Below are 63,585 nucleotides of genomic sequence, written 5' to 3'. Positions count from 1 at the left end.
ATTGAGAATGGAAATAGATTACTTTGAGAGTAAACGCTTAGGCGCCTCAGCACGTTTTTCTTAGAACTGGATTTCATTTTTGTACACTATACCCTTCCAAAAAGACCTTTCCTATATTTGATCTTTCAATGTTCTATATGTTTTATATGAGATTAATTTTAAACTTTTAAAACTAGTTGGTTGTAAAATATACCAATTCTTTAGTTTGGTATTTTTCCATAAACACTTTTTCAATAGCTAACATTTGTGTCGTTTATTGTTGCATGGTAAATCGATCTCTTGACTTTGGTTTATAATACCCCTTACACATAAGCCATTCTAGTCTTAATCAATTTAAGATTAAACATTATGTAACGTATTTTTTGTTTGTTTTTGAGGATTTAATTTTACGATATAATTCATTCAATGAAAAATTTACGGAGTCCATTTGGGGTACTATATAGAAAAAAAAAATGTGTATGCACAATAAAATTATATTAAGCGTGCATACACAATATATTTTGTTTTCCTGTATATGTCCTAAACGGAGCTCTGTTAAAACAAATCTCCTTAGATGTAGTCGTCGAAATAATTTCCTTTCTTTAAAGCTCGTTAATAAGTGTAGACCCGGCTAGCCATAGTAGGGGCTTTATGTTTTGCGGTCTAGATCTGTGCGTACGTCCATATCAGGTTAAAGTTTTGTTTTTTTTGTTAAGGTAGTTTATTATGAAGTTGTGGACATTATGTCATTAATTATCTTTATTGTTTCTGAGAATTTATTTTTATAATCCAATTAGTGGAAAACGAATCTCCAGTGGCGGATCCAGAAATTTTCATAAGAGGGGCCCACTGACTTCCATAAGAGGGGTCGTGCTCCACATGCTTCAGTGATTCCCTAAATAATCAACCAAATTTTTCCTACAAAATCCGTCTCTGATTTCTTTTGTTGTAGTCAGTTGAAAAAAATCACAGATAATTTTACGGATGGTTTACCTATGGAGATTCCTTTATATACAGCTATACCGAATCCGGTAAAAGCTTTGGTTTTGGTTCCATGAAATTGTGGTCAAATCAATTTAAACTTAGTACATTTGTTTATTATGATGTTGATTTTTAATAGTATATGCCAAATGAGGGGTTTAACAGAGATTTCAGGATTCGCTGGTCTTGGAAATGTGAAAGTGCGAGCGGGGCAAGATGTCCAACATTCTTGTTTTTTATCGCTCAATCTACACTATTGCTTGGAATTTGGGGTGGGTAAGGATTGGTGATTAGTGTACCTCCATTGAAACTTCATATTTAACCCTTTCTTAGCAAATAGCGAAAGATGAGAAATTCTTACTTGGGTTATATCACTTAAATCCTAAAATCATTTGTTTAATACTCACTTTCTTTGTAGTGTTAAAATGTGTTATAACTGGGTTTGACAGACTCGGTTGTGTCAGTGGATTTACGTCTTACAGATGATAAGAGGGTCTTTATGGGGTTAGCAGAATAGTATCTGTGTGTTTCTATTCATTAAAAAAACATATTTCTAATAATTTATGAGAAACTGGCGTTAGCTTCATATTTTCGAAGCAAAATACATCACACGGTAAGTTATGCAAACCAGTTTTCATAATATTAGTTTAGTTATTGACTTTCAACACGCTGTAGAAATCTTTAAAAAAATCTCTAGATATATATCATAAAAACGGACAATTAAATCTATAATGACTTAATCTGCTGCTAATTCTTGAATTATAGAATCACTATGATTACATATGTCAGAACGAAAATATAGCCATGAGTACTTAAAGTTGCTTTAAACACCAACAACCAACCATAACCAAAATCATAAGCATAAAATAGAGAATAAAGGCGTTTGGATGTACGAGATGTATTAATACACGTATACGTGTGGTCGGAAAAGGGAATTTTGTTATAACTCGAGATCTAATTGCAAGATAAAAAACTCTTCGAGCTGCTTTTGAAAGGAAGCTTGCTGCTAGAAAAAAAATATGAACCTGATCAACACTCACCTCATTTTAACATGACAAAATTCCCGGCCGTTCTTCCTAGTCGACCAACCTTACATAGGCTACTTTTTAATTTATTAATAATATGCTATAATCCTTAATATGCAAGCAATATTTGCCACTGGGCCTTAAGCAATCATAAAATTAATTAACCAATCGATACTTTGGTAATGGTCTTGCTTTATCTCTCATGTTTTAAGTTCATAATACGTGCTTTAACAGTGTTAAATAAATTTCAAGTGTAAGGGAGGCAATCCAGTATTTTCGTTGTCTTATCATCCTTGTTACTGTATATATACGTTACTATTTTAAAGTTGACATGCGAACCTTTTTATAATTTATGTGCCTAATCCTGATTTCCATTCATTGCGCATGCATATTGCAACACTCGATTTAATAACAGAAACAGCGGAACAAATAGGGAAAATGGTCCCTACTCAAGACGGTTGCTCCCTCACAAATGATTCAGGACATAGTATGTTGACAATTTTAGGAAAACCCCGATATTTTAAGTCTTGTAAGAAGCGTAAAACATTGAATGAAATAGCGGAAGAAACTCCAACTTATTTGTCTTTTTTTCTGAGTGTCTGAATATATTTGAGGGAAAAGAGGGCATTATAAAAAAGATCTTCTCTAAAAGTTCTGTCGTCACTACTTTTCTTGTTCCTTTTTTCCTAAACTATCTTCTGCTGACTATATTCTGCAGTGACCTAATCAGTCAGGTCAAAAGCTGGAAAACCAAAATATATAAAACATTTAAGAGTAGTACTATACACTTTAATTATGGCAGAACAAAATACTTAGTACATTTTCTTGTACATTTATAAGTTCGTAAGATAAGACTGCTCACATTTTAATTAAGTTTTATTTCATGGATACAAAAACACATTAAAATTAGCTCTTAAATCTGTATTCCATAATACGAAAAGACCCATGTTCGATGTTTTAAAAGCCACTAAAAACCACCGATTCCTTAAAATGGGTCACACATTCACGATTTTTACTGCCGTCTTTGTTGATATGACCATTTTCAATCAAAATTTGTCAAAAGTCTGATCAAGATCCGGTGAATCGCGGCTGAAAATTCAAACTTTAATTAAAATTTGTAAAAACATTTTTCTAATCACGACAAAAATCAGATATTGTTCAGGAAGCGTCCAAATTCATCCGTTCCAGCCGAATTTGTCCCGATTATCCCGTTCTCAATCCGATTCTTATTCGATTTGTATCTTTCATTTGGTAAAAAATGACCGAATATGTCCCGATTGTAATCCGATTGTAATCCATTGTCACGAATGTAATCCGACTACACAAAATCGGCTGATTACCCCGAATGTTACGAGACGCACCTAGCTGTTGGGGAGCTTGGCCGACCTCTCCGGACCATTCCCGATCCGTAGAAATCTGCTTTGAACGTACACGACTGCGTTCAGACAATGATAATCCGACTTTTTCACTTTTCGTGTCTTAGCACTGTCTGCTTTCAAACGGGAGCCATAATCGGCACTGTGTGAACGCCGCATTATGCAGTAAGTAATTGTAAAAATAATTGGATATTGTTATATCTTCCAGTCTTACACTTTTCTAAGATAGCATAACCGTATGGAAGATTTGAATAATTCTTCACGTAGAATGTTTTTTCGTGAAATATCGACGCTTATCTGAGCATTCTTTAAAGCTTCTGTAATGTTACCTTGTCTATAAAAGAAATCAGTTTTAACCATGTAATAGACAACCTTTTGGACAATTGGTAAATTGTCGAAATTACGTTCCAAGAGATTGTCCTCCACCTCTCTCAAATCTTTCGAAAAGTTCCAATGATTTGTACGCCATTCGCAATGCTTTTCGAGGTTTTCCCGTTGCAATAAAATATCGCGAAAGGTCAAAATATAAATATCCAATGGAATCATGAATACGAACGTCATGTTCTTTGAATCTGAGCATAAAGTGAAATCCATGATATAAGATATTTTTCATTTCATTTAATTGCTTTTGCTTGAGCAGAAGCCATGTGCTATATGTAATAATTTTACATAAAAGTCGATAGGGAGAGGAAGTAGCTGCTATCATTGTTGTCGCTTCTTTCAGTTGGTGTTCTGCTAAATCGTACTTTTCGGAGAATAAGAAATCACATCCTAATATTGCATGTAAGTAACATTTGTGATCTGCAGTATCACATCCACTAGGTTCTAAATCATTCCTTGAGTTGACAAACTGACTTAATCTTAGTATATAAGTGTTCTCTGTCCAAAACATTCCGGGTCTTTGAGAAACCGTTTCTTTAATACAAAATATAAGATTTATCAAGTGTTCAGCCAAATTAAAGTCTCTCCTTGATATGTAGTTTACTGTTCTAGTCTTTATCCATAATTTCATTCCATTTTCTATAAATACACCATTATTTCGAAAAGCTGGAAATACTACTTTGAACTCTAAATGGGTAATATCTTTTAAAGTTTCGAATGCATGCTTTAAATTCAAGCATAACACATATTGTTTTGACTTTTCATCTGCAGTTTTAAGTGCTGAACCTGTAATTTTATTTTCGAATTTTCCTATTATTAATCCAACATGCATGTAACAAACATCTGTATTCTGAATGGAAATAACATTACCACTGTCTCCTGGCTGAATGAATGGACAATCGTTGACTGGTTTAACTAGAAAATGAATGTTTGTATTTATATCGTTTTCTCTGTGCTCTTGTCCTGTTGCAACTTGTGCAACTGCAAAATGAACAATGCCTGTCTCATTGAGACCTTTTGTTCGGACAAATTTACCATATAACTCATCAAAATTACACATCTTTAATTGACTATTTGTGTTCCATTCCTCACGCACAGTGGTTGAGTATAAATTATGGCAAATGTCAGGGTTAATTTCAACAATGCTAACATCGTGGTATATATTCATTGAACCAGTTTCTTTTACTTTCCCAAAATTTAATAGGTCACCATTTGTCTTTTTCAAATAAACTACCATATCTGTTGATTGTGTTGTGACGTGTTTACTTGTGACACCATATAAACTACGGTTTCCTACAGCCAGAAATATGCCAACTCTTCCATAACTTGCCATACTTGACTAGTGTTGTTTTCTATCTGAAAGTGATATAGTCAAGAATACCAATTTTTCATTCTTTTGTGCTTTAGATTTACTTTTTCCTCTTTTTTTTTGTTTTTGTGGGTTTTTTTTAGGGGGGGGGGGGTTATTTTGTCCATATTTATCGACAATCTATAACATAATTTTACTAATGAATTTACCAAAAAATAGTGTCTTAGTTTTTCTGTTTACTAGACATTTTTGAACTGTGTCAAACATCCCACATGTCTATAATATATCATTACTGGTTCGGTGTTTTTCTGTGCTTTGACACACACTGGTAGCATTAATGTTGAAATAATACCATGGATGATGCTCACATACATGTAGGAGAGGTCAACTATGCTTTGGAATTTACAGTGGCAACCCGCCTGGTTTTCATTTCATTAGGAATAAGCAATTTACTTCAGTGCTTGTTTGTTTGTACGTAAATGCGTTCGTCAAGTAAAGATTGCGACAGCAATTATTTAGTAAATAGGACTGTCTTTGTTAGTTGATAACTTAAGCTTATATAAGTCCTATTTTTTTTCTCTTCGATTTATTGACGTTTTGATATTTTACCTTTATATTTTTAGTTTATTATGCCCCACCTAGGGGCATTATGTTTTTCGGTCTGTGCGTCCGTCAGTCTGTTCGTTTGTCCGTCCGTCTATCCCGCTTCTGATTAAAGTGTTTGGTCAAGGTAGTTTTTGATGAAGTTGAAGTCCAATCAACTTGAAACTTAGTACACATGTGCCCTATGATATGATATTTCCAATCTTAATGCAAAATTAGAGTTTTGACCCCAATTTCACGGTCCATTGAAAATAGAAAATGATAGTGCGAGTGGGGCATCCGTGTACTTTAGACACATTCTTGTTTGTAGTGTTTATTGTGTATCAGTTTACACTCTAGTTTGTATTCAAAGTACCAAAACAGCATCGGAGGTCTCGTGGTAGCGATTTCGCCTCGAGTGAGGAAGGTCGTGGGATCGAACCTTTGCCGGGTCAAACCAAAGACTTTAAAATTGGTATTTGCTGCTTCTCCGCTTAGCACGCGGTATTAAGAATTAAGGTAAAAGACTGGTCGGCTCAGAGACAGATGACATGTCTTCCTGCAGACTGTCACCTTGTGAACTAGCACGTTAAAGATCCGGCTCAGCGTGTCGGTCTAGTACAAAGCAGGGTTAATATTCATATTACACTAACATGTTCTCGTCTTGAATAAGCATAGCAATCGTTAGTCAGTGTAAGCCTCCTACTTATTTTCATATATAAATACGATATCTGTTTCCTTTCATTTGCAACGATCACGTAAAAAGACTATGATTAAATGGAAATTTTTCACATATTTTAATTGCATAACATTAAGAACGTTTTAAATAAAATAGTGCATCACTATTGAATAATTTTTATCAATTTATTAAAACGTATTTTGTGACCATAAGTTATTAAAATATTATGTTTTTCCATGTGGACCATATCGCATATATGACACAACTTAATGAATTATCGATCTAATTGGATATTGTGTTAGCTATAGTGTATATATTGTTATTTTTAAACTATGTGCAATCAGTTCAACACAACATAAAAAAACTACGTCATTGAGATGGAAAAATGAGTTTAAAGTACTAGTAATCGTAACAAATCAAATTTTTTGAAAATTAGCGATAGATATGTGTCTAAAAATCTGTCGAACTTTAATATCGACCCAGATATCGGCTTAAAAATAGAACATTATATAAATAACACATAGCTGAGAGGGTGATAGAGCAGATTGTTACCCCAAGAAAACATTGTCAACTGAGGCGAAGCAAAACACAAAAGAAAGCTAAACATTGAACATCATGAAAGAGGGGCGAAAGATACCAGAGGGACAGTCAAACTCATAGATCGAAAATAAACTGACAACGCCATGGCTAAAAAATAAAAAGACAAACAGACAAATAATAGTACACAAGACACAACATAGAAAACTAAAGACTAAGCAACACGAACCCCACCAAGAACTGGGGGTGATCTCAGAACCCCATAACATTAAACATCATGAACCCCATATTATTGAACATCATGAACCCCATAACATTGAACATCATGAACCCCATAACATTAAACATCATGAACTCCATACCATTAAACATCATGAACCCCGTAACATTGAACATCATGAACCCCATAACATTGAACATCATGAACCCCATAACATTGAACATCATGAACCCCATAACATTGAACATCATGAACCCCATAACATTCAACATCATGAACCCCATAACATTGAACATCATGAACCCAATAACTTTAAACATCATGAACCCCATAACATTTAACATCATGAACCCCATAACATTGAACATCATGAACCTCATAACATTGAACATCATGAAACCCATAACATTCAACATCATAAACCCCATAACATTAAACATCATGAACCACATAACATTGAACATCATGGACCCCATAACATTGAACATCATGAACCCCATAAAAAAACCTTAACTGGACTCAGATTCTCCAGCGGGTCTTTATTAGTGGTACCTTTTGTCCGTACAACTATTGTTTTATGTTCCGTTTTACGTCAAGTATCGTTTTGTACCTTTTCAAACAATTAAGTGCATTATGTCCGTTACAAAAAAATAATCAAGATACCAGGGTATTAATTTGGTATACCAGACGCACGTTTCGTCTACTTTAGACTCATCAGCGGATCTCGTTTCAAAGCAGTTGGAAGGTCAAATCAAATAAGTTGAAGAACACTTAAAACACACATTCCGAAACTTTGTGCCGAAAACGGCTAAGGCAATATATGCCCGGGTAGACAACACCTATGTATTTCTAATACTACTGAAAACTATAAGACTATTGAACAGCGGCATACTACTGTTGCCTTTATTTCATATTTCAAAACATTATGAAAACTAAACAAATAGAATTAATTGCATATGAAATCAATGATTTTGATATAACTGTAAAGATTCTGTTTGTATAAACACAATATAAAGTCAAAACTGAAACTAATCTTAATTAACCCTATGTTATGATAGTAATTTGCAACAGTATGCTAATAAGTTAGCTACTTTAAATTGTATAAGAACTTTGTACCTTTATGTCGTTCCTATTGTGGTGTATATAAAAGCATAATACTTGCTTTGAAATGACTTATTCCTATTTATAATTATTTATAAAAGTTATTGTTATGTTGTAATATTTAAGAAGAAAAACTTCCACATGCAAATCTAGTTACAATGACTCAAGACTAGAATAGTAACTTATTGATTTCTCTGGGTTTTTTTATGAGACAGTATTTAAAAATATTCAACTATATAACAACTATCATTATAAACCCATAAAATTATAACTTGGCACTGTAATGGATATCTTATTGGATCCAAGCTTTAGAAATTTTATGAACACAGGTTTATTTGTTGTTTTACTGCTAATTGTATTTAATAGTGTATTGTTTTTCTCTCTCTTTATTTTTAATATATGTTTTGTGACATTTTTTTGTGGACCGTAAATCGTATATTATACACATAATGTATTTCCGATCTTCTTCTGAATGAATAAACTGTAGTATGTATTATGTAGGGTTGAATAGTATGCAATACGTTTCCAATCAACACATAAATAAAAGATCTCCATTGTGGTGGCCCAAAGGATATGGTCGATCATTTAAAATAATCTAAATAAATCAAACATTATAAAATGAGTTGCGTTGAAACTTTAAATATTTGATATATTACTTTCATTTTATTTAATTTTCTAATCAAGTGGACCGTAGTTCACAAACTATACTGTTAAATGTTATGGTTAAAGGGGCCTTTTATAGCTTGATATGCGTTGTTGGTTTTGCTCATTGTTGAAGTCCGTACAATGACATATAGTTACTTACGTCTACGTCATTTGGTCTTTTGTGTAGAGTTGTCTCATTGGTAATCATACCACATCTTCTTTTTTTTTATTACGCGTTTAATTCGACATTTTCATTTGAACCTGTAGGATTTACTGTATGATTTGAAATGCGTAGACAAGTTATTCTTGTATGTTTTTTAATTTTAGTTCATTTATATGTTTGGAGTTTAGAATGACGTCCACTTTCACTGAACTAGTACACATTTTTTATTTAGGGACCAGCTGAAGCCCGCCTCTTGGTGCGGGATTTTCTCGATGTGTTGAAGACCCGTTTGTGGCATTCAGCAGTTTTCTGCTCTTTGGTCGGGTTGTTGTTTTTTTGACATATTCCCCATTTCCATTCTCAATTTTGAGTATTGCGAACTGCAAATAAACAATCTCTAGTCAGAATTATAAGGTTTGTAAGGTTCTAATGAGTAAATGAAGATGTGGAGTACATGTTTAGTTGACACCAACCTAACAGCACCTCACCACCCAAGAATAAGTAAAATTAAAAAAGGAAACAAAAGAGAAAATAACACAAAAAACAATTTAAAAAAAAAGACATCCAATTGCAGCGAAGACATTTTTTTTTATATATGATATATATCGGAATATATATGTATAGATTACTTTGAGTGTAAACGCTTAGGCGCCTCAGCATGTTTTTCTTAATGGATTTAATTTTCTGTACAGTATACACCAGTCAATAGCTAATATCTGTTTTGTTTATTGTTGCATGTTAAATCGATCTCTTGACTTTGGTTTATGATGCACCTTTCACATAAGCCATTCTAGTCTTAATCAATTTAAGATTAAACATTATGTTACCTATTTTTATTTGTTTTTGAGGATTTAATTTTACGATATAATTCATTCAAGTCCATTTTGGGATACTATACAGAAAAAAAATTGTATGCACAATATAATTATATTTAGTGCACACCATATATACGGAGAACATGCTAAATATTGTATTCCTGTATATGTCCTAAAATGGAGCTCTGTTAAAATAAATCTCCTCAGATGTAGTCGTCGAAATAATTTCCTTTCTTAAAGCTCGGTAATAAGTGTAGGCCCGGGTAACCATAGTAGAAGCTTAATGTCTTTACGTACGTTCGTATCAGGTTAAAATTTTGGTTTTAGTTTGAGGTAGTTTATTATGAAGTTGTGGAAATTCCGCCATTAACTTTTTTATTGTTTCTGAGAATTTATATTTATAATCCATTCAATGCAAAACAAATCTCTTTTGTTGTAGTAAATTGAAAAAAATCACAGATGATTTCACGGAAGGTTTACCTATGAAGATTCCTTTATATAAAGCTATGTAATAATTGGTATGGCCGGCAGTCTATTGTAAGAGCATTGCGTATTGTGGTCTTTGCGTCCATCCATCCCGAATCTGGTAAAAGTTTTAGTTCAAGGGGGTTTGCGGGTTCAAATTTTCGCGCCAACTGCGCAGGAAGTTGTGCATCGATATCGCAAGTCATACCTATTGTCGTAATTGTCAATGATAATTACTTTTGATTATCATAAATAATCTATTTTATTTAAATATATAACAAAAGAATGTTGTAATTTAATACTGTAATTCGACGATTTTATAAAATTTATTATTGCTATTTTCATTGTTGCAAATGCACTTCCGTTTTGTGGTAATGGCATGTTCTTGTCGGCGAGAGAAGATAAACACAAGATAAATCACAATAATCGAACACGTGGGCTGCTTTTCATGAATCCTGAAACGCAGATCGAAAATATTAGAACACGATTTTCATTTTAGTAGCTTATGAAGCAGTTTCACACTTGTTTTACACTAGAAAAGGACCCGAAAATATGCGTAAAATGTATGTATTATTTTGTAAACAAAAAATGAATAATGTAGGTAATTCTTCTTTAAGTTTCTAGCGATTCTTCGCAATATAATTTAAATCGTCTGCGAATGATCCCAGCATAAGAGTGATAATTTCACGACCATAAAATCATTTGAAAGTTAGATTTTTTTAACGGAAATGGAAAAAAAAAACACCAAAAAACAGGAACAAAAATTAATGTGTATTATAAATTATATAAAACTGAGAATGGAAACGGGGAAATATGTCAGGACAACAATCCGAAAACCAAATAGAAGAAAATGACGCAAAGCCACAATGGGTATGAATCTATGATGGGTATTCAACGGGTTGGGAACAAACCCTCTACATGGTGTTTTTATCTGTATAGAGGGATAATCCTTCTATAGAGGGATAAAATTATCCCTCTATAGAGGGGGTATTTTTGTTTAGACTGGATTTAAAGCAAAATATGGCAGATTGGCATTTTCTAGTTATATTGGCTATAATCTATAGCATTGTATGCATCAATAAATGCACTTTATTAAAAATTGGGATGCCCAGTTTTTTTTGCTAAAGTGACAGAACTTGAAATCTATTGTATAGCTATCTGAACACCTGATCAACAACAAAAGGGACAGTTGACCTTACATTTTATGTCAAATCTAACAATAGAAATTCTGTTCAGTGAGGCATAACTGAGTAGAATTTACCTGATCATCACAGCTTTTAATTATGATGAACAATAGATTGTATATTCAGTCAGTTTAGCAGTAAACTGGGCATGTACAAATTAAATTAAGTACATCAATTGATGCATACAAGGCTATAGATCATAGCCAGTATAACTAGAAAATGCCATTTTTTTTCTCCACCTATTGTGATATATCACCACAACAGTATTCTTTTATGGTACCACTCAGGTCATCAACAATTTGATTACTGTGACCTACATTTAATGGTAGGACATCCTGTGTCTAATAGACATATTTTCTATTTAATACAAATCTAATAACACACTATTTAACCTGAATTTCTTATGTTATGTAATTTCAAAAGCATAAAACGGATAAATTGACAGATATAAATTAAATAGCGGGATTATCAGGTTCAACTATCTCATTTATTTATTTTTATACATAAACAAGTACTAGGAATTGAAAGAAGAATTTGTCTATGTCAAACTTAGATATAAAAAGATCCTCTAATAATTCCATTATACAACAAACACAGAAGTTGTCCTATGTGTTATATTTGTCAGCATTGTGTATAAAATTTCAAATATATATAAAAAGATGGGATATACGGCTTGCCACTGAGAAAACTTGGCACCAGAGACCAATAGAGATGGAAATATATGTCCCCATATGGCCTTCAACAATGAGCCAACTCCATACCGTTTAGCAAGCTATAAAACCAAATGACAAATGTTAGGCAATTCAAACATGTCAAAACATCCTGATTTATGTACAAAACACCCCCCCCCCCCAAAAAAAAAAAAAAAAAAAAAATACCGTCTTGCAAAGTTTCATCAAAATTGGAATACTAATGGTGGAGATCCCTGGGGTGGGACATTTATTGAAGATAAGGGATTGTCTTGTAAACTAAAAAAATCAGTGTAAGTCAGGTGTCTAAGTGAGTCTAGGTTTCATAAAAAAAGTCAGAGTCTCCAAGTTTTATTACAATCAAGCAAGAGATACTTAAATTATCAACTGAAACTAGTGATATTAAGCACGAGAACGAACATATAAAGTAAAAACTTTTTGCCCCAGGGATTCCACAGTTCATATAAATATGCTTGTTTTAAAAACAAACACACCCCTATTATAATAGATTCTGCCTGCTCATTTTTTTTAAATTGTATTGTCTTGAATTTAAACTGAAAATTAAAAAAAATCCCAAAAATAAGTGATTTTCCATTTTGACTGCTGGTTGCCATGGCAACCAATATGCAAATCAACTGCACTTGTTTGGAAATGTTATATATATTATATATGGTCTTACATGTATAGAAAGTGTAACAAGTTTTATAACCAGGTCTGTGAAAATATGGTCCCAAAAGTAGAAAAATGTGTCAAAGACAGAGTTATCTCCCTTTTTGAAAAAGTCACATTAATTTTAATGATGTTAATTTTTTGTCTTAACTAGACGGTGACTTGTTGATTTTATTTTTGATAAATTAAAAAGACTATTGAAGCAACAAAAAAAAAACACAAATATAAAAAAAATCTTATATTAGGTTTCATGAGAGATTCTTCAATAAAACTAGCTTTGCATTCATTTCCCTATCATTTCTATAGTAACCTTGAACGAAAACCAATCGACCCTTTAAAAATTCTGAACTAGACGGTGAACCCATTTTTTTATTTTAATTTTCCACTAAGCACATGATAAGGTTCCTTTATAAAAAAAAAATAGCAAAATCCTATATTACATATTTATACCACCCAGCCACCTTAAAATAGTTTTCCATGAAATTGTGGTCAAATCAATTGAAACTGAGAACATTTGTTTATTATGATGTTGATTTTAATAGTATATGCCAAATTAGGGGTTTAACAGAGAGTTCAGGATTCGCTGGCCTTGGAAATTTGAAAGTGCGAGCGGGGCAAGATGTCAAACATTCTTGTTTTCTATTGTTCAATCTACAATATTGCTTGGAATTCGGGGGTAGGGATTGGTGATTAATGTACCTCTATTCAAACTTCATATTTAACCTTTTCTTAGCAAATAGCGAAAGATGAGAAATTCTTACTTGGATTATATCATTTAAATCCTAAAATCTTTTGTTTAATACTTACTGTCTTTGTAGTGTTGAAATGTGTTATAACTGGGTATGACAGACTCGGTTGTGTCAGTGGATTTACGTCTTACAGATGATAGTTAAGAGGGTCTTTATGGGGTTAGCTGAATAGTATCTGTGTGTTTCTATTCATTCAATAAAAAATATTTCTAATAATTTATAAGTAACTGGCGTTAGCTTCATATTTTCGAAGCAAAATACATCACACGGTAAGTTATGCAAACCAGTTTTCATAATATTACTTAAGTTATTGACTTTCAACACGCTGTAGAAATCTTTAAAAAAATCTCTAGATATATATCATAAAAACGGACAATTAAATCTATAGTGACTTAATCTGCTGCTAATTCTTGAATTATATAAAGACGATGATTACATATGTCAGAACACAAATATAGCCATGAGTACTTAAATTTGCCTTAAACACCAACAACCAACCAAAACCAAAATCATAAGCAAATAATAGAGAATAAAGGCGTTTGGATGTACGAGATGTATATATACACGTGTGGTCAGAAAAGGGAATTTTACTATAACTCGAGATATAATTGCAAGCTAAAGAACTCTTCGAGCTGTAAAATATGACCCTGATCAACACTCACCTCATTTTGACATGACAAATTCCCGGCCGTTCTTCCTAGACGACCAACCTTGCATAGGCTACTTTTTAATTGATTATTCGTATGCTATTATCCTTAATATATGCAAGCAATATTTGCCACTGAGCCTTAAGCAAGCATAAAATCAATCAACCAATTGATACTTTGGTAATGGTCTTGCTTTATCTCTCAGGTTTTAAGTTCATAATACGTGTTTTAACAGTGTTAAATATATTTCAAGTGTAAGGGAGGCGATCCAGTATTTTCGATGTCTTATCATCCAAGTTACTGTTTAGCTTGTATCTATATATACGTTACTATTTTAACGTTGACATGCGAACCTTTTTATAATTTATGTGCCTAATCCTGATTTCCATTTATTGCGCATGCATATTGCAACACTCGATTTAATAACAGAAACAGCGAAACAAATAGGGAAAATGGTCCCTACTCAGAACGGTTGCTCCCTCACAAATGATTCAGGACATAATATGTTGACAATTTTAGGAAAAACCCGATATTTTAAATCTTGTAAAAAGCATAAAACATTGAATGAAATAGCGGAAGAAACTCCCTATTATTTGTCTGTTTTTCTGAGTGTCTGAATATTTTTGAGGGAAAAGGGGGCATTATAAAAAAGATCTTCCTTAAGAGTTCTGTCGTCACTACTTTTCTTGTTCCTTTTTTCCTAAACTATCTTCTGCTGACTATATTCTGCAGTGAACTTAATCAATCAGGTCAAAAGCTGGAAAACCAAACTATATAAAACATTTAAGAGTAGTACTATACACTTTAATTATGGCAGAACAAAATAATGAGTACATTTTCTTGTACATCCGTAAGTTCGCAAGATAAGACTGCTCACATTTTAACTTAGTTTTATTTCATGGATACAAAAACATATTAAAATTAGCTCTTAAATCTGAATTCCATAATACGAAAAGACCCATGTTCGATGTTTTAAAAGCCAGTAAAAACCACCGATTCCTTAAGCCTGGTCACACATTCACGATTTTTACTGTCGTCCTTGATAAGACCATTTCCAATCAAAATTTGTAAAAAGTCTGATCACATTCAAGATCATTGAGGATAGATTTTCGTGTCTTAGCACTGTCTGATCTTAAACGGGAGCCATAATCGGCACTGTGTGAACGCCGCATTATGCAGTAAGTAATTGTAAAAATAGTGGGATATTGTTATATCTTCCCGTCTTACAATTTTCTAAGATAGCATAACCGTATGGAAGATTTCAATAATTCTTCACGTAGAATGTTTTTTTGTGAAATATCTACGCTTATCAGAGCATTCTTTAAAGCTCCTGTAATGTTACCTTGTCTATAAAAGAAATCAGTTTTAACCATGTAATAGACAACCTTTTGGACAATTGGTAAATTGTCCAAACTACTTTCCAACATCTCGATGTACAGCCTTGCTTTTGGTGAGTCAATCGGTTTCTTATGTATCCTTTCAAAAAATTCACCACAGTTAAGACTAAGACGTGCAATTAGTGACCACGCCAAAGCTTGCTTTTCAAGAGATTGTTCTCCACCTCTCTCAAAACTTTCGAAATGTTCCAATGATTTGTACGCCATTCGCAACGCTTTTCGAGGTTTTCCCGTTGCAATAAAATATCGCGAAAGGTCAAAATATAAATATCCAATGGAATCATGAATACGAACGTCATGTTCTTTGAATCTGAGCATAAAGTGAAATCCATGATATAAGATATTTTTCATTTCATTTAATTGTTTTTGCTTGAGCAGAAGCCATGTGCTATATGTAATAATTTTACATAGAAGTCGATAGGGAGAGGAAGTAGCTGCTATCATTGTTGTCGCTTCTTTCAGTTGGTGTTCTGCTAAATCGTACTTTTCGGAGAATAAGAAATCACATCCTAATATTGCATGTAAGTAACATTTGTGATCTGCAGTATCACATCCACTAGGTTCTAAATCATTCCTTGAGTTGACAAACTGACTTAATCTTAGCATATAAGTGTTCTCTGTCCAAAACATTCCGGGCCTTTGAGAAACCGTTTCTTTAATGCAAAATATAAGATTTATTAAGTGTTCAGCCAAATTAAAGTCTCTCCTTGATATGCAGTTTACTGTTCTAGTCTTTATCCATAATTTAATTCCATTTTCTATAAATACACTATTATTTCGAAAAGCTGGAAATACTACTTTGAACTCTAAATGGGTAATATCTTTTAAAGTTTCGAATGCATGCTTTAAATTCAAGCATAACACATATTGTTTTGACTTTTCGTCTGCAGTTTTTAGTGCTGAACCTGTAATTTTATTTTCGAATTTTCCTATTATTAATCCAACATGCATGTAACAAACATCAGTATTCAGAATGGAAATTACATTACCACTGTCTCCTGGCTGAATGAATGGACAATCGTTGACTGGTTTCACTAGAAAATGAATGTTTGTATTTATATCGTTTTCTCTGTGCTCTTGTCCTGTTGCAACTTGTGCATCTGCAAAATTAACTTTTCCTGTCTCATTGAGACCTTTTGTTCGGACAAATTTACCATATAACTTTTCAGAATTACACATCTTTAATAGTTTATTTGTGTTCCATTCCTCACGCACAGTGGTTGAGTATAAATTATGGCAAATGTCAGGGTTAATTTCAACAATGCTAACATCGTGGTATATATTCATTGAACCAGTTTCATTTACTTTCCCAAAATTAACAAGGTCACCATTTGTCTTTTTCAAATAAACTACCATATCTCTTGATTGTGTTGTGACGTGTTTACTTGTGACACCATATAAACTACGGTTTCCTACAGCCAGAAATATGCCAACTCTTCCATAACTCGCCATACTTGACTAGTGTTGTTTTCTATCTGAAAGTGATATAGTTAAGTATACCAATTTTTTCATTCTTTTGTGCTTTAGATTTACTTTTTCTTCTTTGTTTTTTGTTTTTGTGGGTTCGATTTATTGACGCTTTGATATTTTACCTTTATATTTTTAGTTGTGTATGCCCGATCTAGGGGCATTATGTTTTTCGGTCTGTGCGTCCGTTCGTCCGTCAGTCCGTTCGTTCGTCCGTCCGTCCGTCCGTCTGTCCTGCTTCAGGTTAAAGTTTTTGGTCAAGGTAGTTTTTGATGAAGTTGAAGTCCAATCAACTTAAAACTAAGTACACATGTTTCCTATGATATGATCTTTCTAATCTTACCATATTTATCGACAATTTGTAACATAATTTTACTAATGAATTTACCAAAAAATAGTGTCTTAGTTTTTCTGTTTACTAGACATTTTTGAACTGTGTCATACATCCCGCATGGCTTTAATATAGTATCATTAGTTTCCTGTTTTTCTGTGCTTTGACACGCACTGGTAGCTTTAATTTTGAAATAATATGATGGGCGATGCTCACTTACATGTAGCAGAAGTCAACTATGCTTTGGAATTTACAGTGGCAACCCGCCTGGTTTTTATTCCATTAGAAATAAGCAATCATGGTTTACTTCAGTGCTTGTTTGTTTTTACGTAGATGTTTTCAACAAAAATGCATTTGTCTAGTAAAGAATATTTAAGAAATAGGACTGTCTTTGTTAATTTATAACGTTAGCTAATATTAGTCCTATTTTTCCCCTCGATATATTGACGTTTTGATATTTTACCTTTATATTTTTTAGTTTTGTATGCCCCACCTAGGGGCATTATGTTTTTCGGTCTGTGCGTCCGTTCGTCCGTCAATCCGTTCCTCCGTCCGTCCGTCCGTCCGTCTGTCTTGCTTCAGGTTAAAGTTTTTGGTCAAGGTAGTTTTTGATGAAGTTGAAGTCCAATCAACTTGAAACTAAGTACACATGTTCCCTATGATATGATCTTTCTAATTTTAATGCCAAAATAAGAGATTTAAGCCCAATTTCACGGTCCACTGAACATAGAAAATGATAGTGCGAGTGGGGCATCCGTGTACTATGGACTCACAGGTCTCGTGGTAGCGTGTTCGCTTTGAGTGCGGAAGGTCGTGGGATCGAACCTTTGCCGGTTCAAACCAAAGACTTTAAAATTGGTATTTGCTGCTTCTCCGCTAAGCACGCGGTATTAAGGAGTAAGATCAAAGACTGGTCGGCTCGGAGTCAGATGACATGTCTTCCAGCAGACTGTTACTTTGTGAACTAGCACGTTAAAGATCCGGCTCAGCGTGTCGGTCTAGTACAAAGCAGGGTAAATATTCGTATTTGCATTAACATGTTCTCGTCCTGAATATGCACAGCAATCGTTAGTCAGTGTAAGCCTCCAACTTATTTTCATAAATGAATACGATATCTATTTTCATTCAGTTGCAACGATCCCGTAAAAAGACCATGATTAAAGGGAAATTTTACACATATCTTATTGCATAACATTAAGAACGTTTTAAATGAAATAGAGCATCACAGTTGAATAATTTTTATCAATTTTTTAAACGTATTTTGTGACCATAAGTCATTAAAACATTATGTTTTTCCATGTGGACCATATCGCATATATAACACAACTAAATGAATTATCGATCTAAGTGGATATTTTGTTAGCTATAGTGAATATATTGTTATTTCAAAACAATGTGCAATAAGTTAAACACAAAATAAAAAAAAAACTACTTCATTGGGATGGACAAATGAGTTTAAAGTAATCGCAACAATCAATTTTTTTGAAAATTACCGATAGAATTGTGTCTTAAAATCTGTCGAACTTTAATATCGACCCAGCAATCGGGTTGAAAAATAGGAACATAAACATTTGGCAATCAGAAAACAAAATCGTAAAAAAAAGACAAAACTAAAAACCTGTTCAAAACACTCAAGAAAACTAAACATTGAGCATTATGAACCCCATAACATTAAACATCATGAACCCCATAACATTGAACATCATGAACCCAATACATTGACATCATGAACGCTATAACATTGATCATGAACATCATGAGATCCATGACATTAAACATGATGAACCCCATAACATTGAACATCATGAACACCATAACATTAAACATCATGAACCCCATAACATTAAACACAATGAACCCAATAACACTGAACATCATGAAACCCATACCATTAAACAACATGAACCTCAAAACATTAAAGATCATGAACCCTATAACATTGAACATCATGAACCTCATAACATTAAACATCATGAACCCCATAACATTGAACATCATGAACCCATACCATTGAACATCATGAACCCAATAACATTAAACATCATGAACCCCATGACATTGAACATCATGAACCCCATAACATTGAACATCATGAACCCAATAACTTTAAACACTATGAACCCCATAACATTTAACATCACGAACCCTATAACATTGAACATCATGAACCTCATAACACTGAACATCATGAACCCCATAACATTAAACATCATGAACCCCATAACATTAAACATCATGAATCCAATAACATTGAACATCATGAACCCCATAATTTTAAACATCATGAACCCCATAGCATTAAGCATTATGAACCCCATAACACTGAACATCATGAACCCCATAACATTAACATTATGAACCCCATAACATTGAACATCATGACCCTCATAACATTGAACATCATGAACCCTATACCATTGAACATCATGAACCCAATAACATTAAACATCATGAACCCAATAAAATTGAACATCATGAACCCAATAACATTAAACATCATGAACCCCATGACATTAAACATCATGAACCCTATAACATTGAACATCATGAACCGAATAACTTTAAACATCATGAACCCCATAAAATTAAACAGTATGAACCCCATAACATTGAACATCATGAACCTCATAACATTGAACATTATGAACCCCATACCATTGAACATCATGAACCCATAATATTGAACATCATAAACCCCATACCATTGAACATCATGAACCCAATTACATTAAACATCATGAACCCCATGACATTAAACATCATGAACCCCATAACATTGAACATAATGAACCCAATAACTTTAAACATCATGAACCCCATAACACTGAACATTATGAAATCCATAACATTAAACATCATGAACCTCATATCATTAAACATCATGAACCCAATAACATTGAACATCTTGAACCCCATAACATTGAACATCATGAACCCCATAATTTTTAACATCGTGAACCCCATAACATTGAACGTCATGAACCCCAAAACATTGAACATTATGAACCCAAACATCATGAACCCCATAACATTGAACATCATGAACTCTATACAATTGAACATGATGAACCCAATAACATTAAACATCATGAACCCCATGACATTAAACATCATAAACCCCATAACATTAAACACAATGAACCAAATAACACTGAACATCATGAAACCCATACCATTAAACAACATGAACCTCAAAACATTAAAGATCATGAACCCTATAACATTGAACATCATGAACCTCATAACATTAAACATCATGAACCCCATAACATTGAACATCATGAACCCATACCATTGAACATCATGAACCCAATAACATTAGACATCATGAACCCCATGACATTGAACATCATGAACCCCATAACATTGAACATCATGAACCCATTAACTTTAAACACTATGAACCCCATAACATTTAACATCACGAACCCCATAATATTGAACATCATGAACCTCATATCACTGAACATCATGAACCCCATAACATTAAACATCATGAACCCCATAACATTAAACATCATGAATCCAATAACATTGAACATCATGAACCCCATAATTTTAAACATCATGAACCCCATAGCATTAAGCATTATGAACCCCATAACACTGAACATCATGAACCCCATAACATTAAACATTATGAACCCCATAACATTGAACATTATGACCCTCATAACATTGAACATCATGAACCCTATACCATTGAACATCATGAACCCAATAACATTAAACATCATGAACCCAATAATATTGAACATCATGAACCCAATAACATTAAACATCATGAACCCCATGACATTAAACATCATGAACCCTATAACATTGAACATCATGAACCCCATAACATTGAACATCATGAACCTCATAACATTGAACATTATGAACCCCATACCATTGAACATCATGAACCCATAATATTGAACATCATAAACCCCATACCATTGAACATCATGAACCCAATTACATTAAACATCATGAACCCCATGACATTAAACATCATGAACCCCATAACATTGAACTTAATGAACCCAATAACTTTAAACATCATGAACCCCATAACACTGAACATTATGAAATCCATAACATTAAACATCATGAACCTCATATCATTAAACATCATGAACCCAATAACATTGAACATCTTGAACCCCATAACATTGAACATCATGAACCCCATAATTTTTAACATCGTGAACCCCATAACATTGAACGTCATGAACCCCAAAACATTGAACATTATGAACCCAAACATCATGAACCCCATAACATTGAACATCATGAACTCTATACAATTGAACATGATGAACCCAATAACATTAAACATCATGAACCCCATGACATTAAACATCATGAACCCCATAACATTGAACACCATGAACCCAATAACTTTAAATATCATGAACCCCATAACATTAAACATCATGAACCCCATAACATTGAACATCATGAACCTCATAACATTGAACATCATGTACCCCATACCATTGAACATCATGAACCCAATAACATTAAACATCATGAACGCAATAACATTGATCATCATGAATCTCATACCATTGAACATCATGAACCCAATAACATTAAACATCATGAACCCCATGACATTAAACATCATGAACCCCATAACATTGAACATCATGAACCCAATAACTTTAAACATCATGAACCCCATAATATTAAACATCATGAACCCCATAACATTGAATATCATGAACCTCATAACATTGAACATCATGAACCCCATACCATTGAACATCATGAACCCCATAACATTAAACATCATGGACTCCATACCACTGAACAGCATGAACCCGAAAACATTGAATATCATGAACCCCATAAAAAAACCTTTACTGGACTCTTTAATAGTGGGACCTTTTGTACGTACAAATACTGTTTTATGTTCCACTCTACCTCAAGTATCTATTTGTACTTTTTCAAACAATTAAGTTAATTATGTCCGTTACAAACAAATCATCAAGATACCAGGGTTATAATTTGGTATGCCAGACGCGCGTTTCGTCTACTTTAGACTCATCAGCGGAGCTCGTATCAAAACACTTTGAAGGTCAAATCAAATAGGTTGAAGAACACTTAACACAAACATTCCGAAACTTTGTGCCGAAAACGGCCAAGGCAATAGATGCCCGGGTAGACAACACCTATGTATTTCTAATAATTCAAAACATTATGAAAACTAAACAAATTAAATTCATCGCATATGAAATCAATGATTTTGATACAACTATAAAGAATCTGTGTTTGTATAAACACAATAATAAGTCAAAACTGAAACTAATCTTAGTTAACCCCATATTATTATAATAATTGTAATTTGCAACAGTATGCTATTAAGTTAGCTACTTTAAATTGTATAATAACTTACTGATATTTCTGTAACGTAATGTCGTTCCTATTATACTGTATATGAACACAAAACGATTGACATGACTTGTTCCTATTTATAATTATTTATAAAAGTTATTGCTATGATGTAATATTTCAGAAGAAAAACTTCCACATGCAGATCTGGTTTCAATGACTCAAGACTAGACTAATAACATATTGATTTCTCTGGCTTTTTTATGAGACAGTATTAAAATATTGAATTAAATGACAACTATCGTTATAAACCCATAGAAATATCACTTGTCACTTTAATGAAATCTTATGTTTGAAATTTTATGAACACAGGTTTAATTTTAGAATTACTGGTAATTGTATAAAATAGTGTAGTATTTTTGTGTCTATCAAGTTTTTAATATATGTTTTGTAATATTTTTAGTGGACCGTAAATCGTATATTATACCTCTAATGTATTACTGATCTACTGATAAATGTATAAACTGTAGTATGTAGTATGTAGTATGTAGTATGTAGTATGTAGTATGTAGTGTTGAATAGTATGCAATACGTTTCCAATCAACACATACATAAAAAATCTCCATTGCGGTAGGCCGAAGGAATTGGTCGATCATCAAATAATCGAAATAAATCAAACATTATGAAACTAATTGCTTTATAACTTTAAATATACTTTATATATAACCTTCAGTTTTTTTAATCAAGTGGACCGTAGTTCACAAACTATGCTGTTAAATGTTTCAGCTAAAGTGTGTATATTTGTATTTTATATAAATACAGTTAAACCTTCTTCAAAGGCCACCTCTTTTAAGTGAAAACCTGCCTTGTCAGGTTATGTTGTTCTTTTCCCCATGTTGTCACTTCTATGCATTCGGTCTTCAATTCAAAGCTCGCATCTTTTATAAGATCACTATTTTTGTCCTAAGTGTGACCTTTATATGCAGGTTTGACTGTAGTGTGCAATAAGTTTCGGGTCATCACAGAAAAAAAGAGCACTTCATAGAGATACATGTAGGACACAGGGGTGTATTGATCATTCAAAGTAATCGAAACAAATAAAAAATATGAGGTACAGCAAATTACCAAATTTATATCTTCTGAATAATGTTCGAATATTACTTTTATCATATTTTCCCTTCTTTTGTATCGTAAAAAAGTAAGAAGATACCAAAGGTCGATTGAAAACACTGTCGAAGATAGATTAACACTACTGTCGAAGATAGATTGACAACATGGAAAAGAGACGAAAAGATAATAAAAGTGCAGTAAAAACTACACAAATAAACTAATTTTGAGCAATATGAACATGATAAAATAGCGATTAACACATAGGTGTTTCGGAATGATAAGAAGTTGCTGTTAGTTACTATTAGGACCCGTTTTTGTGTTGACTATGACAATAAAAGCTTTATTCGGCGAAGTGTCATGATCAAGAAAGCAAGGAGTGCATACGTCAAAAACATTTTATGGTTATGATACATATATTCTATAACGAACAGCCACGTCATGATGCCACCAATCAACCTTTTCTTGTCAACTTACGTATAGTTCCTTCATCAACTATACAGAAAACATGTTATCATATTAAAATATTGTTGTATATGTAGTTGAAATATATTATACAATGATATTAACCAACCATTTCTTCCTCACTGAGTTGCTTCTATTGTAGTATATAAATGAAGTATTGTGATTGAATATTAGTTTGCATTATTTATAACTTCTTAAATCAATGATTATATTATATTTCCGAGAAAAACATATTTTTATATATATATTTTAATATAATCTTTGAAACACCAGATATGAGTGAGGCAGCAGAAAATTATTTTGATAAGGCTAATAAAACTAGTAAATACATTTGTGGATATTCTGCATTTATTATACTTTGTTCTTTAAATTTCATAAACAATACATTATTGAAAGCTGTCATGTACATTAACAATAATATCATTGTTTAAGGAAAATATACCCTACACAACTGACATCCTCAGAGATATATGTATTTCTAATAAATATAGTGCATATAGTATGTATACGACAAGCAATAAGATCGACAATCACCGTAACGTTAAACACTTCAAACAATCATACCATTTGTTGTTAATCGCAGAAATACAATTTTTTATTAAAGGAAGAAATTATACAAACATATCATGCAAACTGAAGATATAGGAATATCAATATTATGAGTCCAATTTTCTTTTTTATAAAGCCATTTGACATACGATACAATGATGTCTGCTGTTTGTTGGACTTTCATTTGGTTGTATTATACTTTTTTCTTCTTTTTCTTATCATCACTCTGTTCATTCTTCCGTGCATACTCAAACAGTGTTTCGTTTCGTTTTTACTTTTATGTCATTTTAAATGAAAAATTCCATATCTACCGTGATATTCATTTCAGGAAAAAAATAAGCATGCTACCATATTATTTTTTTATTTTAGATTTTCTATTATTCCCTAATCCTTATGACATTTGTGCTGGTCTTAAGAGGTTGCATTAAATAGTACTGTACTTTGCTTCGGAACCCCATTCAAAGCGTTTTCACTGACTTTATTTAAAAAAAAAAAACCTGGTAGGATACATGCAAAAAATATCTCGAAAACATTCTGCTATCTACATTCGGGCATATTTTAGCGGGTCTAAATAATTCCATACCCTGTGTTTAACAATAACAATGAAATGTTTTAATTTCGATTTACCCTCTTGCTGCTAAAATACAATCTGTTGGCTACATAAACACTTTGTTAATTGTGCAAAAAGAAATTGGTCTATTGTTTATATTTCAGAACTCTGAGGCGCCTTTGGTGTCAAAACGGCATCAAATTGGATACGTTGAAGCTATAAGATATGACAAAAGAGATAACAGATGGCAAAGGTCAATAAGAAAGTGAATTATTTCTACTACAAGTTAAACGAACATTTCTAATAGATGATCAAAAGAAACGCCAAAGCATAATACCTGCATTATCTAATCTTATCTAGAGACGATATATTTAACTTCCATACATTATGGTAAGAATGAAATAGTAAAATATTGTTTTTAACTTACAACACAGAAGTTTCTTCTAGAATACAAGAATTGAAACATTACAACATCGTACTCTGCTGACCACGATATGATTAAAAGTTTTTTGTATTTCATTGAAAATAAAAATCATTGAGCAAAATTACCCAACAAATAAGCTACAGTAGAAATGTTTTTCTTCTTCATCATACGACACAGAAGAAAGATATATGCGATCTGTCAAGTCTTATGTCAATATTTGCAAGTGTATTTGGATTTTTGCGGGAGGCGTCCTTCGAACGATGAAAGTGGAATTTTCCGAAATATATGAGGCTACAAATGTTGAATTACACTTCTGGAACATCTGAGAATTTTGGTCCGAACACAGACGGTAAACATATCCATTGTAGTTATCATGAAAATATTCCAACATGCATTATGAAAGTCACTCATTACAAAATCTAAGAAAAATTACATTTCCTGATCGTTTTGAAACTGTTAATTGAAATACGTTTTGATGGGAAACAATATAATTGAATTAAAGGAAAAGTAGTTTATCAAAGTTTAAATCTCATAAATCCATTAACAACCTGCAAAGAAAGATAAGAAAAACCAAGGAAATGCCTGAACTTCATAAGGAGCGATAACTAGGGCTTCGACAGGTTTAAAGAGAGGAGGAAGATACTAAAGTCGATTATAAATTGACAACGCCATGACAAAAAAATGAAAAACGACCAAAGACAAACAACAGTATACAAAACAAAACATAGAAAGCTTAAAACTGTGCAATACGAATCCCATCAAAAACCGGTGTGATCTGATGTATTCAAAAAGGGTTAGCGAATCCTGTTCAATATATGACATCAGTTTTGTCACTCTTATAAAATAAATTGTTCCTTTATATTGTGATCAGGTATCCACAATAGCGGATTTGTAATTGCTTCATATCTAACCCTTTGTGCTTGCCAAATTTGTAAACTATCGGGTATGTAAATTTTATGACACAGACCTTGACCAAGTGTGCAATTTTGAAGTTAAAACACGTTTTTATAATAAAAAATAAACAAGACTAACCGGTATAAACAACTAAACAATATAACAAAAGGCACAAAGAACAACACTTAAAACTAAAGCAAGAGCAACACCAACATCTTTAAAACAAAAATAGGGGTGATCACATGTGCTCTAGAAAGGTAAGCGGATCCTGTTCCACTTGGGGCATCCTTCGCATTGCTGATGAAAGTGCAAACTCGGCGATAAGTGTAATTCGATGATGTAACATACGTGGAACGGGTTATGATTACAACAAAAACACTGTAAGTCAATAGATTGTTTGGAAGTGTAATGCAGAGTGTCGAAAAGTAAGAACTGTCAACAGAATTGAAAGAACCACCAGAAGCACTTTACTTATTTAAAACATCCAAATAGTTTTTTTTCTCTCTCCAAAAAAAAAGTTTGCTGAGATATATAAGATTCTAGCACTCACTGAAATGAAATCTGGGTTAATGAGTTACAAGACATCGTCATTATATTTGAAAATGAAATTAAAGAACGTGGAAACCTGTGTTTTTGTCTTTAAGAAGATTTTTATGAATTCTGCTTCATATGAAAAAAAAATATCTATCAGTCAACCAGTTGTCAACCAGTTGGAATGTACAGTTAGTATATATATCAGTCAACCAGTTGGAATGTACAGTTAGTATATCTATCAGTCAACCAGTTGGAATGTACAGTTAGTATATCTATCAGTCAACCAGTTGGAATGTACAGTTAGTATATATATCAGTCAACCAGTTGGAATGTACAGTTAGTATATATATCAGTCAACCAGTTGGAATGTACAGTTAGTATATATATCAGTTAACCAGTTGGAATGTACAGTTAGTATATATATCAGTCAACCAGTTGGAATGTACAGTTAGTATATATATCAGTCAACCAGTTGGAATGTACAGTTAGTATATATATCAGTCAACCAGTTGGAATGTACAGTTAGTATATATATATCAGTCAACCAGTTGGAATGTACAGTTAGTATATATATCAGTCAACCAGTTGGAATGTACAGTTAGTATATATATCAGTCAACCAGTTGGAATGTACAGTTAGTATATATATCAGTCAACCAGTTGGAATGTACAGTTAGTATATATATCAGTCAACCAGTTGGAATGTACAGTAAGTATATATATCAGTCAACCAGTTGGAATGTACAGTTAGTATATATATCAGTCAACCAGTTGGAATGTACAGTTAGTATATCTATCAGTCAACCAGTTGGAATGTACAGTTAGTATATATATCAGTCAACCAGTTGGAATGTACAGTTAGTATATCTATCAGTCAACCAGTTGGAATGTACAGTTAGTACCCATTAAAATATTGACTACTTGTTGAAATATCACAAAAGTCAACACATGTTTGAGCGATCAAAAAGACAAGCATTTTAAGGATATCATCTACATGTACGGTGAAAATTAACATTTGATTGACGCCACACGTTGGATATACATAATCAAAATTTTAGGTCTACCGTTTTCTGTGTAAAAAACTTTAGAAAGACATTTAGTCGAATATCTAGACCAAGCTATATATCGTTCTTTAAAAAAAAATTTTTTAAAGTTTAGGTCTCCAGTCTAAAGACGGAACAGTTGTCGGAAAATTTAAGCGAACTTTAGAAAAAGCAAAATTTTGGGCCTCATTTTCTTATAAACATGTATTGTGTTCACTAATGCATGTATTTATTCCATGATTTACTCAAATTTAATTGACTTCCTAAATACTAACTGAAAGTTGAAAAGTGAAAAAATTTTTATTTGTCTAAATTTGATTTTTTTTATTTAAATATTGCACCATTGCGCATAATTTCAAAAGCATAAGTATACACTTGTAGATTATTAAAGGTTATTAAACCGCAAGTTATTAGTGTAAAATAATATACTATTACTTCTGCTTGTGAACAATGAATAAACAGCTGCGCCATGAGCGCATGATACGCCCGTCCTCTTGTGTGTCAATTTTTATGCAATAAGCATAAATAGTTTCTGACATACAGCGTGACATGCGAAAACCCCCCTTTTTTTTACAAAAAACTCAATATCTCTAAAATGAAATTTTGAATCAAAACCAAAAAGTATACAGATCTTTAGATTAATATAACTAAGAAGTGTGTAAAATTTTAAGCAATAATCATAATTTTTTTTGAGATACGGCGCGACATGTGAAAACCCCCCTTTTAAAAACAAACAAATCAATATCTCAAAAATTAAATTTTGAATCAAAACCAAAAAGTATACAGATCTTTAGATTAATATAACTAAGAAGTGTGTAAAGTTTTAAGCAATAATCATAAATCGTTTTTGAGATACGGCGCGACATGTGAAAAACCCTTCCCCCTTTTTTTACAAAATACTCAATAACTCAAAAAGAAAATTTTGAATCATCACCAAAAAGTATACAGATCTTAAGGTGAATATAGCTAAGAAGTGTGTAAAGTTTTAAGCAATAATCATAAACTGTTTTTGAGATACGGCGCGACATGTGAAAAAAACACACACCTGTTTTAGTTACAAAGTCCCGTAACTCAAAAAGTGTTAATCTTATTTTATTGGATAAGTCATTCTCAAGTTACGGTGTGACATGTTTACGCCGGACAGACAAACGGACAGACAGACGGACAGACAAACAGACGGACGGACACCGGACATTTGTATACCATAATACGTCCCGTCAAAAATTGACGGGGGTATAAAAAGGAGCTTTGATGATCACTATCATCTTTATGAAAATATTTTTTAATTAAAAATATTTTATTCAATAAAACTTAAATTACGAACTGTATAAAACTTAACAATTGCCACATGTCATTTAAACCAAAACTAAATCTAATCATATATATTTTAATAAATGTAATTATACGAGTCATTGTAAACTGCGTTTAAAAAACCCGAATTGAAACGATATTATTGATTACAAGTAAGCGCGTTGTACTTTGAGCTACCATCTTAATGTTAGGTAAAAAAAAGTGTCTTTGTAAATGTGATTAATTGATTATGAGTGTTATTTAGGACAAAATTACATGTCTCGATATATACAGGACCTGTTCAACAATTATTTACACAATGCAGAAAACAGACAGTTATTCAATCTTAATGTGAAAATGATGGCCTAAAGATCAATATGATCTTTCAATAATATTTTATAAACACGACATAATCTCAGGTAAATGTAAAGTAGAAACTCTAGTTACAATAGGAAATAATGATATCCTGTTGTTAAAAAATTGTTCAAACTTTCTTTCTCTTTTAAATTTTTGTAAAGTAAATAAAACTATCAGAGTTGGTTTTAAGATTTATTTAGTGAACTTCGGGATGTTTTGAAAGTGGTCATTGGTACTGAAGTCCTTTTGGAGCTATAAATTCTCAATTCTTTTCTTTTCCTTACAAACATCTTCCTATCAAATAGGAGAAAAATCGTTTGGTTTACCGACCTGTTCATTTGTATATACATGTAGCAATATTGAGGGTAGAAAATAAAAAATGTTGATATTACAGCAAAAGTGTAATTGTTTATAATAAAATATTATATATATTGTGGATAAGAGGATGGAGTAGTGCTTTAGAATGAAGTCCACCGTTTACTGTGGAGAAAATTGAAGGAAGAACTTTAGAAAGATGTTTAGTCGAATATCTAGACCCAGCTATAAAAAGTTCTTTTGAAAGATTTTTGTTGAGGTTATGTATCCAATCTAAATACGGAATATGTGTCGGAAAACTTTAGCGAACTTTTAGAAAATGCAAAATTTTGGGCGTCATTCCCCGTAAACTGGTATTGTACTCTCTATTGCATGTATCTATGCTATGATTTGGTCAAAATGAATCGACTTCTTAAATACTAACTCATCAATTTTATTTGTCGGTATTTTTTCTTTTAAAAAGATATTGAACCATTACACATACTGTCAAAAGTAATATACACCTCTGAAGCAATATTCACCTCTGAAGCTAACAAAACCTTTAAATAAACTTATTAAGAAGGGATATAGTTACGATACTGTTGTCAGGTCATTAAAGATTGCATATTTTGGCGTTAATATTGATTCACTTATAGGGTCTTTGCATCGGCACTAAACACATTTATTTAAAAACCAGTTGTTGGCATGACACGGGTTATGTTCTTCTCATATATGTTATGATGGTATGATACTAAACCCCTAACGGGAAGGATTGTGCCTGATATTCATATGATGAAGACATAATCTTTCAATCAGTTTAATTGAAGTCTGGAGCTGGCATGTCAGTTAACTGCTAGTAGTCTGTTGTTATTTATGTATTATTGTCATTTTGTTTATTTTCTTTGGTTACATCTTCTGACATCAGACTCGGACTTCTCTTGAACTGAATTTTAATGTGCGTATTGTTATGCGTTTACTTTTCTACATTGGCTAGAGGTATAGGGGGAGGGTTGAGATCTCATAAACATGTTTAACCCCGCCGCATTTTTGCGCCTGTCCCAAGTCAGGAGCCTCTAGCCTTTGTTAGTCTTGTATTATTTTTAATTTTAGTTTCTTGTGTACAATTTGGAGTTTAGTATGGCGTTCATTATCACTGAACTAGTATATATATTTGTTTAGGGGCCAGCTGAAGGACGCCTCCAGGTGCGGGAATTTCACGCTTCATTGAAGACCTGTTGGTGACCTTCTGCTGTTGTCTGTTCTATGGTCGGGTTGTTGTCTCTTTGACACATTCCCCATTTCCATTCTCAATTTTATTTGTAGATTTCTAGAAGGTTAAAGACACCATAGTCAAGCACTTAAGAAACGTATAAACTTACTTCTGCTTTTGAATAATGAAAAAGGAGCTTTGATGATCACTATCATCTTAATGAGAATATTGTTAATTAAAAAATATTTTATTCAGTAAAATTCAAATCATCAACTGTATAAAACTTTAACAATTGCAACATGGCATTTAAACCAGAAGTAAATATAATTAAATATATTTTGATAAATGTAGTGATACGAGTGATTGTAAACTGGGTTTAAAATTATTACTGTAAACAAATTATCTGTTTTTACAGATAAACGCGTTGTGCTTTTCGCTTCCATCTTAATGTTAGATCAAAGAGTTTCTTTGTAATTTTGAATGATCGATATATGTGTTATTAAGGCCGATATTGCATGTCTCAATGAATAGAGCAACTATAAAAAAATAAAGGCAACAGTAGTATACCGCTGTTCGAAATTCATAAATCGATTGAGAAAAAAACAAATCCGGGTTACAAACTAAAACTGAGGGAAACACATCAAATATAAGAGGAGAACTACGACACAACAGAAACACAACATTAAAATGTAACACACACAGAAATGGACTATAATAAAACAATGGCCATTTTCCTGACTTGGTACAGGACATTTTAAGAACCTGGTTTTGTGGCTAGCCAAACCTCCTGCTTTTATGGCAATGTTAAATATAACATTAAAATGACAACATTACATGACAGGACTACAATACAAATAAATGGGAGAACATATAGGACAGAGAAACATACGAATAATAGCTAACAAAAGGTACCAGGTTTAAAATTTAATACGCAAGACGCGCGTTTCGTCCACACAAGACTAGCCAGTGATGCTCAGATCAAAAAAGTACGAAAGCCAAAACAAGTACAAAGTTGAAGAGCATTGAGGACCAAAAGTTCCGAAAAGTTGTGCTAAATACGGCAAAGGTTATATGTCTGGGATAAGAAAATCCTTAGTATTTAGAATAATTCATACTTTTGCAAACAGTAAATTTATAAAAATGACTATATAGTAGATATACATGATAACACCGAAGTGGTGACTAACTACAGAATAAAAACGGATACATAAAACAACATAAAAAAGCACATAAAAATTCACAGCCGAGTTAGCCAAAGAGATCAACGCTAAAAAAAGGTGATGTCACATTTGAATTTCTGAAATTTCCCCAAAATAGGATAGAATTAGGATAGAATTCAAGATTTGGTTTATAATACTCATATAACTTTTATCAATAACAATGAAAATTACAATACTAATTAATATAAAATGTGGTAGTAATAAGATAATTAATAGTATTATCTAGCTATGTCGGTGTTTCTTCTAAATCAAACTGTAAACCAAATATATCGTATAAATTTAGTTGACCCAAACTAAAATCTAATTAACGAACTGGGTGATTAATAATCTTTACCATAACACACGAATACAACAGAAAAAAATAAGATTTACAACTACAAACGATAAGACATTTGACAAAATCCGATGAGAATAACAAATATATCATCAAAACAAAATACATGAATTTTGGATAGAAAGGTACCGTGACACGTCTTATAGCAATACGAATTCACACTCAGCAAAACAGTCACAATCGGGAATAAGTCACGTTCGGTAATTAAAAGATCAGACGACGTAATGTCAAACCACAATCTAACACGTGGTAAAAATGTCCTTAGTAAGTTTGGACAAGGACACATCGTATGGATCGACCAATTCGTGATGGTATCCGTAAAATTTACGGAGTGTCATTTTTAATCTGTCCTCCTCATAACTTTGTTTGAGCAGTTTCTGCGTTAGGAGCACACTCCTGTATATGAAGTCCGTATAGTGTGAACATGCACGAGCATAACGTATCAACTAAGATATTAAACACCATACGAAGGGGCAGAGGGTATGTTACTGCTGAGAAATGGAAAATTGATAATTGGGAAGTTGAAATCGTCCCGTTTATCATAGATTTTCGTGTGAAGTCGTCCATCTGTGTCAATATTGAGGACAAGATCAAGGTATGAAGCAGTCCTTCTAGTATCAGTAGTATCCTTAATTTCAAGTTCACTGGGATATATGAGATGTAAGTATTGGCTGAAATATGGGTTATTCAATGATAGGACATCATCAATATATCGGAAAGTAAAATTAAAGAATTTCGCAAGGTGCTTTTTCTTTTTGTCTTTTAGAAGGTTCTGAATGAATTCTGCTTCATACGAGTACAAAAACAAATCGGTCAGTAGGGGTGCACAATTAGTACCCTTTGGAATACCGACTGTCTGTTGAAATATAAATCCTCCAAACTCAACAAATATATTGTCGATCAAAAAGTCCAACATTTTGATAATATCATCTTCAGTATATTTTCTGGTAGATTCAGTGTGGTTCTTCACAAAATATGAATTATTGTACTAGTAACCCAAAACAAGAAATTTGTATCTACGATTCCCATTTTTATAGAAAAAGCTCTGTTTAATGAGATGGTGAATTCGATCTTTTAACTGAACATGTACTGAATAGTAGTGTAAAGCGTAGAAAAATCAAAAGTCTTTATGTTGCTGCAAAATTGCAAAGATTGTGATCGAAGATTAAGCAGTAGATCTTTCGAATTTTTGAGAATCCACATCTGGTTAACACCACTGGTATATATATCTCATCACAATATTTTTGTGAAGCCCATCTTAAACAGTAGAAAGAATAGTAGTCAGTACTTTAGAAAGATGTTTAGTCAAACATTTTGATGACCCAGCTATATATCGTTCGTTATATGGAGTTTTGTGAAGTTTTGATATCCCTTATAATGATGGTAAATTTCTTTCGTTTTCTTTGATGTTGATACCAAAAGAAAGAAGGACAGATTTGCTACAGTTTATTAAGCAATGCAGAACATAGAAAGTAATTTAATCTTACTGTACAATGATGGTATAGAGATCAATATGAACGTTCAATTGTATTTAATAAACACAGTATAAGGTAAATGTAAAATGGAAACTGTAATCACATTAGGATACAATGTAGTCCTGTTGTTAAAAAATGTTAAAAACTATCAGAGTTGGTTTTAATATTGACTAAGTGAACTTCGGGATGTTCCAAATATGATCATTGGTATTGAAGTCCTTCTGGAGCTATAATCCCTCAACACTTTTCTTTTCCTAACAAACATCTTCCTATTAAATAGGATAAAAACCATTGGGTTTACCAAACTGTTCAGAGGTGCAAACAGATAAAGGGTCTGAAACAAAACATTTTCGGTAGCATTGTCTGACAAAGAAATAATATCATAGTTGTTTAAAACAGCTGCCACAGTTATCGGCGTCCAACACAAAATATACGCTGAAAAATATAAAAAGACTTTTTTTGAAATATCAATTGTAACCATTCAAATAATAAGTTCTTAAAAAGTACATGTTTTATTATCTTAAGCTATGATGCATGCTTCTCGTATGATTTTTGAGATTAAATATGTTTTACTTCGGTTCTTCATTGCAAAAACTTGAATGATAGTAGCTAGTGCAAAGTGCCAGCTGCATATGGCCGTTCTAACTAGTTTACAGGATCTCTAAAGATAAAGATTGATGACCGCTTAACCCTAAGCTGTAAAAGCTACGTGCGTACACTAGACAATGACATACCTGTGTGGCATAACTATAGCTTGCTTTGTACTAATTCCGACACGCTAAGTAGAATTTTGATTTGCTCGCTCAGAAGGTATAACAGGAAACGTTAAGACATGTGAAACTACTCGGACATTTATTGTGACCAGTCGTTGCTCTTAATTTTAAATCTGATTGATGTTGTGTCCAAAACGTGTTTGCTATTGACATTTTTTTCAAAATACAAGTTTCGTTTTCTAATATATGAAAACTGGTGCCAATTACCATCAGTTTACATCGACAAGGCTGTTTCACTAATATTTTTTAATAGGAAAGTTTATTCTGTGATGCACTATTAGTTTAGCAATCGAACCGTACATTTCTCTTTACGTAATGAAATATACCTTGTCAATTCACATTTTGTTGATATAAAGCAGTATGTTCATAAAAGAAGTAAAACGTATCAAATTACAGATATTTATTTTTTTTCATGTAAATTATACAAATGAATAAGAACTCCACATATTTAAAAAAAAAATGCTGCTTCAAAACAGTAAAAAATGAATATAACAGTTTATAAATTGTACGCGTTCGAAGCGCTCTTTCTGGAATTGCCTTCATCAGGAGAGATCAATACCTAATATTTGAAAGCCAAGGATGTATAAGAACCAAAACATGTGAAAACAATATGATTAAAGGGGACCTGAAAATAATAGCAAAATCCATCTTAAGTTAAGTGTGCCTAAGGGAGTTGGAACATAAAGGCAACAGTAGTATACCGCTGTTCGAAATTCATAAATCTATTGAGAAAAAAACAAATCCGGGTTACAAACTAAAACTGAGGGAAACACATCACATAAAAGAGGAGAACTACGACACAACAAAAACACAACAATAAAATGTAACACACACAGAAACGAACTATAATATAGCAATGGCCATTTTCCTGACTTGTTACAGGACATTTTAAGAAAAAAAAAGTTGGTTGAACCTGGTTTTGTGGCTAGCCAAACCTCCCGCTTTTATGGCAATGTTGAATATAACATTAAAATGACAACATTACATGACAGGACTACAACACAAATCAATGGAAGAACATATAGGACAGAGAAACATACGAATAATAGCTAACAAAAGGTACCAGGTTTAAAATTTAAGACGCGCGTTTCGTCCACACAAGACTAACCAGTGACGCTCAGATCAAAATAGTTCGAAAGCCAAAACAAGTAAAAATTGAAGAGCATTGAGGACCAAACGTTCCAAAAAGTTGTGCCTAATACGGCTAAGGTTATATGTCTAGGATAAGAAAATCCTTAGTATTTAGAATAATTCATACTTTTGCAAACAAGTGTTGTTTCAGATGTTTTTGTTTTCATGAAAGGAAATACTTAACTAACAGCAGTGACTACCACAGCTAGATTTATGTAGTAACGATCACAATTTGATCCTTCTTTTCAATTATGGGCAGTCTTTGATGTCACTGTTCAAATAAGTGGTCACCCTGTTGGTAACTTGATTGCAGGCATTTTAAGTTTGTCCTTTATAGTGACACATAGTCAAGGTAAGAACAGGACGGGGTTTATCTGCACGTTGAACTTGCTAAACGCACATCATTTTGTGCTTGTACCAAGCCAAGCTATCTTATATGTTGTCCATTGTTATTTGTCTTTAATGGTCAATATTTTCATTTTGGTCAGTTTGGTCTGTTATACTGTACCACACTTTTTGTGATTCCTGTGATCCTTATCATTGATAAATTTAATCGGTAACTAGTATGGTAATGAGATGTAACATGATTTCCACCAGAAACGGAAATGACGTGAATGTAAGCAAAAGTAAGGCGAAAGATACCAAAGGGACGGGCATTCATATTCATAAGTCGAAAATAAACTGACAACGTCATGGCTAAAAAAGAAAAAGACCAACAGACAAACATAAGTATAGTCACAAAACACGACATAGAAAACTAAAGTCTGCTTTATTTTCAATAGATAAACTTACCTATTACGACGACAAAGAGTAATTTTATGGTTTTTATTTTTGCTGTGGTTATTATTTTATCTTTACCTTGGATTTCACCATCTGACTCTAAAATGGAAAGTAACTTAGTGAAATAGTTATAACATGTTCGAAATTACTCTTACTAATAGTTTAGATAAATTCCGGGTAAAGGATTACGATGTAAGTATTGTATAAAACTAAACTATTCCATCTGTTCGTTAATTTTGAATATCATATAACAAATAGTTTGATATATATTCATTTTTTACGAAGGAACTTCTTGAATTACTAAAAATCATTCAAAACGTACTTCATATGTTATAAAGTGTTATTAAGGGGTATACAAGTTTGTTTTATTGTTGTTGTTGTTTTTTTTACATTGTGTTTACATCACCCTGACCAAATCAACAAAACAAAAACACTTTTTTACTCCTAGTGGATTAATGGGAGTTTTTTAATCAAATATTTTGGTCAATAGTCAACTACCGCAAGAACATGTTCACAAACTATTAAAATTTGCTTTTCTTCTTTTTGATTTAGTTTCTTATTAGTTTGTGTTTTCTTTTCGATTGTTTTTTCTTTTGCAAAAAAGTAGTGGATTTAGATTAATAAATTAAGCTTTTGATTCGGACACCAGGGCTCTCATCAGGGCCAAACTCCATAGCAGTGGCTTTTCTGGTACGCGAGGCTGACTTGTCATAAGATTAGCGACTCGACATCGCTGTTGTTTGGAGTTTGCTTTAGGGCCAACTTACCATTCGTCGAGCTTTTCCGCCGTTTTGAGACAACAAATCCACTTCGGTGCCGGCGACTGATAGTGACAAAAATTAGGATGTAACATATTGTTATGGTAAATATCGGTAATACCAACATAACCAATACGTCAAAAAACAAAATTACCTGCAAGACGAAACAAAATAAAATTATACTTTTATACACTTCCATAGTTATGTTTGTAAAAGTATTGTTGGATTTTATTCTCTCATTATCTGCTCTATAAACATAAGAGTTTTGCAAAAATTGCTATCGTTTGACGTAACTTATAAATCGAGCCCTTGTGTTTTACTTTTTGATTGTTACATGTTTTGACATGTTGAGGCGTTTATAGCTTACTTTACGATATAGGTTTTTGTATAGTTTGGTTCATTGGATCATACAGCATTTTATTATTTTATATCATTGAACATTTGCAACACATTCTTTTCGTTATTCAATGAACTTGTGACTATCATCATCATCATCATCATCATCATCATCATCATCATCATCATCATCATCATCATCATCATCATCATCATCATCATCATCATCATCATCTTCATCATCATCATCATCATTATCATCATCATCATCATCATCATCATCATGCACGCACTTGAAATATCTTTTTTTTTTATTTTGTGACTGCCCATGATTTAAACATGTTAAAAAGGGATCTAGACCAGCTCAGAAGTATAATTATTATTCATTTAAGTTCTTATTCCATTTACCGGATAATGGAATGTTAAATTTAACTATATGTTTTCTGATATTATCTTTTAAATCTATATCTCCTTTAGTACTAGGGACCTCGGTGACCGAGTGGTCTAAGTAGTCAAAGTACTTTCTCACTAGCCTGTCAACACTGAGCTGGTAAGGTCGATTACCGTAATTGCAGGTGCGATCGACTCCAGTCTTAATTGACTAGATTTGTTAGTTTCCTGCCGAAGGTTGGTAGTTCTCTGCGGGCACTCCGTCTTCCTCTACCAATGATTACTGACCGCCACGAAACACATTAATGTTGAAAGTGGCGTTTAACATCAATCAATCAATCCTTTAGTACGTGTAAGTTGATATACCTTTGGATAATCAAATTCATGATAACAGGCACCGTCGTCTTCGTAAAATTTTATAGAGACAGCATACTGAATTCCTAGAACCAATGCAATGATCCATGCTGATAGTGCTAGTCCATATCGGTAGACTCTTCCGTTAGATACTGTCGAGACTGGTCTCATAATAACATAAAGACGATCCACTGATAGAACCACAATAGAAAAAGTGGACGCATAGTAAGCAACCATCGAAAAATACCCGTAGTACATATAACAAATATACTTCGTCCATTCGTGATCAAACCAGTTGAATGTCGTTTCTGGTAATAGAAAGAATACTCCTACGGCAAGATCTACAAAATAAATAACCCTGATATTTTATAGGAAGTGTGACATTACAATCTGTACTTTTATATGTTTTAATTATATAATAAATAATGTATTAAGCTTTGAAAGATTTCTACAAAGGGAATCACGTATTAATTTGGTACTGAAAGATAATTTAAAGTAAAAATGATAACTCGATAAACAATAATATATATACACATGACTGGATAACACATGCTTAATAATTGATCGGACAATTAATTTGTAAAATTACGCCTTAATAATTGCAACTGTAATACTTTTGAGCGTTCATGCAGTGGAATAACATCTATAAACTTATGATACAATTTCGATGCGCACGCCTTGGATTTCAGGAATAACTTTCTTTCAGTATTTTGAGACCCAAAAATAATGTTTAACCGATTCCATAAAACACAAAAGACAATAAAAAAAGCAAATGGTATATGCAAAACAGCCAGTAAATTATTTTAAAAATAATATGATAATAACTGAAAATGTTACAGAAAAACGAGGAACATACAAACGATAAAAGGGAGGCAATAGCTACTAAATAGACATTCAAAAACAAAAGTCAAAAAAATTACTGACAACGCCATGACAAAAGGGTCGGCACTGGCTCAATGTTTGAAATACATACAGATGATTTCAATTGTTGTAAAAACGACATAGGATTACCTTCATCAGATATGCGTTGGACCATTCACAAATTTGAGAAACCGAATAAATAAATCAGTTATATGATTTCAAAGCACCGAAATTAAAAGTCAAATCTCCTTAGGTTAGCTTTCTCATGGGGAAATGTAACCTAGATTTAGAACATTTACAAATTTATGTTGTGCAATCTTTTCTGAGTTGTGTTTCATTGTGAATTTGTCCTGTCCGTTTATGTTGCGCAATCTTATCTGAGTTGAGTTTCATTGTGAGTTTGTCCTGCCCGTTTATGTTGCGCAATCTTTTCTGAGTTGTGTTTCATTGTGAATTTGTTCTGCCCGTTTGTGTTGCGCAATCGTTTTTGCGTTGTGTTTCATTAAGAATATGTACTGCCCGTTTATGTTGCGCAATCTTTTCTGCGTTGTGTTTCATTGTGAATTTCTCTCCGTTTTTGTTGCGCAATCTTTTAAGCGTTGTGTCTCATTGTGAATTTGTCCTGTCCGTTTATGTTGCGCAATCGTTTGTGCGTTGTGTTTCATTGTGAATGTGTCCTGCCCGTTTAGTGGTGCAATCTTTTCTGCCTTGTGATTCATTGTGAATATGTCCTGCCCGTTTATGTTGCACAATCTTTTGTGCGTTGTGTTTCATTGTGAGTTTTTTATGCCCGTTTGTGTTGCGTAATCTTTTCTGAGTTTTGTATCATTGTGAGTTTGTTATGCCCGTTTGTGTTGCGCAATTTTTTCTGCGTTGTGTTTCATTGTGAATATGTCCTGCCGTTTGTTTTGCCCAATCGTTTCTGCGTTGTGTTTCATTGTGAATTTTTTCCTGCCTGTTCATGTTGCGGAATCTTTTCTGCGTTATGTTTTATTGTGAATATGTCCTCCCCGTTTATATTGGGCAATCTTTTCTGAGTTGTGTTTCGTTGTGAATTTGTCCTTCCCGTTTGGGTTGCGCAATCGTTTCTGCGTTTTGTTTCTTTCTGAATATGTCCTGCCCGTTTATGTTGCGCAATATTTTCTGCGTTGTGTTTCATTGTGAATATGTCCTGCCCATTTATGTTGCGCAATCTTTTCTGCGCTGTGTTTCATTGTGAATTTGTCCTTCCCGTTTGTGTTGCGCAATCGTTTCTGTGTTGTGTTTCATTGTGAATATGCCCTGTCCGTTTATGTTGCGCAATCTTTTCTGCGTTGTGTTTCATTGTGAATATGTCCTGCCCGTTTATGTTGCACAATCTTTTCTGCGTTGTGTTTCATTGTGAATGTCTGTCCGTTTATGTTTTGCAATCTTTTATGCGTTGTGTTTCATTGTGAATTTGTCCTGTCCGTTTATGTTTCCCAATCTTTTCTGCGTTGTGTTTCATTGTGGATTTGTTCTGCCCGTTTATGTTGCGCAATCTTTTCTGCGTTATGTTTCATTGTATATATGTCCTCCCCGTATATATTGCGCTTTCTTTTCTGAGTTGTGGTTCATTGTGAATATGTCCAGCCAATTTATGTTGCGCAATCTTTTCTGCCTTATGTTTCATTGTGAATTTGTCCTGCCCGTTTATGTTGCGCAATCTTTTCTGCGTTGTGTTACATTGTGAATTTGTCCTGTCCGTTTATGTTTCCCAATCTTTTTAGCGTTGTGTTTCATTGTGGATTTGTTCTGCCCGTTTATGTTGCGCAATCTTTTCTGCTTTGTGTTTCATTGTGAATTTGTCCTGCCCGTTTATGTTGCGCAATCATTTCTGAGTTGTGTTTTATTGTGAATTTATCCTGCCCGTTTATGTTGCGCAATCTTTTCTACGTTATGTTTCATTGTGAATTTGTCCTGCCCGTTTAAGTTGCGCAATCTTTTCTGCGTTGTGTTTCATTGTGAATTTATCCTGCCCGTTTATGTTGCGCAATCTCTTCTGCATAGTGTTTCATTGTGAATTTGTCCTGCCCGTGTATGTTGCGCAATCTTTTCTGTATTGTGTTTCATTGTGAATTTGTCCTGCCCGTTTATGTTTTGGTTTTATTCGGTCCATGGTTTCTTGTGTTGACATGTTTTTATCTGATTTGTTCATTTTGCTTAATCTTGTTGGTTTCTCTGTACTTTTGTAGACTTCAGTTCAAGCCATCATTTTTATTGTGGTTATTTGTATTCTCTCCTGTTTCAACTTATTGACGTTTAGTGGTTCCTGGTATCATCTTACTTTTTTTCAGTTTTTAAACTGATATGAATATTTTTCATCGCAACATTGCTTTACAATAGACCTATAAGAGGGTCTAGATGGGGTTAACAAATTAAGAATAATGGGTAAAATGTGCAGAATAAATGACAAAAAAAAAAGAGAGAATAGAGACAAAAACGGCAAAAAATAAAGAATAGAGAAAAAATGATGTGCAAGAATATAAAGAATAGAGAATAATAGGCAAAAAATATAAAGAATAGAGAAAAATAGACCAATAAATAAAAAGAAGAACACAGAAATGCAGGATGCCTATTCAGACCCTCCTATAATAAACCGGACGTACGTCCTACGCACATCGAATACTTTCATTGATTTATAATAAAAGTCATAAAAAATTGATGATCTAGAACAAAGATTGATATTTTTACCTGAAAATGCTAAGTTCTTGACGAAAAATCCCATTCTTGACTTCCGTTTGCTGGCGAATAATAGAATGATGACTATAATGTTCATTGACAAGATACCAATTAGCAGACACAATGCTATCCATTTTAGAGAACCATATAATGACTACAAAATAAAAAAAAAAAAACGTGAAAAGATAATAAATTTGTTCGTAAATACTAATTTGATCTAGAAAAATGTAAACACTAAACAGAGTTGAGATGGCTCATTTTTGCAACCAAATGTGGATCTGTTAATGTTAATTGTTTAACCATTTGTAGATGAAGACATACGTATTATATATATTGGTAAGCATACTACATTGAATTGAAATACGAAATTCTTTCTTTGTCAACAGTGGAATTCCTATCACGTTATGCCAACCTCAAAATTGTTGTCAACTGCAACGCAGACGTTCGACAACAGACATTGCATAACTAATATTAAATATACCTAACTTGATCTAAGATTAAGGCAAAGATAGAAATTGGACAGACGGGATTATTAGTCAATGATTCATTTTCAAATACGAAACTTTATTGAGATCTTTGTATTAAAGGCAAATCAAACAAGCCGTACAATACATTGTAACATGTTTTGTATTAGCTTGTTCAACAATTCGAAAGTTTTATGACCGCAAAGCCAGATACGCAGTAAAACAAAATTTGTACTTGTAACAAAAAAATGACGAAGTTCACGAATGAAACAAGAATAGCATACCCATTCGTAGATGCAGATAACAACCATGGGTCTATATGAAGTTAATACAAATAGAGGCAGAAGATACCATTGGACATTCGAAAATCATAGGTATAAAAAATGATAATGAAGTTCACAAAAAAAAAATTGACAAAACTTCAGACTGAGCAGCTGAAACCCACCAAAAACCGGGTGTGATCTTAGGTGTGGAATGGTCATCACATGTGACAACCTTCTTGTTACTTCAATCTATAAAATACTAAGAGTGATTATGCATCATGCAATTAAGGATTAGTGATTGACTGACTCTTATCAAACTTTAAGCTATTACTAAATTCGGAAACCATCGGTCATGTCAATTTTCGAGCCCGAAAAAATGACAGAATATTGATTTTGTTAATTGAAAAATCGTTTTTCAGGACAAATGATAGACACGACTGATACAGGTGAAAAATTAAAAAAAGCACAAAGTAAAACACTTAGACTATTGTGTTATACGTTGTGTGTTGTGGACTTCCGTGGTTTATCATATTTTTTCGACTTAAAGATTTTGATTATTTTGTTTGTATTTTCTTATTTATGAATAGTGCATTTTTTTTTTAAAAACCAATAAAATCATAGGTAAGGTTTATCATTTGGTAGACCAATATCGACATCCATAACAACTCATATCTAACAATTGGTAATGCAACTGATCTCGGTAAAAACTTATTTATCAGTGACCTTTCGATACCGTGCATATATCTCATCTTGAAAAAAAAACTAATCATAGATACCAAGATCGTGTACACGAGATGCGCGTTTCATCTACGGAAGACTCATCAGTGATGCAAATTAGAAATGCCAAATAAAGTACGAATTGGAAAAGCATTGATGACCTTAAATTCTGAAAGTTTTTTGCCAAATACAACTATGATATGATTGTTCATTTATTTTTCGTTTATTGTCTGAATATAAAAAGATAAAGAATAAACGTTAATGACACGTTTAAACCCTGCGCGTGTCAATGTTACTTTCCAAAGTCAGTAACCTTGTCTATAGTTGTCGTTTGTAACATCTAATGCTTTTTGTAATTTTGAGAAATGGTGTGAAAGGCAAATTTGTTATTGTTTCTCATAATTTATTCGCAGTGTTTGTTAACTCTGTACGATTTACAGCTTGACGCATTGTATACATATCTATCTTTTGCTAAAGACGGTATGCTGCCCTGAAAAAATTTTTTTTTTGTTTTTTCTCTCACCGACGTATGAAATAAAAAAATACAGCCAAATGTTGATAAATCGTTTTTTTTTTCTTCTCTGTATCATTAAAGTACATGGGGTATGCTACTTTGAAAAGTAATGGATTGAATTACAATTCCTTGCTCTTGAAATGTTATCGGTTACATTACAATTACACCTAAATTCAAATGAGACCGAGTAATTAGATGCCTTTTCTTTATATAGAGAATGATAACTAAGGATTACTTATAATTACATTGGATTCTAATATGACGTCCTTATTTCGCTTTGTAAACAAAGCCTTATTCTAATTTGCACAACATATTGTTGACACATGCTCACAAACTAACTGCTAACATTATTTTTATTTTCATTTTTATCCCAACAAAATATATCTTTATATTTTATCTGCTTGTATAAAATCTTATTATATATTGTTAATAAAACATCATATATTGACCCTGCTGTTTGATTTTAAACTTATTGAATATGAAAATGTTTTGTACATAAGTCATTGAAAGAAAACGGTAACAATCTGGTGTATGACTTAATTTCTTAAATATTAAACTGATATTAAAGAAATGTTTTAATCCTTGTATCATTACATTACTTGAGATAAAACTCATGTTTTTAGTATTTTCAATATTTACATTTTACTATGAACTTTAGATAGGATCAGTAGAGTATTTGTTCTTGTGTCAAAGATATTTAACTGTTTTTTATTTATATTTATATTTTCAATCAACAAAAAGATCTGAACATAAAGTGACTAATTGATAATCAAGTGACCTCATTGTCTGCGGGTACATAATCAATATTGACATATGTATTACCGTTGTTATTCACTAATTCAAATTTTATAACACACAATAGGTGCGTTTGGGTAATACAAATTTATTTTATTATTTGCAATAAACAATAAAATTTGTAATTAATAGTTTAGTTTCATTGTGTACAGGGTTGTAAAAAAAATTTGTATTAGATATTTAGAAAACGCATATATTTAGAGTGCATTTCTTTCTAACACAAACGATGCAAACGGCTAAGCGCGCACATGTTTTGATCATTTGTTTCTAACGTACGTTTACAAAGTTTACATAAACTTTGACAAACTATGCACTCGCTAAAAATGCGTCTACAGTTTGTCGTTCATCGTTTGTTAGTACAAACGCTACATTTGTTTCTAACTTCAACCTGATTAAACGATGTATTTGTTTCTACGTTTGCATAAAGTCTGTTTACCAACAACATGTGCATGCATTATTGGAAGTTCAAACAGGGTCAATAAACACTGATTTAACGATGTATTTGTTTCTACTTTTGTAGCGTTAAAAAAACAACAACAAACGCCACAAAACGTTTACAAAATTTTGGTTAGAAAGAAATGCACTCTTAGTTTACTATGGAACACAAAATGCGAAATAATATATTAAAGTTGTCTTATTTATGTCGATCATCAAGGACAAAATAAGGATAATTTCCCTTAATTAATTGTTTACTCTGTTGATTGTAAAGATGTAACAATTTTTTGAACTAAAATATGAGTTAGTTTCAAAACTGTTCCATCAGAGAAAACAAAACGTTTTCAAAGCAGACATCTTTCATCCCAAGAACTCAATCTCAAAAGTAGACTAGAATAAAACTGTTTTCTTTTTCAACCTCGAACAGGAAGGTCTATTGTGGTAGATCTAGAGTTATCTTTCCTACCCTGATTCGTGAAGTTGGTTGAGATGTTTCCATTCCTGCAGGATTTGCTGAAGGTCAACCTTCGGCACCTGTTGTGCAGTCGGGAACCTCTTGTTGTGTACAGGGTAGATTTCTGTCGTCGTCGAGTACTGTGACTACCGGTTGTTCCTGTGTAGTCATTTCCTCTGTAGGTTGAGCGGTATATTCTCCCTTCTCTTCAGTGTTGTTCGTTGAATCTACATCAGGGTCATTTTTAGACTTTCTAGACATTCTCAAGCGGGTTCTCCGTTCTAAGTTGTCGATGGTGTGGACTTCTTAGCTATAAAAGCTTCTAGGCGGCGTTTATTTCTGTCTGTTCTCTCTTTTGATGACCCTTTCCGTGTTTTTGGTAATGTAGGTGACTCGTTCTGCTATTCTTGTTGCCTGAACTTTTTCCATCTTATAACTAGCTTGTAATCTCCATTCCTAGCTGAGAGATTCCAGTTGGCGGGTTGATATTCAAGTAAGTGTATAATGGTAAAGATAACTCCAGTCAATAGTGAAGGAGAGCATGACTCACTGCTCGCTGTCATAACGATTCACCTCTGTCTGACATGTTTAACTACTGTAAATTCATAATTATTGCGAGGTTTTTATTATAGCGACAAATGCGACAGAGTTGTAAACGCAATAATTTAAACTCGCATTTTGAAATATTTTATGAACTAAACAGGATATTTCTCAAAATCGTAAAAATTAAAATTGCATTCAAGTCTAAAATGACAAAATCGCAATAATAAATGCAGTAATTGTATTCGATTAGTCATAGTGACCCTTCTTCAGTCATAGTGAACCATGTTCAGTCATGGTGACCCTTGTTCAGTCATAGTGAACCATGTTCAGTCATAGTGACCCATGTTCAGTCCTACTGAACCATGTTCAGTCATAGTGAACCATGCTCAGTCAAAGTAAACACTGATTTGATGTCTAGGTTAGTCTATGAAAAGGTATATACTATGAGATTTAGAGCGAGGAGCTTGCCCCGAGCTCTTAATTTCATAATATATACCTTTTCATAGACTATCGAATTTAGCACATATTTACAACTCGGGTTTATTGATATTTTATTTTAGCTGACTACTTGTATCACAGGTGTTTGTAAAGCGGAGTTCATTAACGAAGTTTTGTAAAACTACTCACTAGTATCATTGTAAAATATGTGATTTTAAAAGGCCCTTGACTCCAGAATTAAAAGTTGGTAGCTTCTGGTGTAAGTATGTTTATTGGTATAAAGCGGTGTTTTACTATACATGTACTTCTTTACATGGTAAGATGGCAAAATAAATTAACCAAAAGCAGGAAATAATTAAATTGCAATGGAAGTTTTACATGTCTTGAACACATTTTTCAATTTCACAGTTAAACTAAAGCTATAATAAGACAGTATGCAGTGGCGGATCCAAACGAGGGGGTTTGGGGATTAGTAAACTCCAATTGTGGACAATCAATGCTTTTGAATGGTGACATATGGTTGGAACCCCCCCTTTATCCTTGGTTGGAACCCCCTTTTAAAAATGGCTGGAACTACCCCTGGTATGTCTCCATAGATAGTCTAACGGATGCCATTAAAAAGCAGCTACCAATAGATCAAAGATACTAGGGTTTATTTTTTTTTTATTTCAAAGTAAAAACTAAAAGATGTATCAGAACATATATATACACATATATACAAGTCTAAATTGAAAACTTTCTAACCTATGATTGTGTTGGATAAAAACCGCAATTTTTATACGTGTGCATGCAAAACAAATTTCTTGTTAGAGGGGTCTAAATACAGCACAAACAATATTTTCCAAAAGACCATAAAAGTGAAAAAGTATATTTTAACAAAACGCATTTGACTAACAGGTCGAACAACAAATGTTCTTAAACCCTGCTGACTGCCATTGGCGATTTCCAAATAAACGGATCACCGATGTAATAAGTGGATCTTAATTATAAATTTAATACTAAACAGAAAACAATAAACTTGCGGAAAAGATGGTATACCGCAAACAAAAGGTGCAAAGGTTTTTGTACACCATATCCGGATTTCGACAATCAATGTCTCTTCAGTGATGTTAGGAATCGAAACTTTATTTGGAAAGCCATACAATTTACCTCAATTTAGGATAGACTCTTGAATTTTGAGGAGTCAAAATAGGATGAACGGATCATATAAACCCGAAGGCAAATATAATACAAGCCCAAACGAAAAAATATAAACAAGTCTAAATTGAAAACAACGTTCAAACCTATGATTGCGTTGGATAAAAACCGCAGTTTTTATACGTGTGCATGCAAAACAAATTTCTTGTTAGAGGGGTCTATATACAGCACAAACAACATTTTCCAAAAGACCAAACACATTTAAAGTGAAAAAGTATATTTTAACAAAACGCATTTGATTAACAGGTCGAACAACATATCTTCTTAAACCCTGCTGACTGTCATTGGCGATTGCCAAATAAACGGATTGAACATTATTACGGTTTTTCAATTCACGACATCGTCCTGAACATGCTTGAAATATTTGCCACTGGGCAATAAGCAACCAATAATCAATTAACCAATCAATTCATGACGAATAGATCAAGTTGCCTTAATTTCCCTTCACAAGGTTTCATATATAGTACATACTTTTTTGTGTACAAAGTAATTGTATGGATGATAAATTACACAATTTTAAGATGGCGTTGTACTCTAATCAAGGTATAAAGAACCATAAAGTAGCGTAGTTACTTAGTACACGGAAAAAGTATGTGCTATGAAAATTAGAAGGCAAATTCTAGCAATTTTGTTTGGACGAGATGTTGTAAGCATGTGCTAAGAAGTTTCATTCATGTCTGTAAATAAAAATAGTTTATATAGTACACAATTTGAAATCAGCATGTAATCATGATTAGACTTGTCTTTTGCATTGTAATAGATCACATTAAGACTACTTGTAATAAGAAAACGCATGATTACTGATAACATGTGATTACATTTCAACATGAAATCGATCACAGTTGATCACAATTACTGATAACGACTACTATATACCTATATCTTACACTTTTTTAGCAATGTAAATCACAAGCATTATGCCATGCCTGATGAAAAAGAAATTAAACAAACATTTGTTTAAGGTTAATGTATTTAGGACAAACACATTAAATGTCTTGTTGTAAGCACGAAAACACACTCGCTCTCAATCACCCTATACTAGATTTCCAGACTAATTTATAATTAATTTGCAGCCCCCCTCCCCCCCCCCCCCCCCCTAAAAAAAAACAACAAAAAACAATGATGTTGCAGCCGAATACATAGATAAACGAAATAATTGGTTATGAAAGACAATATTATGACAACTTACACTTAAATTTGTGTTATAATCCGTATAGCTGTTAGTTGAACACGTATCATTGTCTAACATGAAATCACTTGTATTACCACAGTCAATATAGCTTTCGGTGCTCATATTAGTAGTGTTAGCATCCATGTTTACGTGATAATGACGAAGCATAGGCATAACTGTTATTGTAATTGAAATAACTGGAAGATGATAGATATTTAAATGTCACATCTTTCGGAAATAACTTCTCTATTTTATACTAATGATTGAAGTAATTTCTTTTATTTTCATCCGATGAACCTTTACATTTAGAAGCGATAACTTACAGTTCTGTAAATAAACAATATTGGGTGTCCTACGTCCATATACCTGTTACCGACTTATGGGAATCCCACACGTAAACAATTGTTGAACAATTGTGCATGATCAAATAGAATAACAATAGGAATTCATCTGACAGTATGATAAAATATATGATTTTATTAATGATTTTTAGTTTCTGAATGGTTAATGTTTTAAGAAAAGATACAATTATGATGCATGGATTAATGTTATCAACGTTTGCAGAATATTCTGTGGCTGGATTTTCTCCTAGGATGTACATTCTTAATGTTAGCCGACCAATCCATGATGTATTGATATATTAGAAACGTACATCGTAAATACATTTATGCAAGAATCTTTTGAAATTTTGCAATTTCCAAAATATTTTTCATTATGCTAAAGCCTCTGCTCTTTCCGAAAATATTTTCATGAAATTTGTTTTTCGGAAATATTATTTAATCTTTTAAATTTCTTATCTTTCAAAAACTCAAAAATGCATATCTTTTTTTCTATATTTTTTGTGTAATGAACGTTATCTTATTTCCTGTGTTCTTGACGGATCACAAATTTGCATGTGTATAGCTTGTCGAAAGAAACACAAATAAAATATACAGCCATTCAGTTATTGCTATATATTGTGATAATGATATTGAGACAACAAGAATCTTTAATATATATTACATATAAATAATAAGTTTCTGAAACAAATATCGGACAAATATTGTCAGAGTTGGTAAACCAAAAATAAAAATATAAGATAGAAATTCAGCTAACACCGATCAAATGTGGATTTTTTTAAATAATCCATTTTTGGAGATTAAAGAACTCAAAAGGATCGGCCCGTCCATAGTAATTAACCATCTCGTGAGGTTATATGAAGCAACAAGTTAAATTCGAAAACTTTATACATGTTATAGACGATGATCAGCACGAAGAGCCTTTATGCAATGCAGTAAGTTCCAGAGCACAAACTATTGTTTCCGATGGCCCTATACTAACGTTGAAACAATTGTATATGTATGATATTAATTTTAACAAGACTAAGTGTAATTACAAATGAATATTATCAGTTCTAAGTATCATATTGTACCAATCATTGCAGTGGTTATGTGAACTATTTTGACGCGTGCATTTATACTTCCCGTCTTTAATATTGACGTGTTGTTTATATCTTTAGTGCTCAAGCGTTATCGCTCTTTGCACTATTTAACCAATCCATTTCTGGAGTATTGTTTGTGTTCTGGATGTTTATTACTGTGTATTCCTTAAGTATTCATGTTTTCAGGATTTATGCGTCCATTTTGTATGCCTTTGTTTCACTTATTTATGTTGTCAGTGCGTGTTTGAACTGTAAATTGTAGATGTACTACGTGCTTAAAGTATTTATAATTTTCAATATGGTTTTTGTTATATTGAACAGTAATAATCTATAATTGTATTTTTAATGTTTTTCTTGCAATTTCAGTGTTCATGTCTTCTTTCTTAATTCAATGTTTGATTGTTTTGAGCTCTTACAGAGAATATGCCCTCTTATGTCCGCTCTGCTCAACGTGGTCACTATATTTTACATGTTACAAATTATACTCTTCGTTTACTATGTTTCATTGTCTAATCTTTGTTTTCTATGAATCACTGTATATAAAAATAAGCAGATATGGTATGGTTGCCAATGAGACAACTATTAGCCGAAGTTCAAATGAAGTTGGTGTAAACAATTATAGGCAACCGGTCGGCCTTCAACAATGAGAAAAACGAATACCGTAGAGTAGGCGTGTTTCTGTTGTGTCGTAGTTCTCATCTTATATTTGATGTGTTTCCCTCAGTTTTAGCTTGTAACCCGTATTTGTTTTTTTTCAATAGATCTATGCATTTCGAACAGCGGTATACTACTGTTGCCTTTATTTAAAAAGCTTTGACATGAAACAAATCAAACAAATGAATTGAGAAAACTAACGGCCTAATTCACAACAAAACAACATACGAAAAACAAACATGACAGACAGGAACCAACAACAATCACCGAACCACAAGCTCCTGACTTGACTGACTTGACATATACTCTACTTTTGTAATGTTTCATTTTATACTATGTGTTTGCTATGGTATATATTATTACTCTATTTTTGTTTTGTTTTAATTTATAACGTATGTTTGATACGTTTCATATTGTACTCTATGTTTAACCCATATTTCATATTATATAGTGTTAAAAATTACAATATTTGTTGGCTTTATTTTAGAAGTATTACACAAATAACGAACAACAAGGTAAATTCAAGAAGAGGAAGTTTTTTTTTTTTTTTTTCATGATTTTTTATTATTTCTGAAATTGTAAGACGTTAATTTAAAAATGTATCTATACGAACATTTGATCGAGATTAATTATAGATGTAACGAATACAGTCGAACTGTTAGTGATAGTGACCAGATTAAACAAAAGTTTGTATATGAACACAACAGTTCATAAATTGCGTGCGTACTAAGAGCTTTTTTGGATTGCCTGTCATCATGAACTCTCAAACACAAATTATTATAAGCCAGTGATATGAAGAAACCTTTCACTCCAGTTTTGACGCATCATATGACAAATTGTATAGACGTCAGGACAGAAGCCAACAAAACACATTACCTCCGCCATACCTGTTTGATTTGTAATAAGTTACGTCTGGCCGTAATAAGATGTTAAATAAAATGCTTCGTGATTGGATGAAAAGAAATTCATTCTTACGGGAGACCTTTTTGAAAAGAAAAATTCATTCACATACCAAAAGGCCTTCGTGTTCTAATGACAGTTGGTCGATTCCTACTCGTCATAAATACATAGAAATAATTGCCACTTTACGCTTAGCAAATAGTCGCCAATCAAACAAATAAGAGTAATAATAGTGTAACCTTTCTGTATCTGTTTTTTAATAAGAAGGTAAAAATATCGTTATCTAAAGTTATTTTAAAACGATCCTATAACACATCATTGTGTCACATGATATTCCTTGTACTGTTTTTGTATGCAACATAGTTGACCTCAGAAAGTGCAAACATTTGTAGTCTTTATGATAAAATGCATTTTGGCACTGAAAAAATTGAAACAAATAATCCTTTCTTATAGTAGTATCATAAAGAGAAAACGACATTACTAATCTGTATATAATTAACCGTTGGAAATATAGTTTTTGACATCTTTGAATAGTAGTGGTTTGCATGTGTGAGATTATGATATCTTTAAACCATATACATAATAAAAGTGATCTTGCACATTAACGCACTACTGACTCAAACATTTGGGCATGACAGATTTTATTAAACGTTCTCGGAGACGTCTTAATTTACAATCAAGGACCTTAATAAACATATTCATACACCTAGGAACACGCAATACACTTTTATAACTAAATTCCGAAACAACTAAAAGTGCATCTCAGAAGTAAAATGATAATGGTATATGCATAAACTGAATGCTTATACATTACATGAATAAAGCTATTGAAAAATAATATCACGTAATGGATTGTAAACCAACTTATTGTTGCAGATTCTCATGTTTGCGTGTAGTCCTTTCTATCGTACCTTGCGTCGAGCTATTTTCGCGCTTTCCTTATTTTCATAAATAATGTATTAATACAAGGGAAGATCAATGTTTCACAAATTCGCGCATTTTGTTTTACTCAAGAAGGTCGCAAAAATAAATCGCTCGCTGAATTTAGTTGGTTCACAGTATAAATACAACAGTAAATTTAGTTTTATGTAAATAATGAACATAATTGAAGAATCCGTTCCGACTCTCATGATCTTAATATTACTATATCATATATAATATTTTCTAGATTTTAGCAAATAAGAAAGATAATAATACTGGATTAGACATACAAATATGATTTCATGTATGAAGTTTTTGTATTTTTAATTGCCAAAATGTGCAAAAATGCCCCTAAAATATTAAAACTAGGTAAAACAATCAAATGCTATACGTTTTTCTTCTTAGTGTCGTCGAATTGAATATTCTGTACACGGTTCATATAAAACACATAACAGCAATGATACATTCTTAATTTCAGAATTTTTATAGTCTATTTCATACAAGTTTGTGACTCTCATGCAACGGTTTTCATATATTCGTGATAAAGACATAAAAGTTGGACACAGTTAACAAATCATCAGCCTAAAGTCTTTAGTAGGATTAAGTCGAACTTCATTAATCAAACACCTCGTTTTAAACCCAGCCAAACAGTCATAATATGCTAGTCAATGGCCCCAAGTCTTTAAAAAGCAACGTTTTCTGCAAAGGGGGTACCTGTAAAGAAAGTCATTTTAAATGGTGAACAATTGCATCTTTTGAACTACAGCAGCAGGGGTATATAGTAATCGAATAATGTAAGGGTTGTCCGATTTTATATCAGTATATGTCAGCATAGGTTTACCGTCATTATTATAATACTGGATACCAAAACTTCACAAAACTCCGTATAAAGAACGATACATAGCTGGATCATCAAGATGTTCCACTAAACATCTTTCTAAAGTACTGACTACTATTCTTTCTACAGTAAAAGATGGCCTTCAAAAATACTGTGATTAGATATATTCTACCAGTGGTGTTAATCAGATGTGGATTCTCAAAAATTCTAAAGATCTACTACTAAATCTTAGATCACAACCTTTGCAACTTTGCAGCAACATTAACACTTTTGATTTTTGTACGCTTTACACTACTATTCCCTATGCTCAATTGAAAGATCGACTTCACCATCTCATTAAACAGAGCTTTATCTATAAAAATGGGAATCGTAGATACAAATTTCTTGTTTTGGGTTATAATAATTCCTATTTTGTGAAGAACCACACTGATTCTACCAGAAAATATACTGAAGATGATATTATCAATATGCTGAACTTTTTGATCGACAATATATTTGTTGAGCTTGGAGGATTGATATTTCAACAGACAGTCGGTATTCCAATGGGTACTAATTGTGCATCCCTACTGGCCAATTTGTGTTTTAACTCGTATGAAGCATAATTCATTCAGAACCTTCTAAAAGACAAAAAGAAAAAGCACCTTGGGAAATTCTTTAATTGTATTTTTAGATATATTGATGATGTCCTATCACTGAATAACACATATTTCAGCCAGTAATTACATCTCATATATCCAAGTGAACTTGAAATTAAGGATACAACTGATACTAGAAGGACTGCTTCATACCTTGATCTTTTCCTCAATATTGACACAGATGGACGACTTCACACTAAAATATATGACAAACGGGACGATTTCAACTTCCCAATTATCAATTTCCCATTTCTCAGCAGTAAAATACCCTCTGCCCCCTCGTATGGTGTTTGCATATCTCAGTTGATACGTTATGCACGTGCATGTTCACACTATACGGACTTCAAATACAGGAGTGTGCTCCTTACGCAGAAACTGCTCCAACAAAGTAATGTGGAGGAAAGATTAAAAATGACACTTCGTAAATTTTATGTACACCATCACGAATTGGTTGATCCATACGATGTGTCTGTCTAAACTAACTAAGGACATGTTTTCCACGTCTTAGATTATGGTTGATCATTTACGTCGTCTGGTCTTTTAAGTACCGAACGTGACCTATTCCCGAATATGACTGTTTTACTGAGTGTTAATTCACATTGCTATAAGACGTGTCTCGGTATTTGTTTATCCAACGTTTATGTATTTAGTTACGAAGTTTTATTTGTAATTCTGTCATGTAATGTTGTCATTTTAGCGGTATATTTAACATTGACATTAAGCGCGGAGGTTTGGCTAGCCACAAAACCGGGTTCAACCCACCATTTTTTCTTGAAATATCCTGTACCAAGTCAGGAATATGGCAGTTGTTATTTAATAGTTAGTTTCTATGAACGTTGCATTGTTGTTTGTTTTTTGTTGCACTTCTGTGTTCTATTATTTCGTTGTTTTCCTCTTATAGTTGATGTGTTTCCCTCGGTTTTAGTTTGTAACCCGGATTTGTTTTCTCTCAATCGATTGATGACTTTTAAACAGCGGTATACTACTGTTGCCTTTATTTCAAAGGAAGTAATTAAAGATGAATGGCGCCACCTAGATTTCACACCCAAGATAATAGCTAGAAGTGTATTTTTTTTTATCCTGCCCTGGTAATTAGAAATCAAAGTTGAAATAGTGAGAAATGAGTATTGGTCATTGGTTTAGAGATAGCGAGAAATTTGGAGGAAACTCTCTATGACGGACGAGCAACATTTTCTACATAATTAGGCAAGAGGTGGTCTTCATTCATACTATTTCGAAAATTCCGGAACCGTTGAGTACCCTTGAAAAATGCCATTTTTCTATCAAAAAAGCTGTGGCACCATATGTGTTTTGCAGTTTTATTTTCACCCAAAGGTGTTGATAATTCAGAATTTGACATTTTTTTCAACGAATCGTTTATAGTGAAAACGTAGGACCCAAAAAGGCTACCATTGTCGCCTATATAAATAATAACTTCATTGTAACCTAAAGTATGAGAGACTAACTTGTTACGTTTGTCAGAGTTCAACTTGATGTATATATCGATATTCATATCTATCGTCTGATAACTGTCTGCATTGAACATAAAGTTAACAGTGCAGTAACTCTTGTTAATTTACTCTTGGTTCCGATATTCACTGAAATAAAATTTTTGTAGCTGTGTTTTTTTTACGTTTGCTATCTCAACGGTTGAACTTTACTATTGGAATTTGGAAATTCTTAACCTGTATGCATGACTAATCTGCACGAAGTGATTCATTTGTGTGTAACGTATAAATTCATTTCTGTTGAAATCGGATACCCCAATCTGTAAAAGTGTCCTGCGTTTATACAGTAACAATCTTTTAAATAACAATAAGGGTATGTACTAGATTTTTTCATTGTAAAATATATCTCCGTGCTCACAAAAGTCTTATTTTCCGGTCTAAACACCGGTATAACCAACAGGTAAACTTGACATAAATGTTAAATGAAAGATTTTCACTGATTTAGCAAACGGTGCGTGAATAATCTTGGTCTTTTCTTTTTAAAGGAGAACATTAATGTTCTTTAACTGTTTGAATTAAAACTTTTAATTTCCAATAATTGGATCTACATTGCATTTAGTTTACATTCTAGTTAAGATAATATAGACCACAAGAGCTAAACGGTCCTATTTTCTTTCTAGATTGTTAATACAAAATGACAAATGTGCATCAAAAGAGTAAATAACATTTAGAAAAAAATGTTAATCTCTTAGTATGATATGGAGTTGGAAGAAATAGGATATACATTGATCGAAGCACAAACAACAGCCAGAAAAATTACAGTTAGATGGAAAGCGACTGTGGCAGTCCTATGTTCCACAAGGAATGAAGAAGACTAAATAAAGTAAAAAGTTAAATCACAAAAATACTGAACTCCGAGGAAAATTCAAAACGGAAAGTCCCTATTCAAATGGAAAAATCAAAAGCACAAACACGTCAAGCGAATGGACAACAACTGTCATACTCCTGACTTGGTACAGGCATTTTCTTATGTAGAAAATGGTGAATTAAACCTGGTTTTATAGCGCTAAACCTCTCACTTGTATGACAGTCGCACCAAATTCCATTATATTGACAACGATGCGTGAACAAAACAAACAGACACAATAGGTAAAAATGTCAAAATAGGGGTACAGCAGTCAACACCGTGTCACAATCTTATTCACAACGAAAACAAACAAATATTTAACAAAGAAGCACAAAAAAGTCATGGTATGTAAACTGTCGACTGCCGAATTTTGGAAAAATTACGATACCAATATTATAGATGTGGTATGAATGTGTAGTTATGTTTAAACATTCACACAGATATTGTTTTTAAATACCTTAGTTCTACACAATACTACAAATAATATTAAGAATTTAAAATTTTAGATTGAAAAAAGGCTTTAAGTATTATATATATATATATAGTATGACTATGATATTGTTACTATTAAATTGAGAATGGAAACGGAGAATGTGTCAAAGAGACAACAACCCGACCGAAGAGCAGATAACAGCCCAAGGCTACCAATGAGTCTTCAACACAGCGAGAAAATCCCGCACCCGGAGGCGGGCTTCAACTGACCCCTAAACAATAATGTATACTAGTTCAGCAAAAATGGACGTCACACTAAACTTCGAATCCTATAATGGAACCAAAACTTATAAAAAACATACAAGACTAATGACTGTTTATGACTAAAGCGAGGTTATATTCGTACTTGAATACTATTTCTTGAATACAAAATTTGCAACTGTATTAATTCATTGTTCTCTTTTCTGAACATATGTCCATTAAAAATGAGAAATATTAACGGATTTGCCAAGCTGTTTAAAGGAGCCATTGCATACAAGACTCTGAATACTTGTCCATATTCTAAACCACCGTAGTTCACCAGAAAAAGTCCACAGAAGAATGGTATCCAACATATTAAGTATACTGAAAAAAATATACAATAACCGAATTATAAACATATATACAATGTCATTGTCAGTAATTGATGCTACTTCTTATATATTAAAAGTTAGAAATTATCCGTATAGCAATCGAAAAGGTATGGAGTGTAAAAAAAAGGCGAAATATACCAAAGGGACATTCAAACTCATAAATCGAAAAAAAGCCTACAACGCCATGGAAAACAACAGAAAAAAGACAAAAAGACAAACAACATTATTCAAAACATTACATAGAAAAACCTAAGTCTGAGCAACACGAACCCCGTCAAAAACCTAAGGTGCTCTCAGGTACTCATGAAGGGCATGTTGAAATTTATCTAATGTATGTATGTCGTAATCGATATTTTGAAAACAAAAGCTAGAATTAAAAGTATCTGTACTTAATGGAGGCTGATGTCAAGTAAATAGCTCATGTATCTCCTACATTTGATCTTTTGGATATCATGGCCAATTATTCATACGACGTATAAATAATATTAGGTGTAGATAAGATGTTATCAACAAAACAGATTGTTATCAGTCATGGTTACATAAAAAAAAAAGATGTGGTACAATTGCCAATGAGACAACTCTCCACCAGAGACCAAATGACATACACGTTAACAATTATATGTCACCGTACGGCCTTAAAAAATGAGCAAAACGCATACCGCATAGTCAGCTATAAAAGGCCCTAAAATGACAAATTTAAAACAATTCAAACGAGAAAAAGCAACAGCCTCATAAAAACAATGAATGAAATACAAATATGATTTACAGAATGTGGCGGGGTTTAACATGTTAGCGGGCGCCCAATCCTTCCCATCGCCTTAGAAAGTGTTGTTACAGTGCATCATACGATCTCGTTTATATAGGTTTGATAAAAGACATTGTTCGTGAATTGTTTATTTAAACGTTATCGTGTGTATACATTAAAAAGATAGAGTAACGGCAACCATATCTAGCATCTGTATGTCTTATCTGAATTGAAATTAACATTTTACAATCATTTTCGAATGACAGCATATCATTATTAAGATTCAATTTTGCAAAAAGTTTTAAAATTGTTTTCATTTATTAACCAGATTATTTGCCTTGTATATTTGATAAGATCATTTCACCATAGAATTAGACTAGTTTTTCAGTGGATAATTTTTATTGGTTATGTCATGTTTCGAATTGAATGTTGATTTGCTTCTGTATCAACATCACAATTTATAAATGATGGTCTTGAAGTATGGATTCAAGAAATTGAAGTACTTTATTGTCTTAATTCGGTGTTATAGTGTTCTTTTTATTTGTCTTTGTATATCTTTCCTGTTTTAGCGCATTTGTGGTAATATCCTTTTGGTGTGGCTCGGTATTTATACATTTCTCAATTGTGTTATTGTGCTATGGTCATTTATTGTATTCTTGTCTTTTATTTTTGCTTATATGCCTTGTCTATAGAGTGTCTATATTCCATTTTGTTTTTCTTTGTTGATGTAGTTGTTTGATTTTATAGTAATTAAGATTGTAACTTAATGTTGACTGCTGTACTCCAATGTTTGTTTTGCTCACACATTGTTGTCAATATAATTGAAATATATGTGACTGTCATACAAGTTAGAGGTTTAGTTAGCTATAAAACCAGGTTTAATCCACCATTTTCTACATATCATAGTTTTTCCCCATTCGTTTGATATGTTTGATCTTTCGATTTTTGCCATTTGATAAGGGACTTTCCGATTTGAATTTTCTTTGGAGCTCAGTATTTTTGTTATTTTACTTTTTACAAAATGAAAATGGTAAGCAAATTTACCAATGGTTATTACAAACAGCAGCGTCAGCGTCTTCATTTTCACACCTGTAATCACCTGGTTATGTGGTCCTACAAAGAAATATTTTTAATCAATGTGAACACAAATGTGGCTGGGGTGTAGAAATATAGTCACTTTGGTCTTCTGTCGACCGGCATTTACATTCTGCCGAAGTGGTTTTCGTTTTGTGTGGAATGCATATATTGATATCAACGTTTGATCAGAATATGAACGTAAAAACTAATACAGAGAGAGAGAAAGAGTATTATACTCTTTGCACACTACAGAAACCTTGAAATAACTCATATATGGTACGCTACCAAAATCCCAAGTTTCAGTTTGGCAGCTGTAAACCGAGTTATAAATTGTTAATTGAACTTTGAATTAAATTTAGTTAAAATCAAAATGTGATTATAATTTCAATTTTATATCTCATAAATGAACAACTAAAAGTAATGTCTATCATAATATCTCAATAATAAACAAATTACCTATAGAGTCATTTGTTCTTCTTGAAAATAATCCTTGGTGTCGTCTTTGGAGGGTCAAAACAATCACAATGTAACAAATTGTAATAATGATGAACGGCAAAATCAGCAGGATGAACAGATCAAGATAAAATACCACCTAGCAAAGGAACAGTGTTATTGATCATTCAATTCCATGATATGCCATGCAATGATAGATTTTTAGCAAAGTAGCCATTATAACTGAAAGTTGCATTGCATTAATACCTATATCAATTAAAACATAATTTTCATTTGAAGTCAATTTCAACACGTTTCCTATGAAGCAAATATAGTACCATTAAACATCTTGCTAGGCTTTCAATAATTGCCTACTAGTTAATACTTACTTACATTTTACAAATACAACGTTAATGTATTGATGTAAACTTCTGGTTATTTAATGATTGTACAACAAAGTGAATATAACGTCACTGATTTGTTAAAATCTGTTGTTTATGACATTGTTTACCAATCCAAACGTCTAGATTGCTTTTTTTTAAAATCAACTGCATAAGATTCTGAAGCGTTGGATTTTTCGAACACTATCGAGTCTGCCCTTAAGAAAATATATACACAGATGAAACACAACTTCGAATAATGTTTAGACATGTAAATATCAAATACAACATTTTTTTTTCTAAGATTACGAGTTAGTTGACGATGCGACGTTTCTTTTTCTCAAATCCCGATGACATGTTTAAGTTGTCTTAGAACTTGCCAGATTAGTAGTTTTCACTTAGTCTGGCTTCCAATTGCTAGTAATGCAAGCATAGCAGAAGACGATTTCCTTATACACAACATTCACTTCGACTCCGTCTTAAATTCATGCGATTTTTTAAGTTTCTTAAAACAATAGTTTCATTAGATATGTACATCGGTGAGCTACAGTTGTTATTTTTCACTTGTGTAGCCTGGTCCACAATGAAGTAACAAAGCAAAAACTGGACTTTTAAATAAAATATTTAAATTATCCTTATTAGTTCTGATGACCTCAACTATTTGCATAATGTAAGGTTGTATATGCCTCAACCAGTTCTGAACGAAACGATTTAAGCTGTTCTCTTTAGAAATATCAAGGTTTTTATACTCTCACATTTTTTCTATATTTTGCTTCTTAAAACCATAGGTAATGACCATAACTCATATCGTTCATTCTGAAAAAACGTTAAAGGTGAACGAGAATCATAAAATGTAATTTAACAACACGAACAAAGAATGACAATATTTATGGTTTGTGGTCAAGCTTATGCCCAAAACTTACTCTTTTGTAAAAGTCTGAATAATCGTGTATACACGCATAGGACTTGTAGTCGGGTGGTGCACAGAATTCTACATGTACAGCATATTGTATAGCTAGTAGAGATCCAAATATCCAAGCTGACAATGGTAGTACGTATGTATATTTTCTACTAGTAGATAAATTCGAAAATGGTTCCAGTACAACATACATCCGATCGATAGACATTACAACGATGGCGTACGTTGACACATAAAATGCAAATACGGAAAGATATCCATAAACAATCAAACAAATATATTCATTCCATTGAACATGAAACCAAACAAATAGTGTTTCTGGCAAAACATGAAAAAATCCAACACACAAATCTAAAAAAGAACAATTTCTAATTTAAGAAATAAAACATTGCAGTATTAAAGACAATTTTGAGACACAAACAGGAAACAATTGTCCATGTCTACAGCACAGATCTTTTATATAACTTTAAAAGTATCAACTTTACTCCACCTGATGCGCATTTCGACAATTAATGTCTCTGCATTGATAATCGATGCCGAACTATTTAAAAATCAAAACATAGTACAACCATTGATGAGATGATCAAACCAAAAAAGGACTTAAAGTTTGGTAAAATCCGGACAAGAAATCATAAATGAAATCATGAAGGATAATTTTCCTTAAATCAAAATGATTTCCAATATTTTATAGCATCAAATTTCGCTGGTGCATGATAGCCATTGTGAATAAAAACAATTGAAGTCAAATCTAAACAAAAGAATGTAATAGAGACAAGTGTTGTTGAGATTTGTGCTTTCATTAAATAGATCCTGTTTTCTGGCCTTATCGTCTTTAATTTTCTAAAGTTAATCGTTATAGATTGCACTTTGTAAATTCAGCTGTTTCTCAAACCACGAGTCTTTGGGAAGATATATAATATTCATAGATAATTAATTCTGTTTGCGTACTGGTTCCCAGATATAATCTTTATGTTTCATTTCGTAGAGACATAACTTGGAAATGTTATCAGTAAATATACATATGCATATCGGTCAAATTGAAATCTGTGGAAACCATAAAGTCAAGGTAGGGGTAGTAAATAATTTTAGTGTAAGTTTAATCTCTTAGAAGTTCGGGGCATATAATCGTTGAAAATATGCCGCACAGCCCTATATTTTGACCTTTGTAAAAAAAATAGTAGTGCACATGAACTTTCCATTCTAGGATATAATTTTTTTTCAAAACTTCATAGCAAAAGTGGTACAGTTTTAGCCGTAAAAGGAGTTCCTATGGGAAATTGCATTGCCGATATTTACAGAAATGCAACCTATACAATTATCATTGATTTTCAGAAATGTTGGTAAAAAAAAGTTACACAGTACATGTTTAACGATTTCAATTTAAATGACAAATTTATTTTTTTGATGTCAAATGACTGTATACCCTTTTTAGCGAAATCTTTATATCTTATGTTTAATAGCAGAAACCATTGTGTATAGTATGTTCTTTTATTGTAAAAGCTTTATTCGTTCATTTTTAATGAATGTTTAGAATAAGTCTTTAATTGAAAGTGTCTCATAAGTCAGTTGTGGCTAGATAACAATATTTTAAGTTAGATTGAAATCGTTTTTGTATTTTAATTCATATTTATGTTATAATGTATGATTATGGAACGCCAAAACTGTCTTGTTATGCCATTTTCATTATATGTTGTGCATTTACCTTTATATGAT

At 32.6% G+C, this 63,585-nt stretch overlaps 1 protein-coding gene and 2 long non-coding RNA genes across 3 annotated transcripts; all 3 read right to left on the bottom strand.

Moving 5' to 3' along the window:
- Nucleotides 1-3,761: 3,761 nt before the first annotated feature.
- On the bottom strand, nt 3,762-22,941 carry LOC127718693 (uncharacterized). The gene is made up of 2 exons (XM_052224748.1): nt 22,778-22,941; nt 3,762-5,098 (listed from the first exon to the last, which is right to left on the bottom strand). The coding sequence occupies exon 2, from the start codon at nt 5,073-5,075 to the stop codon at nt 3,762-3,764; it is 1,314 nt and encodes a 437-aa protein (XP_052080708.1). The 5' UTR covers nt 5,076-5,098; nt 22,778-22,941.
- An 11,473-nt stretch (nt 22,942-34,414) lies between these two features.
- On the bottom strand, nt 34,415-38,045 carry LOC127719046 (uncharacterized). The gene is made up of 3 exons (XR_007990133.1): nt 37,910-38,045; nt 37,155-37,241; nt 34,415-34,893 (listed from the first exon to the last, which is right to left on the bottom strand). It is a non-coding gene; the product is annotated as an uncharacterized LOC127719046 (long non-coding RNA).
- A 970-nt stretch (nt 38,046-39,015) lies between these two features.
- On the bottom strand, nt 39,016-49,687 carry LOC127719045 (uncharacterized). Its single transcript, XR_007990132.1, has 3 exons — nt 49,551-49,687; nt 42,554-42,695; nt 39,016-39,321 (listed from the first exon to the last, which is right to left on the bottom strand). It is a non-coding gene; the product is annotated as an uncharacterized LOC127719045 (long non-coding RNA).
- Between the last annotated feature and the right edge of the window lie 13,898 nt (nt 49,688-63,585).

This window comes from Mytilus californianus, unplaced genomic scaffold (assembly GCF_021869535.1).
Source record: "Mytilus californianus isolate M0D057914Y unplaced genomic scaffold, xbMytCali1.0.p SCAF_10, whole genome shotgun sequence".
NCBI lineage: Eukaryota > Metazoa > Mollusca > Bivalvia > Mytilida > Mytilidae > Mytilus > Mytilus californianus.
The sequence above is the reverse complement of the archived record's forward strand: the minus strand, read 5'-3'. Positions and strand labels throughout refer to the sequence as shown.

Excerpts from the sequence above, each read along its gene's own strand:
- LOC127718693 (XM_052224748.1), bottom strand. The coding sequence starts at position 5,075 with ATGGCAAGTTATGGAAGAGTTGGCATATTTCTGGCTGTAGGAAACCGT.